Genomic DNA, 72089 nt, shown 5'->3' with positions numbered 1-72089 from the left:
ATGTGGTTAACGAGTGATGTCGTTTAGATAAATGAATGATTGAATAAACGACTTTGATTTCTGGTTTTACTGAATGCGTATGTTAAAAAGGTAAGAAAAAAGGATCATATATTTTCGCCATAAGTAACTGTTATTATTTAATGAAAATACAAAATATGAATATTATTTTTGCCTATTGAAGGATCATTTTTCTTATGCCTTGTCCTCTTCCGATTCTAAAGCAATTGTTCGATAGTCGTATTTAGTTTTGTACTTATCAAATTTAACAGGAAGTCTTTTGCCGCAGACATGTTTCTTTAACCATTATTGCTTCCCAACAGTGCTTTAATGTCAATAATGTGTGCCTCATTTTGCCGCCGTTCATATCAAAATACTGCCTATCTTACTTGAGAAGCAGAGTTTAATGAGATACACGAAGATTTCTAGTCTCTAACCCAAGCTACTTTTGAACAAAACAAACAAGCAAACAAGACATCTCCACGAGCATTCTCTTTTCTACACGCACGAGGTTTTCTACACATCATCATCATCATCATCATCATTTATTAGCGGAGCTCCACCCGCGCGCGAAGCGCGCGCGTGGGCGGAGCCCCATAGCTAAGGAAATGTGGTAATCTACCCATCCCAGAATATTTGGTAATCACGTGACCGTACACCGAGCGAGCGACCGTCCGTCCGCACCACAGGCATACCAATGTAAAATAACTCAATCAACAGGTATGGGAAGCCAAATGCAACTCAAGGATTTATTTGGAAGGAAATCACATGGCCGCCCGGACTTTTAGAAAGAAAAAAGTCGTGTCTTTTTCGGCGTTATTTTTTATGTGTACACTAACGTGGATAACAGAGAAAGAGCTAGAGCGAGTTATTGAAAATTCGTAGGAAGAAAAACATGGAAATTCAAAGCGGCGGTGAGAAAATGAGAAATGCTAGCGGCCAGCAAGGTGAAAATGAGCGGCAGTGAAAAATAAAAGCGTACATGAACACTGGAAACAAAATATTGGGTAAGCACATACGACAATTTCTCCATAAAAATAGTGTGTAACTAGGAAGTTTGACGTTTTAGTCGTACAAAACAGCGTTGTAGTCGTGCAAAACAACGGCAAGGGAAAGACAAAAAAGCGTGCTGCACGTGCAAATTTGTTTTTTGCTAATTAGAAGAAAAAGTGTGCTGCACGTGCAATTTGTTTTTTTGCTAATTAGATCTATTAGTCTTGAAGCCATTTTCATTGTCGTCCCCCTTTTAGCATAACAAGATTTAATTTTTTTTAGTTTACACGTATTATTAACCAGAGCTTCGCTTTTAGCCCTGGCTAAATCTATATATTAGCCTTTTTTTTTTACCGCAAATTTAACAGGATACAGCAGGTTGTTATGCGAGGAGACCTCCAGAAACCACCAGGCTTATAAAGAGAGGCCACCTCGACATCACAATATTATAAGAAATAAGGGCTGCGAAGAAGTGCGGCTAAACTAATTTAAAACCATTTTAATAAAAACTCTAGCACTTTGTTCTTAAAGACAGAAAAGCTTGACAAGTTTGTAACAGATGCAGGAAGACAGTTCCAGATTCTAGGTCCTTGGTAAAGAATTGTGAAATTTGTTAATGCGAAATAAACCGTCACCTATATACTTTTCTTTTCCGTTTGAGAGCCATGTCTTGGTATCATACTGAATCACATTCACTGATGATGTGTAATGACGTATCAACGATGATGTTTAAATTCCTTAGTTGACTGGCGGCCTTTTTGATTCTGCACCGGGGCCTTAAAATATTCATTGTTAGAGCCAAGCAGATCAGTTAGACATCATAGGAAATCTTCACCTCTCTCTGATCGCTTGAAGATGAGTTTGCTTAAGCTACGCCATTCATTCCTCAAGGATAATCACAATCCCTTGATCTCTTCACTCCAACAAAAAACGAAAGGATAGGACTAGTGCGCTCGAAAGGTCAGCTTTTAAATATCTCGAAAATAAAAATTTACGTTTAACCCAGTCGATAAAACCATTTTTTGTCGGAAGCTAGGTTGACTATGCGGCCAGTTCCTGATTTTTCGTACGTTGTTCCAGACACCGATTGCTAAAGACGAGTATATTTTAATAATGGTGAAGACAGGTTTCGTTTCTCACTGGAGACTCTCCTGCTTAATCTTTCCGGACCACCCTATATTAGTTTATCTTTCAGCAAAAAATATCAACAGTTTTCAGTACATCTTCGATCGATTAAAGTAATATACTCCCACATCACCATCATGACAATCGGTTTCGGAAAATTCAGTACTTCTCCCAAAGAAGTGATGAAAACAGTTTAGGAAAGGCCATCCCTCTTATTTTCAGCCGGGCACTGCGTTACCATACAATTACACTATCCTTTGTTCAGTAGTTTTAACCTTGTTGGAAGTAGTAATACTCTTAGTGGAATGTCAGTGCGAGACCGGATTCATGTTTTTTATTTATTTATTTTATTTTTATTATATTTATTTCTGTCTTTGGAATTGCATCAGTTGTTTTTATACATTATTATGATTGTGTCATTCATTGACAGAAACAAAGCTCATCTAATTTTTCTTGGGAAAATCGAGATAGAATCCGCAGTAACCTTTGAGTGAGAGTACGTGCTAATTAACTCGGCGAGACTCTCGAGTTTGTAATACCGCTTCCTTTCGTCCCCCAAAATAGAAAACATTCAGCGAATCATAAGTGGGCTTATCTTAATCCGGTTTTGATTGTAAAAATGGCAAAGATTAGGCCACACTTGCTATCTAAAAAGAAAACCGGCTAAGGCATTGCGATTTGTTTAAATTTGAGTCCTATGCCCAGTGATCATGAGTTAAGGACAGAGGTCTCCAACTGCAATAAACCTATAAAGAGCTTCATTTTTAGATCATTTGGCAGCTTTTAGTTACACTAGAACATGCCAGATTCTTGCTAAATCCCTGATAAAAATGGAATAAAAAAACATAATAAAACAAATAAAAAACAAATGTAAGCAAACTGTGCGCTTGGTCTCTAACGCAAGGTATTAGTTTCATTACAGGCAGACAAAGCAACTATGACCACTTACAACCGGAACCCACAGCAGCTATTGATAATACATCTGCAACCTATTCTTAATGAACTCCACCCGAACGCGAGAATTTCGTGGAAACGGAAATTTAGGTGCTTTTGCTCAGTAAATTTTAGACGGGAAGATTAGCTCAAGTTTTAATTCATTCAATGCTTGTTAAAGCGAAGTTAAGTGTAACTCTAGTAAGTCTAACTATTCGAGATGGCAAATGTATCTTGCTACGTGCTCAAGAAGAAATGTATCCCGCCCTCCAAATCTGTCGTTTACGGAAAACGCCTTATGTTTATAGAGCAAAGTATTTAAAGAATGATGAAAGCTGACGTTACGTGTCGTGGACAAATCCAATTTAATCTTAGTATTCGAACTGTAATAGGCTTACAGTCGCCTCAAACCATATTTTCCAAAAGAGAAGCGTGTAAAGCCATGAGCACGGCCCACTGCAAGTAAATATTAGCCGGACCAGCTGTTAAGCTGTCACTTCCGCAAAGCGTGCATGTTTTTGCCTACATCAAAATTACTCTTACTTCATCAAGTTTAAGACCTATTAAGTGCTGAAGGAGAGATTTGTAATCGTTCAACAATCTCTAACTACTAGTGTTAGAGTATTTTTGAGAAAACATTCGCCGCTGTAACCATAAAAAAAATGAGAGTATCGTGGGAAGTTTAGAACAAGCAAATAAACTTATTCGAAATCTTGTATAATCTACAGTCACCTTTCATCCTTTTAAAGGGCGGTTTCTTAAGCATACACATGGGCTGCCCTAAGGCACAGGAAGAAAAACAAACAACCTTCTGCCGCACCCTTGTTGTTTTTCAAAATCTACTCCTTCTCTTTTCCCAGAGTAGAAAGTGCTATTCAGTTTTGCTACCACAGAATGGTTTCTTGACCTATTAAACCCAATACTTCCAGTCAAACGTTAAGTTCCAGTTCCAGTTAGTTCGTCGAACGAGGAAACCTTGATGATGATATTGTAAGTCAAGAACTAAGGGCCCGAAATGACCAAGATCCGTCCGCAGATTGGCATTTACATAAAGACTTCAAGTTGTCTCTAGAATTCACTGTTGCGGACCGATGTGAATAATGATTTTATATGTAAATCGTGTCGACTCCCATCTTTTATAGTTTGTTACTTCTAGAAACCGCTTTTATATTCCCAGTGTTCTGATTGGCTGCACGCAGCTTTCGTGTCAGTAGGTCATTCAAACTCTCCGCCTGATTAATATATGTGTGAACACACGAAAGACCGTAAGCTTCTTTTTATAAAATCCTTGCTTCAGTGCGCATCTGCATTAATTTCGCAACATCGAAGCACTAAACACAGACAGACTCACTCCTGACACTCCTTCGGTCGTTGTAAAATCTAATGACATTTTCAAGACATGGAGCGAAAAGTTTGCCTTCTGTTCCTGCTTATCAACTTAGTCCTGGCTATGAACATACCAGGTGAGCTATTCTTGAAGTAACCGATGTTAGTTTACTGTGGGTTTATCACATTAACATCAATTGAGTTAAAAGACTGCTTTTTATTCATACAGTGCCACGAGTTACACACCTCGTTAGTGACTGTTTCGTGACCAGAATAATCCCTTGTTTTTCTTTTCTCAAGTTCGTGAGTTTGATAACCAAAATTAGAACCTTATACTCTCAGACTGATTCAACTTGTCTATTCATTTACCATGTTGTTTGTCTTAAGTACGGTGCCATATATAGCAGACAGTTAACATCTCCTACAAAGCTTTTATCGATCGATTCCTCTTGAGGGCTTTTATATGCACTGATTGGAATCGATGAGCTTGATTAACTTGTCAATATATTATATAAACTGCTCTCCGCTCACCGTCATTTCATGAGTGGTAAAAAATTGCTCCAGTTCACATCATGCCTAATCAATAAAAGATGAGATTTTATAGACCGCAGTTAGCCACTTGTGCGGCATTTAAAAGTCGTCCAAACTTGTTATTAACTTATTTTATCGCTGATTTTTTATCAGGTCTCAAAGCCCAGCTTGTTGGTAAGTCATGAACTAATACAAAGTTTTTAGCATTTGAGCCACTTCAGATTATGGACCTACTTCATTTTCAGTATTTTGTATTTTCATCAGAGAATATTTATGGCGCCGCAGTATTCTTGTCGCTGTAAATTGAACAAGGGTGTCTACAGAAAATGTCTATGTTGATAAGATTGCTGTCACACAGTAGCGGAGGCGTGATACAAAGACTTGATAATATTGACTGACTGACTGACTGACTAATTGCAATTGACACGAGCTTTTATCTGATTCACGTGCGTTGATAGCATTAATAATGATTTTTTGAGACTGGTGAAAAAAACTCTATAATTTTCTTTTAACCTTGGTGACCGCAGAATTTTGAAACGAGATAATCATAAGAATTCCGAATTCTTAAACAAACTCACGTCATGGCGATACTCTAAAACATTCCAAAAATGTAATCAAGCCATTTCCACGGATAAAGTATACGGTTATACATATCGTCTTTATTCTTTTAATAACGTACTTGAAATAATTTCTCTTTAAAATCCATTTCGTCCTGTGTGGCCAACCTTCTTTCTCACTTAACAAAGTTTTACGCATGCTGTATCAATATTAATAGTTAATTACTGCTAAAATCTGTTTTGGAAAAATTGCTACGTTAAACCGCCTTACCCAGAGTAGTGTGATAAAAGGCCAACGTACTTTTTCTCTCTTTCCGAAACGGGTAACGAAAATACAATACAAGTGTGAAAGTATCTCAGCAAAGGCACAAGCTAAAGACACAAATGTTGTTTACGGTGAATTATCAAGTTCAAACAAGAGAGCGGTTTAAATCCCATATTCCCAAAAAGGTAATAAGAGCCCCCCATAAGCACCTTATACCATAAGCACCTTATATAACTCTTGACAATATAATTTTTCCAAAACTACTTAATATTGTAGACAAAGGAAATTAAAAATCTGCTTGGTACATAACCTTAAATCGATTAAATTTACATTTTCATTATACTGCCATAATCTGTTATCGCAAACATCCCCTTTCTCAACTGTCATTGGTCGTACAGTGCTGGAAAAATAATTGTTGTAGCTTCACGAAGTTTGTCTTATATTGTGCTTGATGTACTTGGTTTCGCTTTTTCATTTCTCTTATCTTTTATTTTTGCTGCTAAAAATCCTCTAGTAATTCCTTTTTTGTTAGAAAAACATTTTTTAAATTACGGGCGGTTTTCGTATTCTTTGCATACCCTATCAGAATGCAGAAAGCAATTTTAAAAAAAATAGTTACATAACAACTTTTCGTTCAAACGAAAAGGGGTAAAACGTGTAGCGTGGTCAGTGTAAAACAACAACAACGACAATTTGTTTATGAAGTAGTTTTTCGTCGATTTCATATCATTATAGCACGTCTCTACATTATACCATGTTTGAAAGATTGGGATTGGTTAAATATGCAATATAAGTCGTCTAGCCAGAATCTGTAGGTACAACAAGTGCTCTAAATAAGTTGTATAAGACTTTTTCAGAGTGAGGCATATGTTGGCACTTGATAGTACATGGCTTGGAAAGAGCCTTTTTTATTTGGTGGATGTTTAACTGACAGACGTCTTAAAGCAATTTCCCTGGAATAGAGGTTATCATAGATTTTTTCTCAAAGTTTATCCATTTTTTTTTACCGTACTATTTGCCTACGAGCTGTGAGGGCTTAATCAAAACCCCTCTATGAACGAATTATTTGAAAGAAAATGATACTTTGGTTTGCTGATTTGATTTACGGACCATAATCAATATTAGGACTAACTGGACTAATGACGCTCATAATACCATTGATTAAGCAAAATAAGGCTATGCACATTCAAATTTGCACATGAGCAACACTTTGAGCAAGCTTTTGGTACAAATCTTATACGTTAAAGAGGCATTGTCTAAATTCGTTTCCATGCTTACTAAGAGAAAAATGTGTTAAGTATTTGGGGCTTGTTCCTTTTTAATTATATCCTTTTTTTTTCGCGGAAGTAGAAAATGTTCTCATTCTTTCTGTTTTGGCAGCCTATCGTTGACATCACTTAAGATAAAAAAAGAAGAAAGGGAAGTGCTAGATATTTCTTTTAATTTATTTATTAAGATACCCAGTTCAATCAGCTTTAATGGCCACTACATCACTTTCTCGTGAGACGCCCCTGAAGGTATCCAGTCGAACCAACTGGTAACCTTGAACATAGAGGCACTGAGCAGACAAAGCAATTGAAATAGCAAAGCCAACAACAAACGGTGCTTATATGTCCTCTTCACATCAAACCAAAAACACTCACTTCAACCTTCGGTTGTCAGCTGGTCCTGGTTTTATTTTGTTTTGAAGAAGTTTAAGTTGTTTGTTGATGTTTGTCGACTTTGCAGAGTGAAATACAATTTCAAAGCGTAGTCAACTAATCAAACATTATTCTAGTTACTTCCGACGTTCAGTTATCTGTAAGTTTACTACTGTATATGCCGTAAAGGTAAACACAGTGCATACCAATAGGGTTGCTTTTGTGAACGATTTGAGCCCTGGAGTCAAATCATAAGTAGGTGGAGCATGAATAGCACTAGCTGTTGTAACAGTGACTGACGTTTCGACAACCTGTGCGGTGGTCATCTTTATGGTCAAAGTGAGTTGCTTTTACTGAAAGTAACGTCAATCTGTTTTTCCTCGCAATTACAGATGATTGCGGTGGGCTTATGGAAGGAGAAAGTGGAAGCATCCAGACACCACGTTATCCTCTTGACTACCCCGTGGATAAAGTTTGCTCATGGATCATCAGACTACAACCAGGGGAGAAGGTAGTACTTTCGTTCGAGACGTTCTCCCTTGAAGACCACTTGTTTTGCCAGTATGATTACGCTATTATACGGGATGGATCGTCTTCCAAGAGTCCAATGGTAGGAAAGTTTTGCGGCGAAGACAGACCAGCCACTATAACATCTACCAGCAATCATCTGTGGATTGATTTTCGCTCAGATTCCTCAACTACCGCCCAAGGCTTTAAAGCAGTCTGGAAAACTGAGAAAATTGAAATATCTTCCACCACTACAATATCAGCAACTAAACCTTCACCTACTCCAACTACAGCAAAAGGTTTGATTTTAATCACCTTTTATATGTTATAGTCTTGCCTGTTTATAGTACAAGGGGAATCTAACTGTCAGGACGTTTTAGTCCGCCAATACTAACCCTTACTATAACCAACAAGTACCGACTGGCCGTCGCACTGGGTAAATTGGCATGGCCCAAAAATATATGTTTGGTAGAAAAGACAAACGGTAAACAGATAGTAGTAAACTTTAGGAGATTTGGGAAGGAGAAGATCAGAATAGACAAGCCACAAACTTGAACCCATTCAAGGAACTAAAATCACAAAAAAATGCACTGATATGTTTCGCCAAGGATTTCATAGGAAAAATGAAAAATAATAATGATAATAAATAATAACAATAATATTAATAATAACTGAGAATAAAAAAAGCCAAGGACAAGAACATTCTTCTGTTGAGGGGTTTCGTTTACAAACTCCTAAACAGTGGCTACGTATACAGCGTGCACTTGCCTTTGCCAACTACACTTGATACATATTCAAGTTCACATATGGCACATATAATTGGAGTTAATGCGAATCTCTTGATTCTTTAGAGTGTGGTGGCCAGATGACAGGCGAAAGTGGTTTCTTTACAACACCAAATTATCCTAAATCGTACCCAAGCAACATGGAATGCGAGTGGACAATAGTAACATCTCATGGATACACCATAGAGCTTAAATTCGAGGAATTTAATCTGGAAAACTCCGGTGCTTGTCTTTATGACTTTGTTGATGTCAGAGACGGTAGCAGCGAATTTTCTTCTCTAATTAACAGATTTTGTGCAAGTAGCATCATTGCACCGATACGCTCATCTAATAACTCCCTGTTCATAAAGTTTAAGTCTGATAGCAATGTGAGCGAAACAGGATTTAGGGCATCATGGAGGAGGGTACCATTCGATACTTCTACCATTCAAGCATCTACAACGCTATTACTCAGCCCCACCCAAGCAACCACTACCCTTAAAATAACTCCAACACCAACACCGATAAACGGTAAATCTTGTTTAATATTCAAGGTTATTTAGATAACTTTCAAAGTACTCCCTGTCTGAGTGTCATGAGTGAGAACAGCAAAGCAAATATGAGTCGACGTTTTCGGTTCGATAACGCTAATGTCAATGGAAAAAGTCTCCGCTAAATGTAATAATAATAATAATAATAATAATAATAATAATAATAATAATAATAATAATAATAATAATAATAATAATAATAAAACAAATTATCTAAATAGATATATTATATTAGATAAAAAAGTTATGTATTGCAGGCACTCCTTACCAGCAAGCCATTATATTTTACGTGAACGATGATGTCATATTGACGGCCGAATTTTAGTGCCAGTTATTTAAACGGAGTTTTAAGCCAGTGTTTAACAAAACCACGTTCTAAGCCATTTTCAATTGCCAAGCACTTTCATGTGAGCACCATTTAACGTGAACAGTTTTATTGAAGCATATAATGTACACAAGAAAGAGATTTGGAGGTCCAAAGATTTCCTAAACCGCTGTCTAAGTTATAGACTTCATTTAAATAACTGACCCTTAGCGTCTCACTGTTATTCTTGCCAGTTGCTGTATCACTAAACCATTATTGATAACATGATTTGTTAATCGATTATGTTTACGATAAACCAAGTAAGACGCGTTCTGCTTTCATTCCAGCGTGTGGTGGTGTTCTTAGTGGGGAGGGTGGACAAATAACCAGTCCAGGGTACCCCAAAGAGTATCCACTAAATAAGCAGTGCACATGGGTCATTTCCGCACCAAACGGCAAAGCTGTTAAACTTCAATTTAAGGAGTTTGAACTCGAGAAACATTTCGACTGCCGCTATGACTATCTGGAAGTGAAAGACAGCGACGAGCAACAAAAATCTTTACTTGGAAAGTACTGTGGAGACGCGATTCCTTCCCCTGTGCAGTCATCTGGAAGCACCATGTACGTAAAGTTCTACTCTGATGGGCTGAATGCATATCGAGGGTTTGCTTTAAACTGGCATACCATTGATCCAATCAGACCAGGTACGGAAGGTAGTGATTTCCTATTGTTTATTACAATCTGAGCCTCTGAAGTAAATAAGGCATGGGTCGACAGCCATTTTCCGTAAAAATGAAGGAGGTGGTCTATAATATGAACTGTTTATCACTGAAGCACAAAATACCAAAAACTATTATAAAACATAAACAATGATACTTCAGAACACACAAGTATTATGTAATTAGGTCACGTGACCTTACAGCTCCACAAAGTCTCAAAAAATCTTTAAGAAAAAATGGGCACACTTTTCAGCAAGAGTTATTTTACGTAACTGGTACAAGGAAATAGAAAATATAAGCCGCTACAAAACTGCGCTTGGCAACTTTGAAATATCTCGTTTATTTTGAAAATGAACGGTTTTCCGACTAGTACCCAGTCTCCTAATATAACATTCTTTTCCTTTAAAAAATCTTGACATTACCAAGCGCAGAAATGAGATACTTTAAAATCATGCAACTTATAGAAAAATTAAGGGAACAAGAAAAAGTGTGCGAATTTAAGTTCGAATCTTTTCTGGGCGGGGTGAGTCACGTGACCTCATTTGCATATTTGCAGGCCAAATGGACAAAAACTAGCAGTTTATGTGTCTGATAAGTTTTCAACCTGCTACTGCTAATGCATCGAAAGATAGACCACCCCCTCACTTTTCGACTTAATTACTGGGGACCCATGCCATATCAAGAGAGGATAAAGGGGACAGAGAAGGCATCCCCCATACACACCCTATTCCTAGGTAATTCGTCTCGAGTTATTTTTAAGACCACAGATCCCAAGGGGGATTAGACAACAGCCAATCACATAGCGCGAATGTGTTCCGCGTGGATGACCCACGCTCAGAGCCAAGCGTCCTTCACGAATTGACGCAGAACAAACTGGCGGAAGACGCGGAGAGCGATATTGCTATTCGTTTTGTCGACGAAAACGACTACAGATAGATTTCTGCTAAAACTGTGTCAGCGAAACAGAAATTAGAATCGCCCTTCTTCTCTTGTATAGAGCTAACAGTACAGCAGGGAAATCCTTAACACACTGAATATTCTCTCAGGATCATTTATAATTTACAGTTTGAAGAGAGTGATTACTGGTTTGATATTTATTCTTTTATTAGTATTTTATTATTCACCAAAGATAACACTTGGCGTCCTACTTGCTTTATTGAACAAACGACCGGTTTGAATAGTCCGGCGAAATTTCTCATTTTATTAAAGCACTGAGGCGGGCTACGATAACTTCGAGTTAAACTGATTTCACGGGTTGTCAAGGAGTCAAGCGATTCCCTTTTCCCAGGTGAGCGCTGTCATTGCCTTTCGCCCAACATGTTTTGCATGGCGTTTAGTCATGCGAAACCTCCACGAAACATCCAAGCAGCGTGCGAGGTAACTTTATCCCGATTGTAAAAATAACTCTAGACGAATTACCTATGGAATAGGGTGTGTATGAGGGATACCTTCTCTGTCCCCTTTATCCTCTCTTGGCCATATCTATTCGTAGATTATTTGTCTATATATACACTCTAGCTTAATTACTGATGCTTTTTAACGGTTACTTCCACAGAATGTGGTGGTAAATTAAACCAAATGTCTGGTTCAATCAAAAGCCCTCGTTATCCTGAAAACTATCCTGAGAATGTGCAGTGCGAATGGGTCATTGAGCTACCATCACAGTATAAAATACGCTTGGATTTTATGGAACTCCAGCTGGAGAACAGTATGAGCTGCCGATATGACTTTGTGCTTGTCATGGACGGTCCCCCAACTTCACCAACTCCACTGGGCAAATTCTGTGGAAACTCAACTCAAGAATATATAGAATCTAGGTCTAATGTAATGACGATTTTGTTCAAGTCAGACTCCACTAAGACAAAGAAAGGATTTGAAGCCTACTGGTTTGCACAGCCTAGGCCTATTGAGCCGAGCACAACATCTTCCACAACGCCGTCAAAGTCTCCTTCTACCGAAATAAAGGGTACGATTATTTTGCTAGTATTGTTATCGTTTTATTTATTTAATTTTTTTATCATGCACTTTTTTACGTAAACGTTGACGAGAATACCCCTTGAAGATTGGTGTTGTTTGGCACTGTTACATGTAAGTGACATAAACAATTGCTCTCCTTCACAGATGTTTATATGAAACAGATTCTTGGCGTTTAACTTTAAAATTCAGTCTGTATTGCCACACAACAGATTTTTTTCCCTTTTCTTCATTTTTTTGGTGTAATTCCTTTATACGTGAACTCTACGAACACCCAGAAAACAAAGACATTAACTGATTAAGATAAGCATAGACTCTATCACTGTCATCAGGTCCTTCCTCAGATATTTGTATTGCCATAAACACAAAGTCTAAATAAAGGGGAAAAAATGCATTATACCAGCCCCCAATAAAACTAATTTTTGTTATTGTATCCCTAGAGTGCGGAGGAAACCTAACGAAACCAAGTAGCGATCTATTTTCACCGTTTTACCCAATGCCTTCATACGAACCAGCTGACTGTGTGTGGGTTTTATCGGTATACGAGGGAAACACAATTGCTCTTGGTTTTAACGAATTTGATTTACTTGGTGATAAAGACTGTACTGCCGAATATGTTGAACTGAGAGATGGAGGATCGCAATCCTCACCTTTATTGGGGCGTTTCTGCAAGTCTGCGCCCCTGGTGGTAATTGGTAAAAAAGGCAAAATGTGGCTGAAATATCACACCGATGGAACGGGGAGAAAGGGCTTTGAGGCCACCTGGACTACAATGGCACAAGCGCTGAAACCCATGCAACCTAATGGAAGTAAAGCAGGCGATTTGGACAATAAAGAACCTCTTCCTTATCCACCTAGTAAGTTACTCTTGTGCATTTAGCGGTGATCTCCGTAAATAAGCTTCAACAGACCTTGTCACGGTCTTCGACGCCATCTTGACGAGTAGGCAAAAGCGTGAGAAATTACAGTGTTCGTAAGAGAATCTAATGTCCAATAATTTCCGTAGAACGGCTGTTCTGAAAAAAAAAAATCAATTATAAACTAAAGCTTCACTCCTAAGGATTCTACTGAAAAAAAAATGAGGACGGTACATGCGCTAGAAGACCTAGAACCACTTTTTTAAATTTTCTATACATTTGTCTGTAAGAAAGTCCCGGGAAAATTTACAGACAAACATATGGAAAATCTAAAGCAAGCCTCTAGAGAAATTTAAGCACAGGTATGCCCCCAAAAAGTTTTAGTGCAATCCTTTGCTTTGTAGCTTTAGTTTTCAGAACAGCCGTTTTACGGAAATTATTCGACATAATTAGATTCTCATACAAACTCTGTAATTTCTCACACGTTTGCCTACTCGTCAAGATGACGTCGAAAACCGTAATAAGGTCTATTTCATTAAACAGTTGAATATCACCCATAAGTGCAATCAGAATCAGCTAGACATACTGCCGAAAGGAATTGCTGAAGCTTTGGCGATTCTTGTTACAGGGAGTTTAATAGGCAGATCTCTGGACAGGGGCTTTAACCAGGGGATACAAATATTGGAGACCCTTAAATTTGACCGTGAGAACGAGATTAATTGCGAATTGGGGACGATTTTCCAAACCCAGCTCGGCTGCTTCAGATAATGAACTATCGCAACAGTTGTGCCGGTTAGCAGCTGGAAAGCGTCGGCGTTCTTGAGACATGAATACAGTCGAACCTTCACTAACGGCACCAGCTCCACAACGGCCTAGTTTGTAGACAGTCCATACATTCACTCTTGTTCCAACCTCTCTACTCGGCAACGGCCACCCTCTCTACAATGGTCATTTTCTCCTGTCCCCAAGGGGCCATTGTAGAGAGGTTCATCTGTTGCTGGAGATTCCAAAGTCGCACGAGTTTTCATCCTTCACATACTCATAGTCAAATATAAAGATCGCTGGTTTACACTCGGTTATCTTGCGACTTACGTTTTGTGATTTTATCCAGATGCTAACATTACCTGCAATTTTACATGTACTTCAATAAGAACTGAGGACCAGAAAGATCGCGCCAAATTTCATTGCTGCGAAATGAAAGAAAAGTGAATGAAACAATTAGTCTCGGTGGGTTTAGCCATAATTTATTTTAACGATGATAACTTTTTTTCTAACTGCTCTTGTTCTCTGTCCAGGAAAATGTGGAGATGCCCTTGGGTTTGAGAGTGGAGAAATAAAAGATGGCCAACTTTCTGTCTCTTCGGTATGGATGGGTGTGAACACTTTTGGCCCTCAAAATGCACGGCTTAACAATAAAAAATGGCCACATGGTTGGAGTGCCGACCCGAGTGATCAAAATCCCTGGCTAAACGTCTCTCTCGATGCTGACTACGTGATTACTGGCATTGCAACACAAGGATATGGTAATCCAGTCTTCAGTGAGTGGGTTGAAAGCTACTATATTATGTGGCTCGATTCCGAGGCCGGTGAGGTGTATTATCAAGAAAATGGTAAAGTGAAGGTAGGAGTGATCTTTTGGCAATCAAAATTGTTGCTTTTAATGATTTGAAGCTTCAGGGTACGTCTGAAACAAAGATATTTAAATGTTTCTTATTGTGTCCACTCGTATCGACCATAAAAAAATGACGTCAAAAATTTGAAACTGAAGTCAAGTGGAACCACGAGGCGCAGGAGAGATGTTTTACGCCATCGGTCTTTATCATTGTGACGTCGTTTCTATATTGTCTATATATAAGAGTATAGACAATGTAAAATTGCCGCCTTTTTTTGGCTTCATTTTCAGGAAAATTGAAAGTTGTTAAAAAACATCATTCGATTTTTCAACGGTCCTCGGAAAAGCAGCAAACTTTACAATAAGCACGACAAATTGCATGCCTCCGAAGCAATGAGTCACTTTACTGGTTCATACTCTTCTCGCGTAGGCCACAGGGCTAGTTCGTGGACAACACTAACGCTTGTGAAATCATTCAGTTATTATAAAAACTGTGTTTAAGATTTTTTAATCCTTTAATTAGGAAGATATGAACACTTTGAAAGGAATGCAAAAGAAAGTGAAAATCCAAGCCTAGTTTTTTTTTTCATATATTTAGATTAAAAGGCCAGCCAACACCACACCTATATTTTTAAAATATTTCCCAACTGATTGGCTCTTAATTTGCAAAGTCGTTAATAATACCAATTAACACAATGATTGGCCCTGGTTATATAATGCACTTTGCAGGTGTATTTTGTTGTAGACAAGAAGGAAACATTGCTACAATTGCTACATCAGTGTTCTTTAAGTTACCTTATACGTTGTCGCCACATGAGGCTTCTGAAATAAAAAAACTCTTGCAGTTACATCATATTAACTTGATGTTACCGTTGTTTGTTGTTCGCAAGGTTTTCGAAGGTAACAGTGACCATAATACCGTGGTTCGTCATATCCTTAACCAGCCCTTTATCACTAAGCAAGTAACCATACGACCAAAGAAGGTGAAAGGGAGCACAGGCCTTCGCATGGAGTTATATGGATGTAAACTTGGTAAGATTTCCTTTTTGTTTGTTTGTTTGTTTTTTTTTTTCAGTGTAATTCAATCACTTGATATAGGATAAAGCGTACGGAATATACAAAATATGCAAGATTTTCGTTGTCAGTTAAAATGGTTTGGTTTACTCGTCATCGTAAAGTTCAAGTGTGACTTTCTTTTGTTGCGCTCTTACCACTGCGATAGGAATGAAAATTTATTTTTTTTCAAAGCGTTCAATTGCAGATTTACATCGATTGTAACGGTATAAATGTAATCGGGAATTTTATTGCATTTAGCTTGACACCGTCTCTATATAATCCGAAAGTTCTGTTGTAGCCCTTAAAAGGGCTGTTTCGGTGAGTAAGATATAGTTCTTATTGTTTGGGTCTAATTTGGCTCCTTTAATCAGGGCCAAGACAGTCTAATGACCCAGCGTTGATTTAGACCCACGGGCCGAAACGAGTCCCAGTGTGGGCTGTGACTGGCTTTTGAAGGGGCTATTTTGGTTTTAAGTTGGCTCAAATGGCTCCAGGGGAGGCTGAATCAGACTTTGACCTGCAGGGTTGAATTAGCACCTTAGGGGTTAAACAGCTCTTTACATATAAAATTTTACTTATTATATATTTTTGTAGACGATTGCCAGGAACCACTAGGATTGGAAAACCGAAATATAAAAGACGAACAATTAACGGCATCCTCCGCTTGGAATAACAACAAAGAGCAGTTTGGTGCACAAAGAGCAAGGCTTAACTTGAATCGCTGGCCTCAGGGTTGGACTGCTCATGTAGAAGACAGGTCTCCTTGGCTTCAGGTTAATCTGAAGAACCCTTATATCATCACGCGCATAGCCACGCAGGGCTTTGGAGGACATATCAATCAGTGGGTCAAAAAGTACCGAATCACTTGGGAGAATGCTGAGGGAATTTGGTACAATTATTCTGTTCCTCACCGTTCTAGGAGCTTAGCTGTCCACTGGAACACCAAGGTGATCTTAAGTCATAGGCTTCTGTTCACAATAGACCTTTTTATCGATACGACGGCCATATTGAATTACTTAGATTTAAGGAGTATTACGGGATGCCCAGAGGGTAAGGGCACATTCATATGTATTCGCTTAGTATTTACGCACGCCTTTCCGGGCATTTTTTCTTAAAGTTTTCCTAGAATAAGATTGTAATGGGAAAAAAGATCGCTGTGCCGTGTTTGGATGTAATAATGATCGCCTTTTCCCCGAGAAATATACAGTGAAATACCCGAAATATACAGTGAAAGACCATACTTCTAATACTAAGCGAGTATAACAGATCGTGCTCATGCCCCCTGGGCATCCCATAATGCCCCTTAAATCAAATTAATTCAATATGGCCGCCGTAAAAAGGTCTATTGTTCTGTTATTCATTCTCTTTGGTTTTTTACTGGTGACCAAAGAGTCCCCAATCCTAATCTACAGGTTGCTATTAGGCATGTACGGCACGACTATATGTAGCCAGCATTCGTTGGACTTCCGGCTTAAAATAAATCATAGGGAACCCACACTCTTATTCAAACTGCACATGGAAATTAAATGAGAGATAGAAACTCACCTGTTCTGTTCTTGAATCTGGTGCGGAGTAAAGTGAGATGAAAGTTGTTCTAAAATGCAAAAACGTTGTTTGTGTCGGCGCTTTGTGCGTAAATTTCACACGTTAATTAATAACCAACAGTGAAACGTGAGATTTTAAAAATCAGTGGAGAGCTAGCTTGCAGGCTAATCTCGCCCGCTCTCCTCAAATTCTTCTAGTGAGTAGTGAAAGAGCTGCTCGTAAGGTTTCTCCTAATTGGTCACAGTAAACAATGACATGTCATTCTTTCAATTTTTTTCAATATTGTTTGGGGTCAGGGAAACGCACCTTATAGTGTTGGATGTGACATCTTTAAGATGGGGACATTGGGGGTACCCAATACCGTGCAATACCGTAAGAAAAATTGGCAAATACCGAAAAACCGCGTCAAAAATCGACGAAATACCGATACCGCATTCATGATTTGTCACTCTTACTTAAAGTTGTCTCCATCTCGAGTGTTTGTTTATCTCAAGCATTTATGCACCAGCAATCAACCTCAGCCTTTGCGAGGAAACGTGAGAAGACCTTCAAAAGGATGCCCTACCAATTTTATCATAGATTAACGGTCAGAATTTGTGTAACTGTCAGAATTTGCCTAGACAAGAGAGTGCACTGAACAGTACCGCAATACCGTGAAGGATCTTCTTTTACCGAATACCGTTAGCCAAAAAGGTGAAAAACTGCATACCTCATGGCTAAATGATACCGCAGTACCACACTTTAAAATCAAAATTACCGAAATGTCGCTTCAAAAAAAAAAAGAAGCTCAATACCACAATACCGTAAGCCCCCACGTCCCCCTCCTTTAATTGTTTGGCGTTGTTTTAAAAAAAAGATCATTTTCATAGGCACTCACTGAAGTACATCTTTTCAAAAAAAAAAAAAATGCTATGTAATATTGATGATAGGGACAATGATGATTATGATAAAAAATAATCGGTTTATTGTATCGCAATTAGCGGCTCCTTGTGCCGAGTTTCATAATCTTTCATGTCTAGATATGAATACCAATAGATACATTCATCTTGCTAGATAACTATCCTTAAGCTTGATCAATTTGGTGAGGTCACTGACAGGTATCTCTTTATCTTCTGTGAAACGCCCACGAGAAAATATAAACTGTATTACATGTAAGTGCGATTTTGAATGAAGTCTAAACTTAGCACATTACATAGGACTATTTTGTAAAGAAAATCTTCTTATTTCTGCAGATATTTAATGGCAATAAAGACAAAAAATCAGTAGTGTCCCACAACTTGCGCAGCGCCATCAAGTCGAGTGCTGTCCGGTTTTGGCCTTTGATGAAACGTAACTTCGTTTCCATGAGGACAGAATTGTATGGTTGTATGGCAGGTAAGTGTATCTATACATCGGAAGTAGTAACACGTAACGTGTATTATATGAATAGAAATCACCCAGGATAAAGGGGTGTAGTAAAAAATGCATGGGTGAATAAAGCTAGGTGCACGCTTATATCAATTCATGATTGACTATTACGATTTACGGCTTGGTTAAATGTCAATCTTGATAACGTGTTATACAACACCACTTCACTCAAGCAAAGGCAAAACTTTTTAAGACCATCTGCACTTTCCTAAATGGTAAAAAAGTTCAACATTGCAAGAAACGTCTAAGGTGCAATCGCTTTTATACTATTCTACTTTGATAGTATTCCTTTTAGGCTAGAAGTAACAAAAATGTTCATTAAAAATAAAGAAATCTTGAACAAAAGTGCCGTGTTTAGGTTGAAATTATCCTTTCCAAACGTTTCGGGCCTGGCCCTTCATCAGTGGAAATACCAGTTCGTTTAAACCGTTGCAAGGTTGGTTCCTTTTAAGCTGCAGTTCATAGCGAAAAAAAAGATAGCTGGTAATGAACGCATGTATATTCTCTATACTCTGATAACTAAATACATTGTTCATTGTTCAAGAATGTGAACATTGTCTGCTTATACAGCTTGAGTGTGTAATATAAGGCTGTTATTCTCAGTGCTCTCTCTTTCAGTCTTCTTACACGTATGAATGTTTCTTTTAAAGTAATTTAGGTAGGGGTGTCTTGGTGAGGCCAAATTTAACCATAGCATTTAATGTCTGAATATGTCTATTCTGTTTCTTCATTTACAGAACCATCGAGTTCTGTTACCAAATGCAAAACAACTGGTAGGGAAATGAGTGGCGAATCCAACCCACCCAGTAAAAAAGACTGTCAATGGCACGTTACCTCAACAAAAGAAAAGGGTACAGTGACTCTTAAATTCACAGCTTTTGATTTCTTCAAAACTGATCCATTATGTAATAAGGACTTCGTCGAAGTGAGGAACGGTCTAACTAAACATGCTCCATTGATTGGGAAGTACTGCGGAAGCAAGCTGCCCTCCCCCGTGCAGTCCTCAGGAAATGGTCTCTGGGTGCGTTATGTGGTGTCTGGGGAGATAAAGACTAAAGTGGGCATGACGTACCACGACGGACCTGTAAATTTTCAACCGGGTGGTGTACGCGATAAAGGTACGTCAGTTGAAAATGCATGAAAAATGCTCATTTATTTATCATGAAGTAGTTTTCTTCGCACATGTTCATCACCTAGCACTAAATCTTTCTGTATAGGTGTCTCCGTAAACTTCAATCTGTGTTTTGAGTGTGACGTAAATAGCCTACCTTCTTAGTAGATACCCACCGTGCATGGAAGAACTTTTTACAAGTAACTGGCGAGTAGCGATAGAAGTGTTGTTTCGTATACGCGGGTTAGTGTAACATTGTTTATGTGGCTGTCATAAAAATGTAATTTTTAATTTTAAAACTTGCCTTGGTCTGTAAGGTTGTGGGACTCGACGACATTCTAATCCTCCAAGTCAGCTTGATGGAGGTGTGTCCAAACAATGGTCCGGGCAGTGGCCCTGGCAGGTGGCTCTTTTACTCATGGGGCAATCAGTTCAGCAGTGTGCTGGCGCTCTTATTGCCCCTCAATGGGTCCTCACGGCAGCTCACTGCTTCAAAAGGTATAAGTAATATGAAAAATGGGAGAAATCCTTTTTTTTTATTTGCCAAGGTAAATACAGAACTGATTTACGAATATGAATTATTATGTTATTCTTTCTGTCAAAAAAAAAAAAAAAATAATAATAATAAAAAAATAATCAAGTACAGTAGATGTCACTTCACTTACTTTACCATTCTGTTTTCTCCAATACATGCTGTACATGTTGAAGTTAGTAGCGCTGTTATGCATAATTCAGCGTTCTGACTCAGTACATTCAGTTGTTTCTACAAAGAGTACTGTAATGGAGTCAGAAAATCCGCGATTCCCAAAATGTGTCCCTGTTGTACATGTGGCTGTCATAAAAAAGCACGATTCTTCCGAAATACTTTCCAAGGTTTTTTCCAATGTACACATAACTCTCGAGTGTTGATTTCAGTTGCTCCTGAATAAATTAACTCAACTTATTTATTTTTTTATTATTTTATTATTTAGGTTTAAGCAAGCGACTCAATGGGTTGTTCGCGCTGGAGAGTTTGACCTTACGCTTAACGAAGGTTCTGAGCAAAACAGAAGAGCTGAAACAATATATATTCATTCCTCTTACTTACCTAGTTCAAACGAAAATGATATCGCCCTGGTTTACCTGAAAAGGCCAGCGGTCATCAACGAGAAGGTACAGGTGATATGTCTTCCTAAACGGGGTGACTTACAGTCTGATAGCACCTGTGTTGTAGCTGGTTGGGGCTCTACACCCAACTTTCATCACCTTTCTGCTCCTTTGAGGTCGCAGTCCGTGCCCGTTGTGTCCCGTGAACATTGTAATAGAGCTAGTTCCTACGACGGCCTTGTAAAAGAAGGTATGATATGTGCGGGGTTCGAGCAAGCCGGCAGCGATAAGTGTTATGGAGATGGAGGCGGTCCACTTATGTGTCAGAATATTCGAGGAGGGTGGTTTGTCGGTGCAATTAACAGCTGGGGACAAGGATGTGGTCTTCCTGGCAAGTATGGTGTGTACACTTTTACGGAGAAGTATCGAGACTGGATTGATAGACATATCCAAGCAAACTGATTGAATCAGTTTAAGAATTAAAAACCAACACTAACTCTTTCGAGTCTGATACTCAAAGCGTGGAGTGATTGACGCACTATTGACAGAGGCAAATAGCCGCCGAAGCAAGTCTAAGATTGGGCACCCCAGTAGAAGAAATCGTAAAGTCAGTGACCCTTTGATGTGGAGAAATGTTCATAAAGAAATCATGCGATGTTTTTAAAAGTTTACATGTAATTAAATTAAGTTTCCAGTTGAATCAGTAGAGACTGCTATTTTTCTTCCCAAAAGACATAGCGGACAAAGAGGACTGTCCATCAGATTCCAAGGATACATAATATGCCAAGACAATTTCAATTCCACATAGACAAACACTTGCCTTTTAAACTCTCAAAAAAGACCTGCTGTAGTTTATATCTTGTCTTGCTAAGGCAGGAACATTTTATTTAGAGTCAATATCCATGTGCTTGCTAGCACATTCGATAACTGTCAGGTATTTTGCCGCGTTGTTATTGTGATGATAAATAAGTCAGTAAGGATATTTTTACCAACGAATTATATCGACTGGCTCCTCTTTCAAGGTATGTGACAGACTTGTTAGAAGTATAGTTATATTTACAGTACAATGAACGTTAAGGAGTGGCTTGATTCTTTCCTACTTTTAGTTTGCTTGTTTGTTTCACGCCATAAGCTTTAGCATTGTGGTGAGAAATGAAAACTGACCCTCAACGGAGGGTAATTTGTCAATTAAATATAAGCAGCTAGAAAGCAAGCTTTACGTACTCAGCCTGTCCTATTCAGGTTAGCTCTGACACATGTAAATATGTTCTGCAGAGCCCTTTGTCAGTTTTCTGCTTGAGGGTAGGAAGAAAGATTTCTCGCTTGTTTCCTATCGGAAATCCCGGGGAGACTTGACTGCATTTTAGTTTCTGTTACTTGCATCCTTAAAGCGTATGACCTATCAACGCCTACATCACGATAGTCGCTATCATCCCCATAATAAACGTTCAACGGGGCTTCTCTTTTGTTGTAAAAATACGTTCACAATGCTTGGGTCACCGTAATATCGTTTAATTTGATCACAGGAAATTTTCAAATGCTACCTCAGAAGAATTGGTTCTCTTCAAACTGACTTTTAAAATTGTTTATGTTATTGTTAACTTAATATCGGAGCTGCTGTTGTAAGAAATTAGAAATTCAGTATATCTGCTGCACGATCTGTGAATTAACTAGCTGCCATTACCATTAAGCTTTAACTTACTACTAATCCTTTTACTGACCTTCTAAGGTCCCCTGCCTTGTGCAGGTATTTCGGTGTCAAGAGGAACATAATTTAATCGCACAAAGAATTTTGAAAACACATATTTAATGTTTTGTACATGTTGGAGTAGATTATTTATCACTCAACTTCTTTATTACGGTTTCCCTGCACACATCAGGAACTTTCAAGGACCATCATTGGTCGGGATTCGGTTTGGAAAAAAGAGTTTGAATTTACTTCACATTGATACAAAAGAGGAAGACTCACATATCGAGTACTAACACCTAGACTGAAGAATTGATACAGGATAGCACGATACTGAGGTGCTTTCGGTTTGAAAACAGAAAAGGCAGAAAGTATTGTGCATGTTAAAAATAGTGGTGTATCCTTATTTTTATGCGCCAGGAATTCGTGATCAAGAGATTGAACAACTAACAAGCAATAAATGATATTGTTCATGATTCAAATTTACTCACCATCGATAATCACGACAGATAACGATCATTGCGTTTTGATCGATTACGCTCACCCGATAAAGGTGCATTTTGATCCATTTACAAGGCCAAAAGTCACCCGATGAATTTGTTTGTAATCATGCCTTTATCTTGAATACACGATTTGTCACGACTGCACTGCTTTATGGTCCGGATTGAAGTGGGATTAACAGGTTACCGGATACACGTATTAGCGGCTCCTTTGCGGGCTAATTTACTTCGCCGTTTCTTGCGTAATTTTGTTTCCTTCGCGTCAACAGAAGTCTTGTTTAGCCGGATACAGGAAAGGACCAAGTAATCAAAAGTACCTGTCATCATCTAAATTTCAATCAAAGAAGCGAACTTGGTCGGTTCTACAATTCTCAAAAGCCAATATTCTTAAGTTCATTTCTTCCCAAGCTCAAGCCGTCTATTTATCACGCGTCTGGGGTAAGTGGAGAACATTGTTAGTTGTGATGCTCTTTGGTAGTTACTTTCTTAAAAATTTACCTTATCAGCGATAACTTAAAGCGAAATAATAGCCTTTAATTACCTAGATAAAATCCCTTCAGTCGATAGTTGCATGATATATGTTGTCTAATATTATTTAAGTGTTGCTCTTGGCTTGCATGTGACCACACTGGCAATGGCAAGTTTTTTTTCATGGTATTTTCGTTTGCCAACACGTTTTGGTTGGGCAGCGTAGATAACTGCTAAGATGCCAGTAATATTATCAAATAGTATTGGAGTAGAGAGATAACATTAAAACATATTTGTTTTCAAGCGATAACATAGAGAAACCGTGCAATGTGCAACGTATAAGAAACTTAAGAGCTTTATTTACAGGCTTTGTAAATATGACCTATTTGAATTCTCCGTTTTGAAAAAGGATCACTGAAATGTGTATAACCGTCTGTAACAAATTAAGGCAAATCACGTCTCTTCATCAAAATTCAGCAGACATTTAAAAAGGCGCAGAGTCAAATCATATTAATGATCTTTTAATACTTTCCGGATCATTCCTTCATAAATAATTACTTTCCTAATTTCAGTTTATTTCCGTTTCAATCAGCGCAACGCATCTAGGTAACAAGAACATGCCGTAAACCCTTCTCAAGACTACAGCCAATTTCTCTATTCTTTGCAGCAATATAGAAACATAATCAGTGCCAAATAGCTTCCCATTATGAGCTCTGACCAGTTCATGATAGGCGTCACATATCAGCTTTTCCTCGTCAAAACATATTGAGTGTTTTATTTGTCAGATTTGGTTGAGAAAATTCTGTAACAACTAGACGCAAATAAAGGTCGTTTTTAATGCGATTTAAGTTAGTTATTGAGCAAAGAGGAAGTGTACTGATAACCGTTAATTAATTAGTCTAATTGTCTGCAGTACATCCGTACAGTGCCTTTCTGTTATGCAGTCATCGCTTATTGATAAGCGGAGCTTTAGTCATCATATAATCCTTTCTCGTTACTATCCGATTAGAAAAAGATCCTCTTTGTAACTTAATATCCTCGTTCTCTCACTGTTGCTGTTGCTATTGTTGCTGTTTTTTTTTTCTTTTTCACTTTCACGTTGTAGACCCTCGCCCAAAAAAAAAAAAAAAAAAAAAAAAAAGCGGGAAAAAACGGGAAGGAGAGAAGGAAAGAAAGGGAAAAAGAAAGAGAGAAGGACAAACTCTCCTATTACATTTTTTCTTTCCCGGATATCCTCGGTTATTGACGTATGTGCAGCGTGGGCAGGGGTTGAATTGTGATTTTCATTTGATACTGTATTCCTGGCCTGTACATGTTTCTAGCAGCAAAGTTATTGTACAACCTAACAAACCAGAAATAAGGGAATATAGAGGTGTAGTTCAAACGTTATAATAAATGTTATGTTGTTATTTGGCTAAAGTAGCTCTGACCACCTGACGGAATCGCCTTAGGGAAAGTTGGAAAATGAATCATGGGTTCAGTACAGGGTGGTTAGGCACAAAGTGGGCCGGCAGGCGTCAACGAAATGGCCGCCTTTGTCTTAGGAGTATTTTATGCCAAACGGGGTAGTTTTTTTTTCACAAAAAGAAGATGCTTGAAAACTAAAGTTGTAGCAGTAGAATAAAAAAAAATGGAAGGTAGCAAACTCAGTGGTCGAGCAACAGATATTGTATGCGTTTACGCTCTCCTTTTGATAAATTTTGAGCCACAGCGGTTACAAACTGCAAGTGATTTTAAACTTGATGCGTAAGAACGGGATTCGTTTAGTTTCAGTTTGGCCGTGGTTGTAATTCTCACCGTACGCGGCTTCTATTTTCAGTTCACGAGTTGGGTCATGGAGGCGAAGAGAAACTCAAATATCTCTTTTGAGGCGATTTTACTATAGTTTGTGGAGTACCAGCGATTCTGATTTGTTATTGGGCATTATTAATCGAGTACTTCGAAGTCACTAGCCTGTAAATAGATATTAACTCTCCTTGGAAAGAGGATATATGTTTTTTTCTAGAATGCTTTTTTTCGTTAGTCTAGAATACTTCCACGCTTTTCGAGGCCTCTTTTATATCTGCTGAAATTTGAAGACTGACGCAAGCCCTTCGAAGATCCCGCGGGTTGTTCATTCCGTTTTTCTTTTTCTTGTCAGTTTAAACGCGGTTTGCATTCGAGAAGCAAACATCGTGCTACTACAACCCAGTACAGGGTAGATGTCTTACATAAAAAGCGCGCGGCCAAGGTTTGTTTTTCATTGTTTTTGAAGAGGCGCGTAATAAGTCTGATGTTTCTGCGCTGTTTATGAACCATTCTCTGCATCCTGATTTGCTTCAACCAACAGACATGACATAGATACCTCATACCAATAATACAACAAGCTAGTTTGGAATCATGAGTTAATTCATTTTTGGGAATACCTTCGCTTAATGATCTGTTATGCTACTGCCGTGTCACTGAACACTTAAGATATGTTGGCTTCTGGACTGTTTTCATGTTTTTCAGGTTTTCTTGTTGACCAAACTGATTGACGACCAGAAAGACAGTTTAATCAGATTTCGTTGTTTGTTTTGCTTCAATGTTACCGCATTTTCGTGACAAAAGCGAGGCTTTGTGTCTTTGTAATTTCCCTTCTGTCTTAGAAATAACTCTCACTCATGATTGTCAGAGTTTGTTTCAAGGCTCTGTCTGACAATAAAGGAAAAAAAATAAACCAGTCTGGTGGCTGTTCAAATAATTAACCATGCCCCGAGGTAAGCGCCAAATTTGACGGTCATTTACATTTCTATTATTCTTTCCAAGTAGGTAATATCTGTTAAAGCAAGTCTACAATTCTTTGTCGATATTAGGAGTTTCGAGTAAGCTCCCCCACGCGCCGTACCGATCAATCTTAAGATACCTATAAGTAATAAACACAAACCAAGTACAGCAGGAACGTTCTGGTAAAAGACTTTGGAATTCTTTTATGACAAGAAGTGAGCTCGAATGGGAAGCCATTTTGGGTAAATGTTCTTATAGTGACTAGTCCTTGTTTGGGCCATGGAATGTAAAACATGATTGTCATATCTAGCACATTGTACGAAACGATTACACTTAATTATAAAACGTTTTGTTATGGTAATTTAGCCACGCTCAAAAATTTCTAACTTTGTCGTCTCTTTATTTAGAACAGTGGGTCAGTGCGTAAGTGAAATGACGGATTCTTCCTTGCTTCCAAGTGGGCAGAAATACCAGAGATTTGGCCATTTGAAGTCAGTTAGCAGTGGCCTTCGAACAGGAAACGTTGAATAAGGCGAGTATACATAGTTTATAATCATACACTCCAACACCCATAACTAGAAGTCTGGTTAATGCCCTTCAATTTTTTAACTATCCACACGAGAGCACGTTGTTTTATTTTATTATAATTTTATAATTCTTTATCGTTGATGGACTAAATTGTCGTGTTTAATTTTGTGCTTTTTCTACCCATGTACAGATTGCTCAGACTTAATTGTGATGGAACTGTCACATTACCTCGTGTACATCCTCCTTTCAATGGTTAAAACAGCAAATAGTTTTCCAAGCGAGAACAGAGATTTTCTTGGCGCATCGGACGACAATACTGATGATGACACCTTCGTCATCAACATTGCTGAAGACAGTGACACAGCTGACGATCTTGCTAAAAGAGTCCTTTCTGCAGTTTCTGCGCTGAACAATCGTGCCAATCGCGTTCCCAACCAACAACGAGGGAAGCTCTACCGAGCGGGAAGAGTGCGAAGGAAGACTTTAGGAAAAAATGAGCGAGTACAAATGATATTTGGAAAGGATGAACGAGTGAACTTGTCGTCATCTCGAGAGGCACAAATTTATCCATACTACACCGCCGTGATGCTTTCTTCCGGATGCACTGGAACGCTCATTGGACCTCAGCACGTGCTAACAGCCGCACACTGCGTTCACAATGGCAAAAAGTGTTTAAAGAAGGCTAAACATCTCCAAGTTGGTAAGTGCCTTCTATTGTGCCACGAAGTTGTTTTGTTATCGGTTATTAGATTTAGAGGTGATACCATAAGATTGACAAATTAGTTACATCATATTGCCCTACAAAAAGTGACTGTGAAGGCATTTTGGTTAGATAGCAAACTTAAATAAAACGAAGGTGAAATTGATTTTTGTATTTATCAAGATTATTTCCAGTAACGAGATAGTTTAAGGACTGATTATTAGCCGGAAAGGGCTTCTCCAAATCGATTTCAATATGGTTGTTGAGTGCTACGTCATTTCAGTATTTCAGCGATTGATTATTTACGTAATTCGTAAAATAGACCACTGAAACTGCATTTCTTTTGTATTGCGGAACCCGCAGTCTACCAGCTTGTCAGCTTGAAAATATAGACATTACACTTAGCGACGTTTGTTTTGATTTGTCGTTAATAACGCAGAACAGTAACACCAAATATTATTGAAATTACTAGCCCGCAAATTGCCAACCAAGCGTGCATGGAGGCGTAAAACATGTATTGTGCTATAACATTGTAAATAACCTAAAAGTCTTTATTGCTCTACTGTGATTATACACTTGATGAAACTGGAAAAGTCACTCTCTTTGTTGAAACTAAGGTTTTACTCGAATTTTTCTATCTGTGTTTGTTTGTTTTGGTTTTTGCGGTCTTTTCTTTGGTTATCGTTGGATTGTCCTAGTGTCAGCAAAAACCTCAACGTTTCAAAGTATCCGAACAATGCGAGATGACTCTTGCCATGCGACCGTGCGTGAAACAGAGGTTATTGTCCTATAAAGAGTGTTATTTGTTTAATATGTGATTACTAAAAAGAAGCTTACTTCCAGCCGAGGTAATTAGGCCTGATTTGCGTTAAAATAATAATATTAAAAAACTCCCTAGTTTTTGGCGTCAGTCAATCTAGGACCAAGAAGACGCTTTGCGTTTTGTGGTTAATAGTACTTAGGTAATGTCTTATTTTATCTTTATCGAACTACTGTTACCAGAACAATATAAAAACACAATTTTTTCCCTTAAGGCTGAAAAGAACATATCTTCTAAATTTTAATAACCAAACGATGTCTTTTAATGTTACAAAAAAGTTTGGAAACATGTTTGACATGAGGCAAAGATAGAGCAGGTTCCATTCGCGTGAAATAATTAAAATCGTGTTAGGCTGAAAGACAAATCTGCCTAACTTAGTATAGAAATTTCAAGACCCAGAGAAAAATTTTAGACGAAAAGGAATATTTCGTTTGCCATCGCTCGAGCTTCATCAGCGATGTGAAATAGTATGTTACGTAACAGAAAGGTTGTTCACGTATCCCAAAGAGAAGCTAAGAGGGGGTTGTGAATGGCTGGTAGGTCCATTCCCTCGTCCCTATTCAGAGGGGGTTTTCTTTGTTTGACAGCAATGGCCTCCTTGACGCGGTGCTCGATGGTGTTCTCCAGAGCTGGGGAAACACATGTTATTATCAAAATTTTGTCTTAAATCTTACACCAGTTCGATCTTATTTTGAAAGTCAGCAAAATAGAAAGCGCTAATCAGATAAATCATTCCTGTTTTACAAAGAGTATTGACTTCACACAGCGGTATATATTAGTATTAATTGAAAAATCCTATAAAATCTACTTAAATATTAAATATTGTTTTTCTACTTCAGTGCCCAGAGTATAATTTTACCCATGTTCATTTGGATGCCATTTGTCTCTAATGGAAATAAATACCCACTACATAACAAATTTTTCAGGCGCAAAGTTTTCACGGTCTACACCAGGTTCGAAATTGAGCTTATAAATCCTTCCTTTAGAACTTCACTTCTAAAGTGTAGTTTACATGTAAGCGGTATTCAAAGGTAAGATACCATAACCGAGTGAATGTCCCTGCGGCCTATATGTAAACGTTTCCTTAATTCTACCGTTGCCGTTGAATTAAAGGACTGCGTCACGGCGGTTTAGTCCATTTTGTCTGCGTTGGCCAGCTACCCGCTATGGAACTTTAGGAAGAAAGTACTTCTGAATTTGAAAATCACAGTTTGAAGACATAAAGCAAGAGTAAGGCTCAAGCAAAATAGATAATTAGTTCTCGAACCCAACTCAATTCTCTTTTATCCGGTGCCGTCTTCTCTATTTCCTTTTATTCAAATGTTCCCAGGATGGTTTAAGCGTTTATATGATTTAACCCTCAAGTTTAATGTCCAGCATCTTGAAACGAAAAAATCTGTTGTTTAAACTATTGTCACCAAAGCTTCTTTTAAGTCCTGATCGTCTTATTCACTTCGCAGGTTTTCTTCAGCACTCAGGAAGGTTTCACTGGATTCGCGTGCAAAGGAAGTACATTCCCAGGAAATGGAAGGAGCAGCCCCCGCAAAAGGACAGACTTAGATACGATTTTGCAGTTTTGAAGCTTATTCGGAGACATAACAGGCAGCCCATGTCAGTCAGCAGTAGCAGCCTTCTCCCTGGATCAAGAATTCAGTTTTCTGGCTTCCATGGCGACAAGGCGTACAATTCGTTGTGGTTCACGAGATGCCGGGTGAAGGGAAAATCTAATGACATGATCTTTAACCGCTGTGATGGATTCAAAGGCATCTCAGGCTCTGGTGTTTACGTGGGCACTCCTCGTGGTGATGAAAACGTCGTTGTTGGCGTTGTTTCGGCGATAGGGAGGGGGACCGTGAGAGGCAGAATGATCCAGTTTAATCTGGTTAATTCCTTGACCAAACCCAAAGTTAAGCAGATTTCAAAATGGGTCGCCAGACGCTAAGCTATCAAACGACTTCGTCCTCGAAATAAATTCGAAGTGAAAGTATCTCGAGGAACACAGAAGCACAACGCAGAAAGTAACTGGAAGCTAATAACTATACTTATAACACTTCTGAGTGTTTTTGATAGAAGTAAAAAGTGATCAGAAAGAAGCCTTATTATAACAGCCTAACTTATATCGCTCTCTTCCGCTTATGTTTACTCCAAATTGCTTACCAGTTATTACAAATCTGTGGTGCTTGTCAAACGCACCTCGTTAAGAAAATTTAATAAGCGATTGTGATTGTAGGCGTTTGTACAAATGAAACGACGTGCCATGCAGTAGAAGTAAATGTTCAAGCACTTGATTCTGAAGAAACTGACCATTGGCGCTTCTGTATTAATATTTTAGAAGGTGCTGAGGATCTTCATACTTTCTTATACTTGGTCATGGGATGCTTTTTTGTATATTTTGTAAATCGGAGGAAAAAAAAATATTAATTGAGTAGTATTTATTATAATTCACAAGCACTCTGATATTTTTGGTTTAACCATAGACGTCAGGTTACATTCCTTATTTGGTTCACATTAAACAATGTATAACAATGAGGCGCAAAGCATGGACATAAATCCACAATCTAATTTGTCTTACTGTACAAACACAAACACATATTGCAAATCTTCAAAGAAGCACGGACTTAAAATAATAAAACTATTAAAGGCGTGGTCGCGTATAGTTTTCGCAGTATGATTTTTGAAGCAACTCTAAACGTCCCGGCTTGCGTTGTAGCATATAAAGGTACCGATGCCCATTTAACAAAACTGATTGTTTGAGTTGAAGTAACGTTGAATAACTCTATGCATGTGTATATGCAGTACTCAACAGCAAAATATCATGTTGCTCTCACTTTGATGGCGACAAAGAGATTAGATTTGCAGGATTAAAAATACTGACCTTTTCCACCTTCTGCGACTCATTATCGCGTACCGTGGGATGAGCTTAAATGTAAGCCGATAATCTATCTAGGGAAAGACCATTTGAAAAGGTGATGGGGAAGTAATGGTCGCAGGAAAGAACGGGGCGCGCGAGAGAGACACGCGAGAGGAGAGCGAGCGCCGACCGAAGAGGTCCATGAAAATCGTTGTGTCAGTTGTGATTTTGTTATCTCAGAGAACAATATTTAGCTTTTTGAATTACACAGCAAGCATTCTTTAACCCATTCGCCCCAAAGCCGCCCGTAACCACAAGTGCGGATCCACGTCTCTTCTACCACTTGTGACGTCAACAGTTTTAATGGTCAAGGACAACTTTGTCCGTTAACTTGTGCAGGGTGAAGACTTGACCATTTCCATGACAATCTTGTCCCACTACCCGCCTATCTTTCCGTTCTTCTAATTCTAAGATACTAAAAGCTTTCCTAAACATTTTTCCACCTAAATGTACAACGCTTTAACAGGGTTTGTCTGTGCGAGGTCAGTCGTTTTCTTTCAAAACTTTTGACAGATCACGCAGCACTGGCCAGGTTGTTAGAATAGGGGGCTGGAAATGATTTTCATGGACCTCTCGGGCAGGCGCTCCCTCTCCCCTCGCTTGTCTCCCTCGCGCGCCCCCGTTTTTTCCTGCGCCCATTACTTCAAAGCGCCTGCTTCGCAGGCTAGCTTCTGGCCGACACCGAAGATTCCCGCCGCACGCGGCAAAAAAAACTCTGAAACCCGGTAGAATATATAGAATGACAATAACTTTTGGTGGGAGGAGGAACCCCTCAGCCTGAACCAGAGTAGAAAAGACAAATTTAGAAACTGATAAATAACTCTTCAAAAAAACAAAGTATATTACGATATGTAACTTTATAGTTTGTAAACACAGCTGAGGTTTTAGTAGCCCTGATATTCTCGAAGAAGTCGATCAAAACTTCAGAGATTTTTTTGGAACAGATCTACATTTTAGGGGTTCACTACAGCAGGTTGTAATGCCTTTCAAGACTACAACAGTCGGCTGCACCTAATGTTGTAAACTTGGTAAAACATTATTTGCTGCACGTTCGCTCAACTATACTATGAGCTCAGTTTAGATGTATAAATGAGCCCCTTTCACTGCATGAAAATGAAAATATTCGGAGATGTTCGAGCCTAGAATACGTGATCATGACTCCCTAGAATCCTGAGGTATTCAAGGCGCACCGCACACCTCTCGTGAAGTATACTGAAACATTCAGCTCGAATGCAGTCGAATATCGTTTGTTGAGTTCCATTCGTTGATTTTCAAAAACCCAAACTTCAACAAATTTCATCGGCCAGTTATTGGTGGTAACAATTTTTCCGTTATGATGAAAAAGATTGAAAATTTGAAAGATTGAAAACTGTTTTTAATATTACTTGATGTGGGTGGTTTTATAGCGAAGCGATGGGTAACGCAGATGCGCACGCACGAGTGCGGCTTTTGCGAAATACAGTCAGTGACTTTGTGTGAAATATTATAGCGCAGGTCTGGAAGAATTGAGCGTCACGAGTTTTATTCACACCTGTCTTAAGTAGATAAAGTTAGGCTGCAACTTCACTTTAACGTGTTTTAACGAAATAGTCAATAATGCCTTTACGAAACTTTACCCAAGTCAACAGAAACGTAACTGAGTGCCTATGAGAAAGTTTGCGCGTTTTAACGGAAACGCAAAGACTGCCTTTACGAAAATTACATACTTGTACACTAGTAACGTAAAGAGCTCACAGGACGAAATAACGTGTTTCCGTATTTTGAAACTCGACGGAAAAGTGAAGTTCCTTATATCTGTCACGTTTCCACCCTGCGGAAACATGGTGATCTAGTTTTCCACCCTGGTGAAAATCTGTTAATTATTTGCATTAATAAATCTTTTCAGATGCAGTGACATAAATTGACTTGAAGCTAGTCCATGTATTTTAATTTCATAACATCGAAAAAAAAACAACAACAACAACACAGAAAAAAAAAGAAAACAAACGCAACACTCTGACAACTCCCCGCCCTACGTGGCGGCGCAACTCACCAATTTCGCAAAGCTGGAGCGCGAAATGCCCCTTGGTCAGCTGCATGGGAGGTCTCGCACCGGCCCCAAAGCCTTAAACGCCAGACATAACTAATCGATGACATCAATGGCATCAATGAAGTCAATGAGTAATCAATAAGTAATCGATAGGTAATCAGTTGATTAGTCATTGATTATTGCCGATGATCAATGAGTAATCGATGACTAATCGATAGGCCACAAAATTTTTGGTCATCGATTAGTCATTGATTGCATTGTTTAGTCATTGATTTCATACTTTACTTATGGATATCATCTCGTGGCTGCAAACGTATTTGGCGAAGAAAAATAAATTTAAAAAAAACTGTATTTGTGATTAGCACATTGCGTCTCGACATCGTCAACAGGATCTTCAGATACAAGGAAAAATGCGTCTAACACAGATAAAAGAATCACAAACGAAAAAAAAATGGTACAAGAAAGCAAGAAAAGTGTCTTTCGTGCGCAGTATAATAGTCGATGAGTAATCGATGGGTCACCGATGAGTAATCAATGACATCAATGAGTAATCGATGTCATCGATGAGTAATAGATAGGCCACACAATTTTTGGGCTTCGATTACTCATCGATTACTCATTGATTACCAATTGATGTCATTGATCATCGCTTAGTTATGTCTTGGTAAACGCTGCCGCGCAATTGATGCTAACCTTTTTAATATCTTTGACTGACTTACTAGAAAAGCAGTTGAAACTGTCTATATATATATGACAAATTGGTATTCTCAATCATTGTGGTACTCCGAAAACGAAATTGCGCATGCCCAGATTGGTTTCCTTTGCATCTTTTTTTTTTGACAACGCAGGATCACGCTTTCGAGAGCTCATCAGCGTCGATTCTTTCGCTTCGTTTGGGATTCTTAGATAAGTCAAATTCAGACAGGCTTAGGCCGGTTCAGGAATTTGGGTCCCTGCTGCTTAGGTAAAAAGTTTTTACCGAAATCACTGTAGGAGCTGAACGAGGAACTACACTAAGAGCCTGTTTACATGGAGTGGGGAACCCCAGTCTAGTGGGGTTGGTTTCTTTTGTTTTCACGCTCTGGGGGACACAAAACAAAAGAAACTTACCCCACTAGACCGGGGTCCCCTACTCCATATAAACAGGGTCTAAAAAGAAGACAAGCCTTACGAAAGTGTTATAAGCCAGATTATTCCTGACACGTTTTAGCGGCAACTGTTCCTCATTAAGGTATACTAGTTTTCTTGAATGCCTTATATGTAATGCAATAAAACAATGGGAAAAGGCTACTCTTTCTTTACTGTTATATAATATTTTTCGTGGCTAGCGGTTTCCTGCCGGCTTGGTTAAAAGAAATATACATCACTGGAATTTTCAGTTTTAAAACGCCTTTATCTTAGTTGCCCGCATTGTATTGGTAAAGGATTACATAGAGAAATTTGTTTATAGAGAGAAGTAAATACTTCAAACGTTTATACGCCAGTGTTGTTGTTAGATACAGGCAAATTAATGCCCCAGTCAGGTATTTGTTAAACACGGGCAATGCCCCAATGTATTTTATACGACACAGGAAAATTAATGCCCCAGTCAGATATTCGTTAAACATGGGCAAATTAATGCCCCAGTGTATTTTGTTAAACACAGGCAAATTAATGCCCCTGGCCAGTGTATTTGTTAACTGCACAGGCAAATTAATGCCCCAGTGTATTTTGTTAGACACAGGCTAATTAATGCCCCCGTGTTGTTGTTAGACACAGGCAAATAAATGCCCCAGTGTATTTGTTAAACACAGGCAAAATAATGCCCAATCTATTTTGTGAGACACGGGCAAATTAATACCCCAGTGTATTTGGTGAGACACAGGCAAATTAATGCCCCAGTGTATTTTGTTAGACACAGGCAAATTAGTGCCCCAGTGTATTTGTGAGACACAGGCAAATTACTGCCCCGGTGTATTTGTTAAATATTGGCAAATTACGGTATTTGTTAGACACAGGCAAATTAACACCTCAGCGTATTTGCTGATATTTGTTAAACACAGGTAAATTAATGCCCCAGTGTAATTGTCTGACCCAGGCAAATAAGGATCAATTCCTCGCTTGAAATATCATTCAGCATGCCTATATATTTAACTGGTGCTGAAGTTTACAGATATTTCCTGAGGAAAGATCCAGATTTTTCGTACTCCAGCTTACATTTACAATTACAGGTATCGGGTTTATAACACAAAAAGCCTAACATTATTTCTACGAGTAAAATGATTGTCCCGTTCGAAGCCCCTCGGCTTTATTAACAGTAACGCCATAATGTTTAACAGTTTCATTAGCGACTGAGCTGGTCCTCATAACCACTTCTGAGCCTCAGCGAACATTAAGACCAAGCTCGATTAGCATCTTTATGCGCCACGTCTTCGCAATAACAGCCTAGTCGCATTTATAGCTAAAACGTTTTCTTCATGTAAAGATTTGTAATTACTCACCTTGCGGCCGTGATAGTAATTATTTACCTGTTTCAGGGAAGATCACCAGATAACCAGCATGTGCACAAGCGAAAATTAGACGAGAAAAAATTCGTCTTGAGCGCCATTGCATTTGAGCGCGCAGTAGAGCGGGATTACTTCATTTTTCCCGTTAATATTTCCGAATATTGTATTGCTGTAATAAATTAACCCCAATAACTAACGCAACATCTTGCTTGTGTTCTTTGTTCTGTTGCTTTTTATAAAGTCGCCGTCAACAGATCCAAATGTTCTCTGATTTTGTTTTAACTCCTCCAAACGGAGAAATATTTTTAGAGAGAATTTTTTTAAAATTGGAAATAGCAGACGCAACATTAAACTGCTTGTGACCGGATATGTAATCAACTATCTTAACGCCTATTGCCATATGCCTAACCGCAAGGTAGGCAAATGGCCGCGGGATTTTAACGCCTTGAGCAAATGCCTGCTGTGAATTCCTGAACCGGCCTAAGCCTCTCATGCGGCGGATTGAAAATACCGGACTGCCCGGCAGTCGGCCTGAAAAAAGTTCTAAGTGTCACAAAGCATGGATTCGTTTTCTGAGCCCAGGGTAAGGCAAACGCTCACACTTGAATTCTTGATCGCTTGACTTTTCTCAATCGACATATGATAGTTTAGATTAGCTGGTTTATTCCATTTGTGAAATTTACTGAGAATATATAGGATTGCCCGTCATTCAGTGTTTTGAAAACATTGACCCGTTACCGGCCACACAGCCAGTTTTTAGCCACAGCGTTCAAAATATGATCGAGTCATTTCGTATAATTATTTCCATTCATGTCATTTCCACCATTAGAATTTCATCCGATCAATCGCAAAAATCAGGCAACGATTCCCGTTCCCCAGGTCCCGTTCAAGCCTTAATTTTGGAGGTACTTTTTACTAGGATTCTCAAGGATCTCTCTAAAGATATTTAAAGATCCTAAAAGATCCTCGAAAGATTTTCACCAAGGCATGAACAGGATGCGTTTCCTTCTTGTTTCCGCGTTGGAAACGAACGATCATGTTTCCGCCACATTTCTGTTATCACATTTCCGTTCTTTCTTGTTTCCGTTACGTTTCTGGTATTTTTCTGGTATTTTTTCCTTTTCCTTTGATCGCGTGATCATTGTTTCAGAAATTTTGCCTTTGCGAACAATCAATGTGAATAAAGGTAAATTTACTTTTGAGATAGCGCCATTACAGGAAAAAAGTTTTCTATTGCTTTTATAAAATAACTTTCCCGAGAAAAAAACGAAAAACTCTTTGTATGGCGCTGATTAAAAGAGAAATTCTTACTAGTCGCAAAATCTTGTCCACGAAGTCTTGCACGCGTAATCAGTTCTTGTTTTGCAAAAAGATGCTTTGCAAAATACGGATTTTTCTCGCTTAAAATGTCAGCTAAAGCGAAGAAAAATTGATTCACCTTCTTTGTAACGATTTTCCATGTTTCAGCCGACGAAGGAATGGGTACATAAAGTAAACTTGTCGAGTTTTGAACTCGAAAACTTTTTCAAATTCGTGCTTGCGTGATTAGCGCGCGAAAAGCCAAACAACTTGACGCCACAACCATGTTTACATACTCTCATGCAAACACTCCTCTCGGCCAATCAGAGCGCGCGTACTATCTTAGTTATTTTATAAATTGTGTCCGGATCCGCCAGAGTCGCAAGGACATATGTCGGCGTTTTTGATTGGCTACTTTCTTACGCAGTTTGTGATTTAATAGTCCGATTTTAATTAATTGTTGACGGGCCAAACACGACTAATAGCTGGTGACAAGAGCGACTGAGCTCGTTATAGTGTGAGTCAGCTTGAACAACAGAGGTTTCACCCTTCTCTCTTTTTGCGTAGTTTATGCAGTGCATGGAATATTATACACTTTGACTTAGCATGAGATACGTTGTGCTTCAAATGTGTGCATTTTTAACTCCAAAGTTATGAAATTTTTATTGAAATGTAGACAAAATATATTAGCTTGTATTTTTGTAAATTAAAGTAATGTTATTGCTACAGGTAGTATTTTTTTTACATATATAGAGGATATTACATGGCCGCTCTGGGATACGAATTTTATCTTCGAGTGCTGAAAGTATCTCTCATGAGTGAGCGAAGCAAACGAGTGAGAGATACTTTCAACACAAGCAGATAAAATTCGTATCCCCAAGCAGACATGTAATGTTCTGTTTATTTTATAGATACTGATGAAATTCCTACACAAAACACAAATTTTATTTTATTCATTTTCGAAACACCAAAATAGTGCAATTAAAGTGGTCACCTATCGGAAAATGCCTGTCACAAAAATGTTATGAAACTCGGATATAAAGTTATAAGGGAGAATTAAATAAAGATAATAATACTTATATTTTATGTTCCAAAATAAAAGATCAAAATCAAATCATGTTAGTAACCATGGCGACACCAATATCCTCACACGTGAAAGATAAAAATAGTATTTTCACTGCGCGCGATGAAGATATGATTTTTTAGTAAAAGGAAAAATCCTGGTATTTCATCAGTATCTATATAATAAATATATTTTTTTTATATTTTGTATCTTAATCTACTTTAAAGAAGGTGATTTGTTTTTTGCCCTTGCGGCCTTTTTTTATCATTGTTATGTCCATCACTTAATTTATTACCATTAAATTGTAATAAAATAAAATAAAAGGGGATAACGATAAAATGCTGCACACAAAACTTCAGTAAAATATTCAGAAAAAGAAAATGTTAATATCAATGCAAAATTCCGGCAAATCAAGTCAAAAGTCTCTGTGGATGGTATAAACGTCAATGATGATGATGATGATGATGATGATGACGATAATAATAATGATAATAATAATAATAATAATAATAATAATAATAATAATAATATTAAAGAGCTTGTAGGAGACAAGTGTGAATCAATTATGCGCCAAATGCAAAAGGCAATCCTGTCTAGTTCATTACACATTGCCAGAATGTTCAAGCTGAGCGCTTAGATATCTACGGGAATATTAATTTTGGACACCTATTTTAACAGATACTTAATCTTGTACGTTATCGAAATTTTATTTACATACCTTAGACGTGCCCATAATTAAATGGACAGCTATATGAACGATGGGTTTCAACTTACGAACATTTTCATTTTGTAATTAAGACGTCAATAAAGGTTTTAGGTTTTTATTTATTTATTTATAAAAATTGCACGAGAGGCCATGGACGAATGTTTGCGAGTGCTAAAGGAAAGCAATAAAAGTATCTTCGACAGCTACAGTGTCTGGAACAATGTACTGATCATATCCCACCTTTCGGCACTATCGCGTGCTTATTTTTTCAAATAGCTGTAAGTCTGAATTTAGCTTGAGAAAGATACGTGCTGGTCTTCACCTTTTTTTGGTCTGTAGATATGTACTGTAATATTTAGTCATCTATTTTTGCTTTATTCATTCAAGCCTGCGCCACAGACGCATCTAAACTCTGATGGTTAACTCCGAGCCAGTGCCGAAATCCACGCTCTGGGCTCCCAATCTCGACCCAGAGCTCTTCTGCGCATGTAGAGGAGAGAGAGATTAAGAGCTCTGGGGAACGCTGGAGCAAGATTGTCTCTGATTCGTTTCAGCAAAAAACAATAAAAGTGTTTCTGATCGGCCTATTCAAGTTTGCACGAGAGCGTTTGAACGTGCCGCGTATCTGGCTTGTGAGCGGCCGGTTTTTCCCTAGAAATGGTGAAGTAACACGACTGGCCGGTGGGCTACTCCGTACCGGCAAGAAAAAAAAAACAGAAAAAGTAAATCGTTCCCTAAGGTGATGCGTGTATGTGACTAAATATTTATTGTTGTCTTCCCCCCCCCCCCCCCCCCCCCACGATATCGCACTTCAAAGCAGCTTCGCTGAAATGTTAATATTCATGAGCAAACATAAATGAAAGGACGCTGAATTCATGTCTTGGAAATTTTTTTTTCAATGTCGATACGTTTATCCTAACAAGCCATTCGGGTTTCACTTAACACCTCGTGAAGTAGTCCACACAAATATTTCATCAACTGTCAAGCTTATTATGCAAACTTGAAGACTCAAATCTGTGATTGAGAACGTTTAACGGTATTTTCTCAGCAGCTACCACAAGAGCCTTGGATACCTGAAAATTCTTCAAGGGTTCCGTCAACTGAATTTCTCCAGTTCTAATAACGAAGCAGCACAAGACTTCCGCGATAAAGGAGATGTAAAAGAAGCAAAAAGTTTTGGTTGGATCAAAGAGCATGCGCTGTGAGGCCCAAATAGCCGGATTTTGACTACGCAGGCGCAGAGTTTCCCAGCGCTTACGCGCGCATTCCCAAACCCGTAAGCACTGGGGTCGAGAATGCTGGGCCCCCAACTGTGTACCAAGATTTGAGTGCGCTGTCATGGCCTTTCACTCAAGAATTTGAGGAATATTGTCAGATCAGGAAGCAAGTTGCAAGGTTTTAATGTTAAGGAAGAGAGATCTTGAGAACGAGGAACTGGTATTTTTTACTTTAGAGATTCTTCCCGAGCCATACGTCCGTGAAGATCAGCTGAAATCTTAAATACATGTTAGAAGACCTTTTCTTTCACAGTTGACGGTAAATAATTACCTCTATCATATGACCCATATTCGAACGTCCTAGCGCGCAATTTCGTTGGGAAACTATTTGAAAAAAAAAACAGATAAAAAAAAATCCCGTACAAGGGCGGTACTCGTAAAGTAAAGGGGTAGAAAAACGCGTACGGCCCTGCTAAAAAACCGTTCTGATCGAGGCTTGTTCGCTCCGTTAGAAAAGTTCAAAAACACAACGGTCATACATGTATGATAAAATGCTTATTGACTGTGTTAGGTCGAACCGGACGGAAAAATATTTGGCTCCCGGTCGGACGCACTGACCTCGAGCCAAGTATTTTCCCGTCCAGCCCTCCCACTCAGTCTATAAGTACACTTTATCGACGGTTACCCTCTTACTAGCCGGGGTTAGATTATGTCTGTGACGCAGGCCAGTAGAAGGCGCTCATATTGTTCATGCTGACAGTAGTAACTACAGCATTCGAACACCATGCTAAATAGATATAAAGGGAAAGGTGAAAAGAACTGACACAACATTAATGCAACAAATGATACAATGTTTATTTCGACAAAAATGGTAATTTATATATTGTATGTATCTTACTGCTGCATTTAATTCTTCAATTAGTTTTTTAGGACAACTTAACGATGAGCAAAATTTTCCGTCGAACTTATTGAGTCAATTGTCTACAATTATCATTCATTTGCATTCATTTTGGCTTAACCCTTCGGATTACTTAATAAAGACCCTCAAATCGTACTTCAGACAATATATACAATAGACCAGACTTTGGTCCGTTTACTTAACGAGGAAATCGATTTATACAATATTTACAATTCTCGAAAAACAATTTAAATACTTTATAATATGTACATTCACTTATAATCCTCATATAATCAATCTTTTCTTACTCACAATTCATGACTGTCTTGTTTTTCCGTTACTTTACTGGTAATTTAGCATTCAACAATTAAGTTTGCAATTTTTCTTTTCTATTTAATTTTTTGAACAAGTACGTTTGAGTGTCAATAAAGTCTGAGGATAAAAAAGAAATTATTTATAAGTACATCATGGATCCATAGGTCATTCTGAATCATTCTTTTAGCTGAACAGGCGACATGGACAGCTTGTATTCAAAGTTAATTACCTCTTCAATGCGTAACAATTTAGACAAATGCCCAGAATACATAACAGGCCAGAGCCCCGATTTTAAGTACTAGGCGACTTTGAAAGACGCGTGCTTCACATATTTGTGGCGGATTAGAATGCCGGCTTGGTCGGAAGCCCTTTGTTTAAAACATGGCGGGATACTCGCAGCTTAAGGCAAGCATGTTCCTTGTAGCTGTCAACATAATGCTTTTAAATTACATTCTGTCATAATTAACAAAACCCGATCGATGTTTGATTGAAAGTAATTGTACAAATCTGGTACCAGACAAACCGCTTTTAAAAAACAAAAAAACAAAACTAGTTTATGGTTATTTCTCATTAATTTCACTTATCAAAACAAATATTTAATTTTATCAGTTTTCCCGTTTCTTTCAAAACATCCGTCATTTCCGGGCGTTTCACTGTAGTCAATGAAAGACACGTTTTATCAGTCTTCTTTTACGCGGGAATATCAAAATTTCCATCTTTCAAAGGCGATGAACCAAAGCTCGCAGGGTACCAAAGCGCCAAAGGCGCACGATGCAGTCCCGGTGTTTTGTGAGCACCCGTTAAAAATATTGAACGCCAAAACTATCAAGTTTTGGTACTGCGAAGGGCAGCTAGTTTCTGTACCCAAAGGTTAGTGCATGGACAGGCTATCGAAAGAAAATAAAAGGGATGCTTGCCCAATGGATAGCAGGCCTAACTACGCAAATAAATGCCTCATTACATCCTTGTCTGCGAGGTTAGTACTAAATTTACTCTCTAGAATACATTACACAACTCAATCAGCAACACTTTGCAAGTAGAATTGGCGATCAGTGTGGGCAAGAGTTAACGCGCGGGGCTTTTTAGTCAATGACTGACATAAGAGTTTCCTCACAATCGACCCAGTTAGAGTGCGATAATGTGCGCGTGACTTTTGCCTACAACTGGCAATAAGCTGAATAAACCGGAAGCTGAACACCATGAATAAGTTACTAAATCACATCGCTCAGGTTTTTAGGTGGATATTAAAAATCGTATTTTCTCAAGTACCGGAGGGGTTTTTCGCGCATTCTGTTGCGCAGTTTGGCAGTGATATACCGAGCATCAGACAGGTAACGCACCAAAAGGCACTATTTTACTCTTCTTCTACCAAACAGTTTTCCTGCAATGGTCTTAGTACTGGTCCCGTTGCCGAAGCCTCGCACGAGCAAGATACGGTAATCGAGAGTCGAGAATCGAGAATCGATATTGTACTCGGGACAAGAAAAGGTGACCGTCCATGGACCAACTGATGCAATGCTAGAGCTTCAAGCTGTTGAGAATCGCCAATTCTGGATTACAACCAGTAAAGGAACTCCTGAGAAGCGTCCAAATTATAAAGGAACTTTGGAGGCCAGTCAGCCACGGTGATTGTCGCACCACGCATAAAGTAGAATAAATTTGTTAGCCTGGTCTTGTCTTTGACACAAATCACGTAAAACTATAAAGAAGTTGCCACTATGAACTCGGGAAAATGAAAAGTCAATAATACTATGGTTGACGACTGACAGTTTAAAAGAGAAACAACCTTCACCTCAGAATCTTGGGCGCGCCGCCTGTAAGCTCTGAGGGAGAGGGAAGCCCCATTATTTGGCCTATTTCAAAAACAAATGACACTGCAAAAATAACCTACAATTATAATTTCAAAAGAGAGTCTACCATCACCTCAGAAACTTGGGCGCGCCGCCTGTAAGCTCTGAGGAAGAGGGTAGCCCCATAATTTGGCCTATTTCAAAACAAATGACAGTACAAAGATGGCCTACGATAATAATTTGAATAAATGACCGATATTTTAAAAGAGAGACTACCTTCACCTCAGAAACTTGGGCGCGCCGCCTGTAAGCTCTGAGGGAGAGGGTAGCCCCATAATTAATTTGGCCTATTTCAAAACAAATGACAGTACAAAGATGACCTACAATAATAATTTGGATAATGACCGACATTTCAAAAGAGAGACTACCTTCACCTCAGAATCTTGGGCGCGCCGCCTGTAAGCTCTGAGGGAGAGGGTAGCCCCATAATTTGGCCTATTTCAAAACAAATGACAGTTCAAAGATGACCTACAATAATAATTTGGATAATGACCGACATATCAAGAAAGAGACTACCATCACCTCAGAATCTTGGGCGCGCCGCCTGTAAGCTCTGAGGGAGAGGGAAGCCCCATAATTTGGCCTATTTCAAAAAAACAAATGACAACACAAAAATAACCTACAATAATAATTTGGATAAATGACCGACATTTTAAAAGAGAGACTACCTTCACCTCAGAATCTTGGGCGCGCCGCCTGTAAGCTCTGAGGGAGAGGGTAGACCCATAATTAATTCGGCCTATTTCAAAAACAAATGACACTACAAAAATAACCTACAAAAATAATTTGGATAATGACCGACATTTCAAAAGAGAGACTACCTTCACCTCAGAATCTTGGGCGCGCCGCCTGTAAGCTCTGAGGGAGAGGGTAGCCCCATAATTTGGCCTATTTCAAAACAAATGACAGTACAAAGATGACCTACAATAATAATTTGTATAATGACCGACATTTCAAAAGAGAGACTACCATCACCTCAGAAACTTGGGCGCGCCGCCTGTAAGCTCTGAGGGAGAGGGTAGCCCCATAATTAATTTGGCCTATTTCAAAACAAATGACAGTACAAAGATGACCTACAATAATAATTTGGATAATGACCGACATTTCAAAAGAGAGACTACCTTCACCTCAGAATCTTGGGCGCGCCGCCTGTAAGCTCTGAGGGAGAGGGAAGCCCCATAATTTGGCCTATTTCAAACAACAAATGACAACACAAAAATAACCTACAATAATAATTTGGATAAATGACCGACATTTTAAAAGAGAGACTACCATCACCTCAGAATCTTGGGCGCGCCGCCTGTAAGCTCTGAGGGAGAGGGTAGCCCCATAATTTGGCCTATTTCAAAACAAATGACAGTACAAAGATGACCTACAATAATAATTTGGATAATGACCGACATATCAAGAAAGAGACTACCGTCACCTCAGAATCTTGGGCGCGCCGCCTGTAAGCTCTGAGGGAGGGGGAAGCCCCATAATTTGGCCTATTTCAAACAACAAATGACAACACAAAAATAACCTACAATAATAATTTGGATAAATGACCGACATTTTAAAAGAGAGACTACCATCACCTCAGAATCTTGGGCGCGCCGCCTGTAAGCTCTGAGGGAGAGGGTAGCCCCATAATTAATTCGGCCTATTTCAAAAACAAATGACACTACAAAAATAACCTACAAAAATAATTTGGATAATGACCGACATTTCAAAAGAGAGACTACCTTCACCTCAGAATCTTGGGCGCGCCGCCTGTAAGCTCTGAGGGAGAGGGTAGCCCCATAATTTGGCCTATTTCAAAACAAATGACAGTACAAAGATGACCTACAATAATAATTTGGATAATAACCGACATTTCAAAAAAGAGACTACCATCACCTCAGAATCTTGGGCGCGCCGCCTGTAAGCTCTGAGGGAGAGGGTAGCCCCATAATTTGGCCTATTTCAAAACAAATGACAGTACAAAGATGACCTACAATAATAATTTGGATAATGACCGACATTTCAAAAGAGAGACTACCTTCACCTCAGAATCTTGGGCGCGCCGCCTGTAAGCTCTGAGGGAGAGGGTAGCCCCATAATTTGGCCTATTTCAAAACAAATGACAGTACAAAGATGACCTACAATAATAATTTGGATAATAACCGACATTTCAAAAAAGAGACTACCATCACCTCAGAATCTTGGGCGCGCCGCCTGTAAGCTCTGAGGGAGAGGGTAGCCCCATAATTTGGCCTATTTCAAAACAAATGACAGTACAAAGATGACCTACAATAATAATTTGGATAATAACCGACATTTCAAAAGAGAGACTACCTTCACCTCAGAATCTTGGGCGCGCCGCCTGTAAGCTCTGAGGGAGAGGGTAGCCCCATAATTTGGCCTATTTCAAAACAAATGACAGTACAAAGATGACCTACAATAATAATTTGGATAATGACCGACATATGAAGAAAGAGACTACCATCACCTCAGAATCTTGGGCGCGCCGCCTGTAAGCTCTGAGGGAGAGGGTAGCCTTATAATTTGGCCTATTAAGTAAAAAACAAGTAGCAATACAAAGATAACCTGTAATAATAATTTTTGGATTATGATTAACATTTCAAGGAGGCTAAAATAAATGATATAGAAACCATACTGTATCTGTGACGTTGATTATACAGATCGCCCAAGCGACCACGAAGATGTTGAAGTGGAAGAAAATCTGGAGTAATTCAGCGTGTTGGGCTCCTGCCAGCGAATAAGATTTTGACGGGATTTCGACAGAGCTTGGCGGGCTTTTTGGAGAGTAATTTGTCACTGGAGGCACATCGACACTTACACCGTCTTAAGCCAGAGAAAAAAGACTTGAATCCTTCGCGGTTTGATCAAAAAGGTCGTCCATTGAATCAGATAATCGGTCTTGCTGTTCCTCAAGGAGAAGTGAAGTAGAGCTCGAGCTCTTGCTTTCGTTTACACCGGCGACTATAAAATGTGCATTGTTGACGGCCTTTCTCAAACGTTCAAATAGAGAAGATTTAAAAATTTCTTTGGTCAGAGTTCCTTCCAAACCGGAGAAAGATGTGCCAGCAGAGAGTGTATTCCTACTTGTGGCTCCTCAGTAAAACTTGATACGCCGACTCGCCGTTTTCGCTTCGAAGGTCGCCTATGTTGACACGGCATACTACTCTTGAAAGAAGTTAAATAAGCCATCGGAGCACTATTTTCTTAAAAGGAAGCACTTGAAAAACCATTGAAAGCGTATCAAGCCTATTTGAATCCAAATGCGGCGAGAAAACTGTAGTTATCAATTGCGAAGCCAGCCGTGAAGATCGACTTCCAAATTTTCAATCGACCGTGAAATGAATTTATAATACCCAAATAGTCTGATCAAATTTCGCGTTTCCTTGAGATGTCTGGTTCGTTTAATCAGAAGTACAAAGTTCCTTGACAGGCAATGTGTCCGGCGCTCTCCAAAGGTGTCTGGAGGAATACTTAAAACTAATTACGAAAGCAACGCCTGCCTGTTATTGGAAACCAATCTGCGGTGGTTGCTGTGGAGATTAGGCCTCCTCGGGCGCGCATTAAAATCGGGGCTCTGGCCTGTTATGCCTGCAAAATCGCACCTATTTTGAATAATACAGAGTAAATGAGTCCGACATCGCCGCAGGGTCTTTGCTTAGTTTGGCAATATTGGATTTTCTATAGCAGCGCGAAACATTTCTTAATAATTAGATACTAAGTACCATGAAACTGAAAATAACACTTTCAGTTTCATTTGCGGCACTATTAACTGCAAAGTAACATAAGTTGAACTAATTTGATTGAATGTAGTTTTTTACAAGAATTAAACCGCAAACAAAGTCCGTTGATGAGATACATTACAAAACACTTACCATAGCAATGTACAATGTCTTTTTAGTTTACGTTAAACTTTGCCTTAAACACCTGTTGATTACACCTCTTTTGCATACATGTGTCAGATCAGTGTGTGGAGCTCTTTTTCGTGTATAAACTTTCAAGGTTTAAACACAGTAAGCAAGAGTCGTTGATCGCTATTTCCACTCCGTCGTTTACTACATTCTCCCGTTTTCAACTAACACGGTCGTCTTCAAAATAAGAATGACAATCATTTCTTCACGCGAAAAGCTCACATGAGATTTGTTACCTTCCGTTTATACAAGGCCTGCAGGCGCACCTTTTAGCTTCTGGGAGGCGAACTAAAACAGTTTTCCCCCCGCATCCTGGGACTCTATGTTCTCTGATGATTGACTCGAGTGGTGAGCAGCACGAACAGCTTGTAGCAATTCCAACTCCATGGCTGTAAGGTCTGGCCGAAGATAAACAGCCCCCACGACAACCAGTAGTTGTAATCGTGATGGATTTGCATATCCCCCATCTCTTGCTATTCAACTGGATAAGAGCCTTCTGCACCTGACATGGCGCGACCCTCCAATAATGGTTCTGTGGTTTCTTTCTTTTCGGTTTGGCTGCCATGGCAGTAAACAGCAGTAACACAGTAACCACGAACTTGACAAGGGGTGACACCATTTTGGAAGCCTTCAGAGAGTAAGAGACAGATTTTAATTGGTTTAATAGGTATTTTTACTTTTTTTTGGATTACCACTAATCGACGCAGCTGCATGATTCGTGGATACATACTTAGTGACTACGTAGTCTCAGTTTATATCGGTTTTAAAAAAAATAATAATAATAATAGTTATCGACAAAAGGAACGGTATGAAGAGCTCCATACCTCTACCAAAGAAGTGAAGTTCTCTTGTGTTCCTCTATTTGCTCAAACAGAGGTCAGAATTACTTAAAAAGTAGCTTCCTACAAAACAGTCGTAAAGAGAAAACATAACAGATACGTTTGACGTATATAAAAGTATATACTACGCAATCTTGACAAATGTTATTTTTGTTTTAGATTTTGAGCTATGTTCGGCATTTGCCAACGGCATAAGTTCGATGTTAGTGTAAAGAAAAACTCGTTTTGTTTACAAGTTGCATTCTGAATAGTTATCTTTCTGTAAAACCAACTTTGAAAACTCTTTTAACTATACTGCATTTTTCACCAATAAGGCGGTAATTTACCTACCTGTGAATGAGAAGAGGTGACAAGTGTATGATTTAAAAGGCCCCAAACGATTGCTTGTATTAACACATTTTTGTATTAACACTTGCAACTACATACACCTCTTACAAAAGACACTCAAGAGGCGACACGCTCTCTTCCTCTGTCGTTTGTCAATTGTTTGCTTATCAGTAATTACCAAAACATTATGAGAACAAAGATCCTCTGTGTTCAATAGCCACTGACTTCACTTGAAGTTGAAATCTGAACTTCAGAGCCTTATACGCTCACTTCCAATCACCCCATTAGAGTCGTCAATTGTCTTAGCTTTGTCATAATATCTATGGCTGCTACATGAAAGGGAAAAATTGCTTTGCTTTAATTTTGGCATATTAAAGATAGAAACGTTACCTTACAGCAGGATAATAGTAGATCTGGCTGTATGTTAAGGGATAACTTTGAGCTTCTTTCGTCCTCCTAGTTAACGCATGCGTGGGTTACTCAATCTGTAAGGCAAATATACTTCTCATTAAAGACTGGAAAAGCTAACAAAATGGGGTCCTCAGTACTTCACAATGAAATAAGCTTGTCTTTTGCTTTCATTTCCTTGACAAACAAAAACAAAATAGAGAACAAAACAATTTTTCTACCAGCTATTTTTTGTAGGGAGATATAATTATCAGTCTTAAAAACCTCATCCGTGATAGCTTATGTTCTTTAATGGAACAAATGCAATTCAGTCTTCGTTGAGGTATTCCGAACTATTAACTTATGAAATATGGTGATTGATGGTCTTATTTTCGGTTTAAAGCCAAAACACCGTTGGATGCCCAAGATAAAGCAACACTGCACTCTTAATATTAGTTGAAATAAACTGTATTCCGATCCAATAGTTGTAGTGAAGATAACAAGGATTTAACATTAAGAGAACTTCGAGGCAAGAACTCCTTAGCTGTTTTTGTAAGTTGCGAACAGAAGGCTGCATCGTAGCAATAGTTAACACTTGATAAAACTCTGTTATGATAAAAACCAGTGTTCCACGGAACGATTTCACAGCCTCTTTGTTTATTTGAACAATTAACACCCGGAGCCTTACAGATAAAAGTTCTGAGCTAAGATTACTGAACCGTCCAAGGCCGTTTGATATCTTTTATTCTACCGGAACAAAGACTCTCGGTGTACTGGTGTGTTCAAAGACTACGAAACTAAAGCATGACACAAGATTTTAATTGTTCTTAATGCGTCTTGTTCCCAGTTTATATTAACATCCACTGTTTCACTTCCAGGAATATGATGCGATACCTAAAATATCTTTCCCCGCCAGCTTATCATTGTTTGAGCAAAATAGTAGGATATTACCATTCAAATGAAAGCTCTTGTGAAGCAGTCTTCTATCGTTTTGTTGCTTCTTTTTAAAGAAAATGTACAGAGAAAAAAAGTCTGATATAACGAAATTTGGAATATTTCTTAAACTGAGACTTGCTGTGCTCTTGGTAGTGATATGGTGTGCAGAAAAAGAACACCGTTTATGCATAGGCCTTACAGTGTACTGTGTACGTGACCAGAAAATTAAGTGCCAATCAGTATTTCTAATGCAGTTTTCAAGGTTTTTAACTTACAGAGTTTGGATTGATTCAAACACTTGGGTGTCCACGTTCCTTAACGTATGGCAACTCGAAATTCGGACTAGAATCTTCTAGAATGTTCCAGATTCGTGCGACTTTTTAATGCTATCGACTGTTATTCAGAGGAACAAAGAACTGAAACGAGTTATTAGCGCTGCACTAATAGGACATGTGACCGGTCCCGATTTGCGATGACCCCCACGAACTGTTGTTGCAGTTGATTGGATTTCCAATTACTAGGTTCTGCTAGTTTTTCGTCCTCCACAATTCCAGTAAAATTAACACTCTCTGCTGGAAAGAGGTGATCAAGCCTTTGGTTAACACCCTCATCACGTGTTTGGCCGTTATACAAGCTAGTGTTAGGGCGCTTGAAGCAGTTTCTGTGGCCCCAAGTAGCTAGCTACAAAGAGCCTCACTTCCCATGTACGAGAAACCTCGCCCTTAAGTTGTTGTAAGGCAGCTCAGTTCTACATCTGTGCTTGCGTATCATTTGTACTTGGCCACCTCCTTTTTGTTCATTTGGGGCACATCATCATATTATGTACAGCTGAATAAATTAAATTTCCCTCTTAAAGGAAAGGTGGTGTAAACTGGAATCTTTATACAAACAATTTGAAGTTACGCAGCCAAAAAACAAACCGTGATATTTGCGAAAGACCCTAATCTGAATACTTTTGTAGACATATGTGAACCTCCACAAAAAAAGGTAAAAAGCTGATTGATAGTGATAGTTTTATTGATTTGCTCTCTCCATCTAAAAAGAGCACACTATATATCCACAAAGCAAGATTCTAAAATGACAATGAACTGGTTTCCTGAAGACAAATGTTATTGTTCAGTCTATCAAGTGTTGTTTAAGAACTGTACTCAAGGGGATTTGTTCTATGGTGAAATAACGTCTTTTGCGATTAATTTAGCATACGTTTACAGTGATTTACAGTGAAAATTTGATGTGATACCAAAACCTCCTTGTTGAAAGAATGATAACAAAGGAAACGTTATCAGCACCATTGTTATGAATTTCAAAATGGCCGCCTGTTTTCGTCATTGAGCCGTCCTCTAGGGACTGATGATGTACTTTGCAGGACGAATATCATTTAGTGACTTACGTTTTATCCTGTCTTTCTTGTGCTGTTTAATACTTATTGGGTGGGAAAAAATAATACTGAGCTATTAATTTTAGGCACTTTGTCTGATATGGCTGTTATTTCAATGAAAAAGAAAAAAAACCCTCGTACCTCGCCTTGTTAATGGTATCGTACTTTGCAATTGAATAAATGTACACTGAAAAAGATTCGCCTAGGCTTGGTATAACGTTTGCTTAGGGCTGAGAACTGTCTTTAACGAACACGAGGTTTTTGTGGTAGCTTCGGTCCCATGAAAAAGTTATTCTGGCTTGGGCAGTCTCGTTTGCCTTATCTGCTTCTTTAAGCTCAACTATTTACGAATTACAATACAGAATACAGTCAAACCTGTCCTTGAGAAATGGCAAGGTGACCGTTATGTACAGGGTGACTGCTATATACAGGGCCGTTATATGCAGGTTTGACTGTATTGTGAAATGTCTATAAGGTGTAAGTTTTCTAAGTAAATTTGAAAGTGCATGCTCACTTCATTAGGAAAGTTGCGAAATTTGCCGGAAAACTTACTTATTTACTAAGTATACTACACGGAACAATAGTACAGAGTAATTGAAATCTGGTGTTATCTTTGATGTGAACATTTCGACTTTTTGTACCTACTCAGTTTTTCAACAATAGAGTTTGTGTATACTTTCAAATGTATTTAAAATGTCTTCAGAGATGTGACGTTTTTGCTTGTGCTCGGCTTCGGTTTAGTACTAACTTGTTCTCACCGTTTCCACAAAAGGATCAGTATCTGATTATTTAAGAGACATTTATTTGCGATTTTCAACATTATAGTGACGGTAAGTGAACTGTATGTAACTACTGAGTCAGGAATAAGTATATGCCTTATATAGTCAAAGCAAACCGCAGCCTATATCAGAACCACTATTTTTTTTCGTCGTGAAAATAAGGACATTTGAGCAGGAAAGAAAAGTTCTTGCAAGAAGCTAAGTGGTCTGCAATTCCTAAGGTCCTCGTCGTTCCATTTAGACAAGCTTAATCTTACGCTTCTCACGAATTCGAACTCAGACGAGTCCTTGCGCGCAGCCTGCCCTAAAATTCTAGACTGCTCCATCAATTGGGTGAGAGGGTATAGGTCATCTGGAGCTTTAATGTCCATCATGAATAAGTTGCTCAGTCTCTGGTTAAAGGTTGTATCCAGTCCAATAAATCATCAGGAGCAACTGACGAACGAATGTTTCCAATCATCTTCAGAAGTCTCTCAAATGGTTTTGTCTATGATTTAGAAGCCTGTTTAGGCTAATTTGGAGCAGTGCCCTAAAAACTAATAGTATATGTCTATTCGGATGTCTTAAGGGAACTTTGGTCGACTAGAAAGTTTTAGGTGGCTTCTTAGTCTCTGTCGAAATTGTAAGCTACCGTCATGGGTCCGGTCGTAATTTCGTTAGAAGGTTACACAGGACGGTTTGTCTTTATACCAGAAAATTCTAGGAGACAATTTTAATGGCAGTAAAATGTGAAAAACACAGCTTCAGAAAATCTTAGGTATTAAAGTTAGTGGAAAAGATCCGATTATTTTAAACGAATGGAACGGTTCTCAAGGAATTCATAGCCTTTCTCGTGCTTTAGAAAATCCTAGGCAATATTTGAACAGTTATAATTTTACAGAGCAAAAGTCGTTAGATCCAGTGGTCATCTCTGAGTTCACTAACTATAGGACCAACTCTATGAATACTGTTGACGTAAGCCGTATTCCATGAATATCACGTTAAACCATGTGGCTAGTACCGTAAGCGTGTAAGTTTCTTAAAGCCTGAGCTTTCGGCGCTTTTTATTGCTAATTGCCGGTTTCCATGCACTAACACTCACGACAGGCCGAGATAAAAAGGGAAACATAGGAATAAACGTGCTATTCTAAAGTTTTCTTTGTGCTCGCGTTTTTATTTAATCATTTGTCATCTACCATTTCGGCAGTTTTCTTTCTCCCTTTACATAATAGCTTGCCGGTGCTCTAATGGGCTTGCGTATTATAAACGTATTGCAAATAAAGAAAGACAGGGTTGGTATGAAGAGATTAAAGATGATAATCGTAACGGAGAACTTCAGCGTTGCATGTCTCAAAATCACTGGATGTGTGTTAAGCACCACCACTTTCATATCTTTCTGAACTAAACGACTATTTACTAGTAAAGTAAAGACCACTTTGCCTGTCATATACACAGCTTAACAAAGAAAAACTTGCTTAGCAGTCTCAAAAAGACTCCTGGTCGCTCTGAATAGAATAGCGAGGACATCACTGGTCTTACCTTATATTCTCCACAGAGCTAGTTATCTAAGGACAGCGTACTTGAAGTAAACGCAAGTGGAGGTACATCATCTAGACTTAAAGCTCTTTAACGATATGTACGGCGTCCACTCCGTTTTGTTTGGGCATGGCAAGCTGTCCTCTTATTTAACACATGCAAAACCGTTATTAAATCGGGTTAAAATAATAATAATAATAAAAAAGAATGATGTCTGTCAACCCTCTTGGTGAGAATTTACATTAACAATCTCAAGTAGCGTGTCTAATTTCCGTTTAGTAATAAAACAGTAAAATTACTGCACACTAATTCGGTGCGAGCTTTAGCAATTTACCCCGCATTTTGACGCCCATCAATGCGATTATTGTGGGAAGAAGTAAATGAGTGATTTTCTGCACGTGCAAATTCCATGTGACGGGCGGCTTTATTGGTAAAAGCTACCTGAATCTGTTTCCTTTTGAAAACGCTTACATGTGAACATTGTGCGATGTTTTCTGGCTTTGAGGTAAATAAAAATAAGACTGTGATACAGTTTCATTTGTAACTTGTGAGGTTTTCTCCCAAAGGTTGTGGAAGGTGGACTGTGAACCATGGATGATCTAGAGCCATATCGGTCCCAATGAGCCAATCTCCAATGCAGTATATTGAACTATCACAGCAATTGTCTTTTTTTCAGAAAACTTTTCTATATTCCCTTAAAATCTTATAAGCAATATGTCGAGAAGTTGAAAACATGCCAAAAGCATGCATCACGCTTGGCTTGTCTACTTGTAAATTCTCAAGACCTCACATGATGTAGATAAAAACAGGGGCTTTGCTTGTGGGTCTTTGTTTGAAGCTCTAGTGAAACAGAATTCTATGGCCTTAGCATAGAACGAGGCTTCTAAGTCGGGAATTTTATAGTTTGGATAGAAGGTATTTGACAGGAGACACGCGACTCTTAAGAAACATTTTAAAACGTCAGTGGCAAATTTGAAAGAAAAGTAAGAAAAATGGATTTTATACTGGCCCTCTCTGATCCACATTGTTGCACAAATGACAGCTCTTAGAACCACCAAAAAACCTATTCGCTCGTTTCGATATTTGAGTTTTAGTTATAGTTGAGTAAAAGCAATTCACATTGTGATAACTTTGCTTCACAGGCTGTAAAACACACGAGTAGCAATGTCATGGTTACATGTGATAATAGTTTTACTCGTTGTGTGGTCGTATGGAAATTTTTTGTATGGTTAGCTGGAGCAAGTAGCTTCAGCTTCTGTGGATCAGATAATGAATTTCTTGTACCAAGTGAATTCCCAAAATGCCTTAAACACTAGCGAAATCCACAGCTCCGTTTTTCTCTCAGAGAAAGCTTGGTGAATCCTTTTGCTAAAGCTAAAGAATAGATAGTATGAAAAGACTCGGTGACGGTTTTTGATTATTTATGTCCTTGGGGCATGATTTTAGTGAGCCAAAAGGTGATAATTAGACCATCGTTTCAACAACAAGTCTCTTTTGAAAGCCCAATGACTTTAAAGTAATTTCAACCCACTGGGCGCTCATAATGACAATCCTAAGGACCTTCATTCTTCTCTTGAAGCCAGATAACTTTCATTCATCAAGGCAGGTGATGATTACGTTAATTAAGGGTGAGCTAATGAGCCTTAATTCTCAGTCAAAAATCGTTCAAAATTGCTCGGGAGCATCAAAGAAGATACAAAACTCTTGATTCTTTGGCCCCAAATTTCACATTAGTTTTGCAATTCTCTTTTCGCTATTGCTATCATATCGTTATCAGTTTCACTAACGATTTTTTTGCATTTTTTATCCTCCCCTGTTCGCTCCATCGCCATGATGAACACACGACATGGCGACGTTTTGTTTGTTCCAAGGGATTTTTTTTCGCCGCTCGGATTAACTTGTATTAGCACTCTTCCTAAATTATAATCCCATTTTGAGGCGGAGAAGTATTCCGCTTACTTACACTTTAAGGACTAATCCCCGCGACTTAAAACTGGTTGCATGTATCTTTTTGGCTGCGATTGATTGCTATTTTTCAATGTCTAATTACTTCATCTTACCTCTCTCACGTAGTAATCTTGTAAAGCTTTCCGTGCTTCCAACTAAAAGACAGGTAAGAGTACACAAGAGTGACTCAAGTAACGTGTTTTTCTGTCCATTCAACGTGATTCTTAAGCACAGTTTTTCTCTTTCACACTTTCTGTGAGGGTGCTATTCTCGCTGTGACATTTAATTCAAAATGTTCCGATGGTTTCTTCGTCACTGTAAACACTTGAAAGCAATATGGCACCAAATTTGCGAAGGGTTCCAATACTTCGGTCATGTATCTAAACTATTACAAAAATAACAGTCCTAGACATCCGCATTTATCAGTCTAAACTGCTAAAACCAGGTTTATATGGATAAAGGGTGTTATATGTTGGCTTGATGACAAATTAATGCTTCGAGAAATATCTACAGATGTAGTAGCTTTTCTTACAGTCATATGCGTGCGTGATTGTTTGCATTAATGGCACTTGGGAGAATGACTGTTTTCCCCTAGAAAGGGGTTGGAAACACTCGTAAAAACTTTATGCAGAGTGGTTTTGATGACGGTATTTCAGTGATAAATACTTAATTCTTCGCATTGGTAAAACGCTATATTGCACTTCAGGTTACATTAATTGTACCTTCTGGAAAAACGGCAACTGCTTAGATGGACACGAATGCTGGTATTCTAAGTTTGCCTATGCGCTGAAGAAAACATCTTGTTGGTTAGCTTTTTGCAATTCCTTGCATTCAGCTTTTTACCGCAAAATTTTCCTGAATGATCAATCTCTGCTGGTCTTCCGAATGACAACAGACCACTTAAAAAGGGTTGGCTGGCAGAAATGAAGTGGAGAAAATTGATTGCCAATTGATTTATCAGTGATTAGATCTCTTGGCTTGATAATTATTCACTATAAAAAGATGTGGAGCTTTTGAGATCTGAAGGATTGCTCGAATGCAGTAGCAAGAAAATGCCCTCTAGAAACTCTCTTTTACTCTAAAATTAATACTGGATTATAGTTAATCGGCTTTAGAGTACCCAAGGCCAGGAGACGTGCAAGGAAAAATGTCAGCGGTGTCTCCAGGAGAGACTAAAAGAGGTCATGTATGTGTTTGCCGTTTCCTTGTTTGCTCCATGTTTATTGAAGTGTTTGCAACAAATTTTAAGTAAAAATTGGAAGCATAATTTCTGCATTTTTTTGTTAAAATGAGCTTAATTTACAAAAAGTAGCATAATTATTGCCAGTAGCATATTATGCACAATGTGTCAAACCCTTGCCGGCTTAAAGCCGCAGAGAGACTCAATCTGTAAAGCTATTAAGAAGGTTTCACCGGCACGGTAGAACAATGCGATGAATATACATTGTCGCTGCACGCTTAGTGACCTGGCTTTAATGAAAACAAGGTGACTGTCAGACACTCTGTCGGGACTGTTGGTTGGTGACCATGTAGCGAGAGATGTTTTAAATGGTTTGTAGCAATAAATGTTCTTGGCAAAAATAGCAAGATAGAAAAAACAGAACTTTTTTTTTTTTAGAAAACGGATATTAGGATGGAATCCATCAGGAAATTGAGTAATTTTAATTTTCAGTGGACAAAAACCTTGTACCGGAATAATCTAAACAATATCGCATTCTTTTTTTTACATTAATTTTTCAAGGGCTATAGTTACAATTAGTTATCTGTAATAACACCAAAGACTATTTCTCATGGGAGCCCGAGAAAATGAATGTCAACTATCACAAGAATTGTGAAAACACAGGTAAAATTCTAAAAATTACATGTGTCAGATGTCATTTTTGAAATTTGACATTTATTTTCTCGGGCTCGCATAAGAAATTTCCTTTGCTGTTATCGCGGACAATCAATTACATCTGTAGCCTTTGAAAAAGGTAAAAAAAGAATGTGATATTGTTTAAATTATTCTGGTACAAGGTTTTTTGTCCACTGAAAATGTAAATTACTCAAGTTCCTGATGGATTCCTTCTTAAAACATTTTTTTCACAAGGCAGCTAAAAGGAGAGCTGTAAACTGAGTTATTTCACAAGTACCGACAATTATGTTTCCTCTACTTATAAATCCTGTGACCCTATGGTTCAACGTTTTTTGTCCATACTAGTATATTTGTTTATTTCAACGACTGTTAGCTGACTCACCGAAGACTAGAGAAGTTTGCTAATGTAAGTCTAACTAATAAATGTACTTTATCATCGATCACCCTATCTAAGGTAATCTAATTAAAGAATGTCTTGGATTTTAGATTCCAATCGTCAGTGGGATTTCGGACTCCGGAAGCTGGTATTCCGGATTCCAAAGCCCTGGATTCCAGATTCCACAGGCAAAATTTTCCCGAATTCCGGATTCCACGAGCAAAACTTTCACGAACTCGGGAATGCGGATTCCCTTTCATGGGGCGATTATCAAAGTCCAGGTTGCCTAAGAAAGTTTTCAGTTTCTATGACCGGCCGCTAACCGCCCAGCCGATCAACACAACACAGATCCCGGCCACTGGCAACCGTAGTCTGTAGTATTCAACCAACAAAAGGGATCTTTATTCTAAAGATCTTATCATTGTACCTTTCAGTGTTTAACCGTAGCGTCTACACACCTATTAACATCAGGGACACATAACGGCGATCTTGGATTCTGGATTTCATGTCATGGATTCCGGATTCTTTGCCAGTTAAAATTTGATTTTTGAATGCAATTGTTTGGTGGATCCTGGATTTCTTAAGCTGTATTCTGGATTCCCAAGACTAGAATCTTGGATTCCACACAAAAAAATGGCTGGATTCCGGATTCCACGAGAAAAAAATTCCCGGATCCGAAATCCAGATGCCGATACATGGTGCGGTGCACAGCCACTCCGTACATGTTCAAAGTACAGAGTTTCTTGAAGACCTGCAAACTATTATTGTCTACCACAATTGTTTTAAACGAAATTTCAATTGTTTTGTGTCAATAGAATTGAAATGCCTTAAACTCAGCCCAGTGAAGACCGCAAAAATTGGTTTACTAATGACCTTGACTCCTCTTCATTTAAGCTGACGTCAGAGCGTTTTCTTAAGGTACTTAATAACTTAAACAAGGATTAGCGATTTGTAAAGAACTACAACACCGTCGACATTATAGAACAGTTATACAACGGTATTGTATACCTGATATGTTTGTAAGTGATTAACTTAAGATAAAATGACACGTATCTGCTCTGATTTTCAGGTACCTTTGTCTCTAATTAAGACATGCAACTGAACCCAGCCTGATTTCACTCTTTATCTAAATAAATGTTGGCAAGCTTATTTGCCAACATGATGGTCGATTCAGGAAGATCTCAAAACACGTATTTGTATTCGTTGCTTGTAATTAAGTCTGGCGCGTAATTAACTTACAGTTGTTTGCGATGGGCTAGCCCATGATTTTTGCTCAACGACCTTTAGATCCGAAGCCGGGGAAACTAGGGAATTTTGGTAAACATGAACAAGATTTTGTTTTGACAAAATAGAAAAGCGCTACTAATATACGCGACGAACATTCGTTGTCATAACGGCGATTTATGGAAGAACATTCAAGCTCACCTTAGACAAAGACTTTTCTCTCTTTTGCTTTGCCCGTCGGTGTGGTATGATCACTCCAAAACATGTTGGATAGACCGTTGTATAAAAATGATTGAGAACCATCAGAATATTAACTGATTTATTCAAAATCGCGTATTTGAGCTAGAACAATGAACTTATTATAAGGATAGCGTAAAAAGATTAATTGCTAATGAGAGTTGTATTGTTGAAATTCACATTTAAACAAAGTGCTTTTCGAGCTTCAATAGCCTGAAGCGGTCACTTTTAGCACTTAAAAAAGGCATCACGCAGAGAGAGCTGATAAATAAATGATTGTTATCAAACATTCTTCTAAAAAAGAAAAAAAAAATGCAATCCTGTAGCCTCCGTCATTCTCTTCCAAATAGTCAAGAATACAAAAATAACCTACAGCAAAACTAATAAAAGCGATTTCTAAAGACCGATTTAAAGGACGTACAAGAATTGCCTAATCAACCTTAATTTCTCTTCCATACGTTCTTGAGTTTTTCGTGTAAGCACTAAGACATCACTGAGAGCGGTAATGTAAAGGATTGATTTTGGTTGTATCAACTTTACAACTAAGAAAATTAAGTATTTGGTTGGGGAGTGGGGAGGGGGGGGGGATTGGTTTTGATTGATTTTGTGCTCACTGTTAAATTGCCACGCACCCTATAAATGCCACCCTTTTTCTTCGCTTTAGATAAAATCTTGCAAACCTAAATAGGTAGATTCTTTTTCAAGTGATTCTGCGACGTCAATATTTAAGTTTAAAAGTCAGTTAATTACTAAAGTATTGTCTGGTCTGATGGGTGCTTTTAGAAGGGTACAAACCCATCCAAACCTTTTTTCTTTCATTGACAGAATTCACAAATAATGATCCAGTTTTGTTATTTAAACTACATTTGGGCACTGAAATAGTTTTCTGTCGTCTGTTGCAACTTACAGATGGCAAGGATTTAAACTTGAAAAAACTGGGCCAATTTTTTCAAGTTTTAATGTTATGCAAAAAATAGTATGGTTGGTGCTCCCGGATGAAATTTGTTTGATATTGACTTTATAACTCTACAGAATCTCTACAGGAACATTTTGTGCAGGGGTAGGGCACTATGTATAATGTCTTCAGACACATAGCCACTTTAAACAGGATTCACTATCAAATTATTTCCCCCTAGTTCTCTTGCTATATGTCGTATATTGATTTTACTATTTTAAAGGCCAAATAGTAAGTAAATTAAATAGTCATCATGTTTAGGATTCTTCTCAAATTCCTTTTCTTGCACTTCCGGTAATTATCTTTATATCACACCAATTTGGCGACACCAAAAAACACGATTGCCAGCTAGAGAAGAGAGTGACTTTCTAGAAGTATCCATGTGGTGATTTGACCCGAAACAAATGCACAACTGTTGCATGTCGTATACGATGAGTTGGCGCACAGTGCCGCATGTTATCTGCCAGACGTAGTTAATCGATAAACCGATAATCGGTATTAATCGATAGTAATCGATATCAATCATCGATGAATATCGATTTCCGATATCGATCGATAGAAATCGCTAAAGAAAAAAGTTGTGACTTCCATTAATATCGATGATTTTTCGATAGAAATGGATGATGATTTTTTTATCGACTGTTATCGATTACCACCGATTCTTATCGATTTTGTTAATCGATAATTTTGTGACTTCGATTTCTATCGATTTCCGATAAAAAGGTCACCTAGAATTTTCGGGAGTCTTTTTTCTGGCTGAAATTTTCGAAAAGGTAAGTTTTAATCCCAATAATTTTCGGATCACTAGACTTTCAGCTAGGAAATCCGAACAGATGAAAAATTATTAGGGGATAAAAATATGCCAATATCTACCGTTAAAATACTAAAATACGGTTACAATGCTATGTTTAAGTAGTTTTGAAGTATATTCTCGTTGGGTGCCCCTGATTTTGCGCCTTTTACGACCTAATGTGTTGCTAAAAGCAGGGAGTGAGCAGTTAACTTCCTTTTGCCATTTATTCTTGAAAATTTATAGTTCACCGCTCTCTCAAAATATCCTGCCATAACAAAAGAGTTACAGTAATCCTAAATATTCGCTTCATAAACAGTTCAGCTAAATAGTGTTCTAAATATCTCAAAAAAGATTTTATAAAAATCTGAATTTCACCGAAAAATCCTAAAAGTTCAACTCACAAATATCATAAGGTTTAAAGACCTTTATAAGGTAAATCGCCTAATAGCGACTTGTGGATAACGTAGTTTAGCATGGGCAACTAGCGACGTTTATCCGCAATGTTTGTGGAACTATACTGAACCAATAATTTTTGGATCTATATATATACAATTGGATGGTAAAACCACTGTGCATAAAGCCATGAGGCCAATTTTCTCTGCTCACTCTTCCATACTGCAAATAGCTTTACAAACGCAATGAGTTCTCCACTATTTAAGCCAGCAGAAACATTATTGATATAATTTCAATCTCCAAACATTTTTTTTACGAATTTTACAGATTTGTTTGACTCTAACGTTCTAAAATTCTTGGAACTTGCCTGCTAAACTTACCTCAAAATTTCCAGACTTTCCTAAAAAATCTTTCTAAAAAGAATTTCGGATTTTTGCAGCCTAGTCCCAATTGCCGTCCGCCATCTTGAAAGCGGTTAAACTGCTGACAACGTGTATCGAAAGACCCCTTAATTTAGAGGTGTCGATATTGGTTTCAGCAGTGCCCATAAAAAATTACCGCACCATAGAAACTGTCAATTTTGTCGTGTAAACGAACAAATGACGGGCCATAAATTTTGGCATCGATGCCATTTTTAGTGGTTGCTTGCCCAAAACGCTTGTCGTGTAAAAACAGCGTTCCTGCCAGGACATAATGTATCAAACTATTGAATAATTATTTGAGTAGTAGTTTTTTTGGTATTTTTTGATGATCCTTTTATTACATGTGTTTCTAAAAAGTGTTACTTTTTTATGCAAACCTAGTCAAATATCGCCGATATAATACACAGATATTGAAAAAGCGCCGTGCAGACTGCATGTTCTTAATAGCATTTTTCGCAAGAGTTCACTGCTTAATAAGGTCCACAAAGGAACGTTTCTCGAGTTCTTAATAGGCGACGGTTCACTGGCAGACTTTTGTTGTATTGATTTAACACTTCAAGGGCTGAGATCACAAAGAATAATCGCATAAGCACATAAATTCCATTTGGGAAAAATAAGAATTCAGCACTTGTAAGGGGCAGGCGAGAGATATGAGTTTAGCCAATCCGTGACAACCCACGCAATAAAAGAAAAAGTTCTTCTTGTCAAAGGTTATCATCAATATTCAACTTTTTTTCAACTTCACTGAGCGTGCTGAAGGAGCCTGATCAAGAATAATCAACTCTGATCTTAAACTGAAGCCTACTAACAACGAGTAAAGCCGACAGGAGAGAACGATCATTTCCATGTAAAGCATTCCGGCAAACGGGGACGAGGCTGTTTGTTACACTGATCTGAATTGATAAATTGATAACAGGACTTTACACTAAACACGTCGCGCATTAATGGATAGCCCTTGTATTGCGCTTTTTTGCCAAATCTACACGTGTTCTTAAGATTGTTCACTTGCTAGCCAGATAACCTTTGCCTGCCCACATTACAAACTAGTTCGCCAAACGCATACCATCTGCAAGCTTTCATGTCATTCATAAAGTGGTTAAGAAAAGCTCATTAAGAAGTTTCTTTTTTGTTCTCGTTAAGTAAGTCTACCCTTGCTGATATTCACTATCTTATCCAAGGTTCTAGATTACTTCGTGATTTATTATCTATCTTATAGTAAATCCATATGGCCACTTGAACTTTTACTGTTACTACAAAGTTTCATTTGAAATTTTTTTTCGGTACAGAAATAACTAATAACAGATTTCTTATCCGACATTTTACTGCTCGTTTGCTTTTCGGTAGGATTTTTATGTCATCCATTCACACTATGCTACCAGTTTCTCTCCTGGCATTGCTAAACCTTTTGATGCTATTCAAAATGTTCATATAGCAAAAGTTCGGAACTTAAATGATTGACTTTACAAAGGTACTTGAGCATGGAGGTACCAAACTGAATTTAAGATTATAACTTGTCACGACGGCTTAATCGCGCAAAAATCCGTCCAAATACCCTCATACTAACAATCAATCCAGAACCTGCTTTTAAAAGCGAATGTTACATTAGCAAGATTAGCAATGAAGTGTACTTACTTATATCATGGGCCTGTCAGCCTCGAAAACTTCTTATAACCTTTCCTGTAGTTTAAACCCACCCGCATAATCATCAGTAGCCAAAAATGTTAGGTATTAAAAATCAAGTAGATTGAGTGGGTCTAGATGACGTCATTTTCTCCCTGTTACACGGACCACTAAACTTTCGAGGGTTTGTACGTTTGAGCTCGAATCTTAATGGAGTTTATACTTGAGTGTTTCTGCAAGCGAGGAGCATGCAATCTCTTTTTTCAAAGCTCTTCTCGAAATTGTATCACTAAAATTTATTCACTTTATAATAATACAAGTGACAGGTATGGCAAACCTGTTGGCAGAAATGTTAATTTGGAACAAGTGATTGCATGATATATGGGCAAAACCTCACAAAACCAACTGAATCCATAAGAAAAGCGAAAAAGAAAGAAACTTTTTCATGCTCTACTCGGCCGATGTTATCTTAAGGTGGCATTTGGTGTTGTGAGAGCTGATTGTATTTTCGTGCGTTTTCAAGTTCCTCTACCATGAAAAAAGTCATTTTTGTGACCGATGCAATTTTTCGCGCCTTATACCACTTCAACCAGGAATGCTATTAGACCTTTTATTGTGATTGATGTCAACAGATTAATGTCTTATTCAAGACAAAACAAGCTTGTGTGGTAACTCGTCCGGTTTAGAACTTAAGTACAATCACGAAATGTTCTTACTAAAAAGTGTCGAAGGTGGGTATCCGATTGGTTTAGTTTATAAGAAAACGATATGAAAGTAATGTTGTCATTTGTGTTAAGCCTGCTGTCGATAATCTGTTCCTTACTCTCTTACTGTTACCAGCTTTCTGTGTGCCTAATTCCACCAACTGCTATCTTTTAAGTGTTCAAGCTTATTACTTTCATTAGATAGGGATGTACGTGGAAAAGCGTTATGAGATATTTCTATTATCTGCTTCATATTAATCCAAATCTTCCATTACAGGCGTAAGTTATGAAGTTTCCACAATCAAAGAATGTTTCGTTGGTCTGTTATAATAGAGGTAGTAAAAAAAAAAAAAAAAATTAAAAACATAAAAAAAAAAACGCCCTTAGTGTTCGTTTGACATCAATCTTGACCCTATATTGGCTTGTCTGTTTTATTACCCGGTTTCGAAATAACATTAGTCTCCTACAAACAGTGAAAAACTCGATTACTGACTCTCACCTGAGTCATCCGACGTGTGTGTGTGTTTTTTGTTTTTTTGTTTGTTTTTTTCACGGTTATAAACCACGTTAAATTAGATACCCTTGTCAGTACAAACTCTTGAAGGCCTTTCAGAATAAACGTTTTGAAAAAACAAAGCAAAACAAAAACAAAGCGTCTTAATGATCCCGGGCAAACACCTAGCTCCTCAGTTTTCCGGCTCCTATTATATATCTCAAGACAGTTAGCAAGATGTGGGTACTACAGTGTTCGAAAACTCAGCAAAGATCTTTGGTGATAAAGCTGAGTAATTGTTCTTGATTAACGTACACTCCCAAACGTTATCCATTTTTTTAAAGGATTTCCTTTGACATCTTTGTCCACTTGTCTTGGAATCAAATGCTTTCTTGCTTGTATTGTGATTCAAGAGGTTATTTCAAAAACAGTCTGCAAGCTGCGTACAGATCTGAAAAGGACGGAAATCCTGACGTTGTGGCTCGAAATGACCATTGGCTATCGAAACGAAAAATATATTTCCTGATTTCCGGAAATTGTGTCTTATCGATATTACTAATGTGTTTAAATTCGGTAAAATACTCCTGTCGATATCTTAATGTGCATAACTGACGAGAAAACCCTTTCTTTGCACACGCTGGTCGCCAGATTTTCCCGCCAAAAAGACTGCATTACCCGGTGTCTTTTTGAGGTCTGTCATAGAAGTTGAAATGTTGAGAAATGTAGAATTAAATCGGACAGATTGTCAATGACAGACAAGCTAGAAATTTATTTGAGATTCAAAAAAATAAATAACTAATAATAATAAGAAAAAAAGAGACGAATGAAATGAAATCCCGCCATGCATAGACATGGAAGCGGAACATACAGAGGTGTATACGAAGCTACATATACTGACAATTTGAACTGTCGATCGCTTGATGTTGTTTGCCCCATATCATATTTAGTAATAAAAGAGAATTATTCGAATTTGCGTGTAATGCACAAATTTTTCGATTTTACGTCGGCATGATGAGTGGTATAGGAAATAAAATTACGTGAATCTTGAGGCACTTCACGGTATACCACTCAAAGGCATTGCCTTGTCATGATGTAAGTATAGCACTACAGTTGTACGACAGTTGAACTCGCGTCTTTTCACGTGAAAATTACATAACAAAGTAATATTTTCTGTTTGCTGACACGTCAATTTCTGTTACATGCATGCTTGAAGGTTTCTACCTTAAATAAAAACGTTTATTATCTCAACTTACCTCGGAGCTCAGTTTCGAGAATTTCGCCCGTTGATCAGGTCTGCCTGGAGATTTAATTCTGATTTTTTTTTTCTTTTGACTAGTATTTTCTTTTCTAGACGCTGCATGTATAATTTATAGATTTCCTTTACGTAAGCTGGTTGGTCTAATTTAAGAGCACCTTCCGGATGCAAGACCAAATACAAATCCAAGAAAATAATAATAATAATAATAATAACAAAACACAATTTTAACTCATACTGATAAATTATTTGTTTTGTTGAAAACATGCAAGAAACTGCTCTTAATCACCATGAAACCATAATATTCCCACGAAAATCACTATGCGAAATCAATGTGATTGTATAGTCTTCCTGTAGCCATAGTTGAAAGCCACAAAAGCGCAGTCAGTTGTGAAACACGCAATAACGACACCGGAACTTCCCTGCTAGCCTACTGCTAAAATAGAAACCAAAATAAACTTCATAAGATAAAGAGTGTTATGATAAACGGTTCCTGAATGAGCGAGACGCTTTTCGTTATATTGAGACTCAAAGGTGAAAAGTTTATGGAAATAAAGTTTCCTACCCATCTTAACTGAACTTTAAATGAGCTAGGTGTCTAATTGTATTAAAGTAACATAATGGAGAAATTATTATTCGCACTAAAATCTGTAGTACATAACATACCGTTTTAAATGTAGACTATCATTCCATTTTAATGATTTTAATGAGACTGACCTTAAGGGCCCAGTAAACCTAATTCGGCATGACTTGCCTAGGGTGGGAATAGCTAAGTCGCTTAAGTAAATCGAGAAGTAAACTTTTGTGAAATGGTCAGACTTTTCATTTTCCTTGATGACGGAATTTGCATAAAATACACAGGGTCAATTTACCCAATGTAGTTCTATATTGCTATTAGAAAAGAAGTGCCCTTTTTTCATTCTTTCTTTATACGTCGTTTTTCCGTGTGCACCTTGTAACCTGAGGCTCTGTAAAGGACAGTACTGGCCCAGCATACAGGAAGTTATGTAGAAATATAACTAGGCATAACTGGAGAGGACTTCAGGATCATTGTCGGTGAAGAGGGGTGTGTGGGGGTTGGACAAACTTAACAGGTCGTTGCTAGTTCTGCAAATGTGTGTTTATAGCCACGTTTTCTTACCATTCCAATAAAGACATGCCAAGTTTATCTTACCCATAATCTTACCAGACGAAAATATTCCGTTGCTTAGAATTCCACACTCTAACAATATTTTCGTAAAATAGCTGACTCCACACTTGTATGATTAACATAAGAATTACAAAACAGTTGTATATTAACTTTAAACAAGGATTCTCAAATTTTCAAGGTTGTTGTTCATCATTCAAACCAATCCAGGGGGGATGCAGAATTTTAATGACACACTTTTTTGCTGCGTAATCGTCGTTTTATGAATGACAAGTGCATTTGAAATATCTGGTATCTATGTCAACCATGAATTGCGTCAAAGCCCAACTTGCAGATTAACCCATAACCTCATAAAAATGCTTAAGAAAAAAAACAAGTAAATAAAGCAAATAGCTCCATTAGAAAGCATTGCTCATTAGCCTTTATTTGATACTCTTCCTTTGAGAATTTCATCACAGAATTGTTGAAGTTGTTCCTAACAATAAACTTAAACAGCAGCCGAGAAAAGTGGTGTTGGGAAAGCTTTCAAGAATTATTTATATCAAAATTCATTCATACAGACATTGAAACGATTGACTGCCTACATAAACTGTATCTAGTACTCGACTTGGGAATTTGCCGTAGAGTAGCTTTCATTTAAACGATTCCGACATGCTTCTTGTTTTGGCCGTTCATCCCTGACCGAGACTTAACGTTTGCAGACCCTAAAGTTTATGGGCAGGTTTAAGCTATCGTGCTTCCACAAAAACAACAACAACCAAAAAAAAAGTAGAAAAAACTAATTTATATTTGACTAACGTTTTATTGAGCGCCAATAACGATATAAAAGGGATGGAAAAAGTCGAATTTCTACCAATTCGACCTCCATATCTTTTGGTGTGTAAGATATCATGGCTATATGACAAAGCAAAATGTTCATACCTTATTGCGAATCCCGGTCCGGACCCATTGTATCTTGACTGTCACTGCAACATTACAAATCGTCTCTGTAGCTTTTATTAGCTTCTGAAGTTTTATATCACACAGATATCACAAGCCCTTGTATTGATAAGTGTTTTGTTCCGGCTGTTTTGATTTACGTTTCGAGTGGTCGATTTGTATGTAAGACGTGTTTAGAATTTGATTAAATTATGAGTAACTTTTTTTGTGTGTTTAAAAACACGTGATAATCTCAACACAGTGGGAACAACTGCTTTTTTTAAAAAGAAGCATGCAGCAAGTAAATTACAATACCACGGTATAATAAAATAACATTATTATGTACTAATAATTAAGATCTCAAGAAAAACATGCAATATACACCTTCAAAATATCTTTTTGAAATACATGAAATCACCAAGGCAAACTTAACTTATTATGAGAGGTGTCACTGCGAAGACAGAAATCGACAAAAGCGCGACAACAGTTAGGTTATGTATGAGGGTCTGTTAGATGAGTAAGTCTCGTTGATTACATGTAAGCAAAAAGTGTTGAAAAGTTAAAGGGCTACGTCCTAGCAAGTTCCGTGTATCTGAACTACAAAAGCTGAGCTGAGATTCTAATTATTTTAATTCATCTTTTTTCGTGTAAATGGAGAGATATCAAAATAATGATTCTAGTTCACTTAAAAATATTGCGTCAGTTTTTTCAGGGTGCCATCCTTTTCCATCCTGGAAATGAAAAGCCAAATACAAAAAACGTACAGCTGCGGTATATAGTTGTAGAGTAATTTTAAATTAAACGAACGTTGATTCCAATGTGTTTTTAGGCTTTCAATTCAATACGAAAATATCGTGATAAAATAGTTCCTCTAAGAATAAAACTAAGGCCAAAAAAAAAAAAAATTAAAGCGGATAGTTACTGTGGAAAGTAAAAGAAATGTAAAAAAAAAACAAAATCAAATAAAACAAAAACAAAAAACTCCATTCTGCATTTTTGCTAATTTAAACGTAAATACGTGGATCAAAGACAAGGTCGAATGTGTTTGTAGGCTTTATCAAATATGGGCACCTTATACTGGCACCACCCATGCTGACCTTCGGCTGTCGTTAGGTTGTATTTACTCGTTATTGGCCCAGCAGGGTGGTGCTCACAGATAAATAAATATAGATATTGGGTAGGGGGAACTTTATTCTCTTTTATTACCAGGCTATTTAAAGCAACGTGCAAACGGACGCGTCTGTAATTTTACAACTCCCCTGCCAACATTGTTGGCCCAACAATGCTGGGCGTTGTTGTGTTCTTCTGCACGAAGCTAAAAGTTTGACCGCTTTCCAGAGCAACTCCCAAAAACGCACCACAACATGCAACAAGGTGAGCAAACGTGCGCAACATGTAACATCCAAAAATGCTGGGAGTTGTTGGCCAACAATGTTACGTCCATTTGTACGGGGCTTAATATTCTTGTCTCCTTTAAGTTTCAAAGAAAATGGTTTCAGATATCAGGTATCTATAACTGTCAGGAGCTGTGTTTTAAGCCAAAACATGGCATTATCCAACCATTTAGTAACGTTTGATACGTATTGGGTCTACGTTAGATATAAAAAAGGGTTATGGTGACCACAACTATGAATAGAATCCCAAAGTCAAGAGATTTTACAGAGTGCTTGGAATTAAATTGAAGTAGATAGCCTTACGCCCATAACCTTTAAGTACCGTACTTAACATTGATATTTGTACTCGAATGTAAGCATATCTGCGCATCAAGTGTTTCCTTTTTCCCAATGCCACTATAGGAATATGCTTATTTATAAATATGAACATAAAGAATAAATGTGTAGATACAATGTATAACTGAAGTTGTTTCATTTTATTGCTGTTGTAAGTTCCGCAATTGTTAATGGAGACACGGTGGATTTTCAAAATATTACCTAACCAATATACAAAATACGCAGGGAAGTTAAACCTGCCAATGTCAATAACTTGAAAAATTAATCAGTAAGACAAAGGTGGTCCAAATATGCCACTTGAGAAAAACACGAACATTAGGGTTGCAGTGGAGGTCCCGAAATTCCAAAGAATAAGCATATATTGAAAACAACTGCTTCAGGAAAAGTTCAAACAGGAAAAGTATAGAATGACTAAGCATTGTATAAAAATATCAGATAATCTTGAGATAACTGGACCTAAACTGTAGCAATACTTGAGAAAACGAAGGTACGGTATATGACAATAAAGAGATGTACGCCCGGTAGAGCTAAACGTCGCAAGCTGCTAAAGAGAACATTTTAAAAAATCAAAATTCAAAGGAAAGCATCAAGTGAGTCAAATAGTTTATAAAAACACCACAAATTTATTACAAGGTTATCAAAAAGCTTCAAAGTCATTAAAGCACTGTGAATAACTGAAACAAATTATGTTTTTCATGTGTAGATAGTAAGTATAATTAACTTGTTTCATGGTCTTGTTTCAGTTTGTGGTTTATGGACTGTCGTATGCCATGGTGTAATTGATTAATTATGTTAACAACCAATTTCACGCAGTGCGAACTGTAAATAGCCGATGCAATTAGAGGCTCGTCAATGCTAAGACATGAATAACCACTTAACGTAATGACTCAGTATAACGCAATAAAGGTCGAAATTGGGTCAGAGCACACCTCTTAGTGTCCATGTATTTAGCACGAAATTGCTAATTTTAGACAGAGTTCTTTAAATAGCGAAAAAGCGAAAATACAACTCTAGCTATGCATTTATATTATAATTAACATATCTACTACTCTGACTAGTAGAATCTAAACAATTCTCCTAAGGGCAAAGTTGCCTTCAAAAGGAGCAAGAGGGGAACTTTAGCAAACACGGTCGTTGTCGACGCGTTCGAACATCGAAAACAAACCGATGGTGGAGCCTCCATTTAACAAAATTTTAAGTCACCGAACAACAATGTAATAATAGTCCGTCATGACGGGTTTCGGCATCACATGGGAATGAATTTCTGCTCTATACATAAATTATAGCTAAGAGTCGAGATCCCTTATATTAATACAGACAGATGGTGTCTGCATTCAGAAGATGATTATAGACACCTTTTATTGGAACGAATAAAATACTGATCATGAAGACATAAAGAAATAAATATCAAGCTTTGAGGCTTAGACCTCCTAAAATAGCAACAAATACATCTGAAACTTTTACCAACTTAACATAAATGTACCGTGATTTTTTTAACTTTTATACTGCGGCTATAGCTTGTTAGAATCCACAAGTCATATAACCGTATTAAGTCATGTTGCAACTGTTTTCCGACTTAAAATCGACCCCAACAGTCTGTGCGAGCGGCGGATGGGCGTGCACGCGTGCGTGTGCGCTGACGTCTTTACCAAATATTCTTGAATCGTCTAGCATGCTTCGCTGCAGACGACGGCGACGACAAAATAACAATTCTGCACTTACAGCGCACTTTTTTTGGCACATTTCTTTGCCATCACTGAACGACTACGACGTGATAATACCTAATTTCACGTTTAATGGAGGACGTAAACAAGCGACGACGAAATTCCCCCTTCTCTTTCTGAATTAGGATGCGGTTCTTACGAATTGATCTGCAGAAGAGAGTTCGCTTGCATTTGATAAAAGTAACTGCGAGTTGGAACGAGCGCGAATTCGCGTTTTAAGCAACGTTTTTCGCCACCATCGTCTTCATGGTATCTTAAACTCCCTAGTAAGGGCAGTCTCCGAGCCTATAGATGGCGTTCACACAATGAAAAATATTTTTACTGTACTCGAGAAAAGATTTCAGTCCGAAGAAGATTGCTGTTTGGTATACTAAGGGCCTGTTTACATGGACGTGAGGAACCCCAGCTAATCTCTGATATGGTCACCACAACTATCAAACAAGATCAAATTAAACTAAGAGATTATATAAAAAAAAGAGGATTAACTGTCTTAAGGCGGTTACCTCACCCACCTGCAGTCCCCACTTCCATGCAAACAGGCCCTAGCATGGCCGCTGTTTTATTGTTGGATACATATATGCTAAGCCACGGTGACTTATGTGTAAAAGATCTGTAAAATTGAGGGGAAAAGAACATCATCTTTTATCATCTGTACTAGATTTGGGTTCTTGACAAGTTTGATAAACTGATAAGCAGCTGTAGTGCTTCGACTGCGTTTGAAATACCTATGACTGGAAACTTTTCATTATTTACTAAGTTCTACTTCCAGAAAGAGTCCCTTAAATTGCTACTAAAATCATGTATACGTGCTATAATAAAGAGTTTTTCTTTCTATTCGAAAAGTGAAAATCTCAAAATCTCGAAACGTAAAACAAATAAACAAAAATTAAGAAATAAGAAACTAACATTTAGGAATAAAATAACAGTAGACAGCGAGCAGTCTCTCATTTTTCCTCAGGGATAGTAGAGCGAGCTAAACGCGAGTGCGCGTGAAATTCACTCAACTCAAGAAAAGTGAGACGCGGCTTGGAGAGAGAAAAATGAGGGACTAAAGACAAAGCCCAAGCTTTGGACTTCATACGTAGGCAGTGTAAAGCGCTTTTGATCGTATGTTACGTTACTCTCACAACGCATAACTCTGA

General features: G+C 38.1%; 3 protein-coding genes and 1 long non-coding RNA gene across 8 annotated transcripts in view; 3 read left to right on the top strand and 1 right to left on the bottom strand.

The window, feature by feature from the left end:
• The window catches only part of LOC140929560 (uncharacterized), a 12091-nt gene extending 12026 nt beyond the window's left edge, over positions 1–65 (top strand). Inside the window, exon 9 of the mRNA XM_073379313.1 lies at positions 1–65. This exon is cut by the window's left edge and continues 426 nt beyond it. The gene's annotated coding sequence lies outside the window, so the exon portion shown is untranslated.
• A 4132-nt stretch (positions 66–4197) lies between these two features.
• Positions 4198–21931, top strand: LOC140930851 (cubilin-like). Of its 2 annotated transcripts, none has more exons than XM_073380561.1 (14): positions 4198–4511; positions 5059–5079; positions 7760–8173; positions 8726–9169; positions 9841–10197; positions 11768–12178; positions 12627–13043; positions 14339–14664; positions 15546–15687; positions 16306–16658; positions 18489–18630; positions 19401–19781; positions 20092–20272; positions 20746–21931. In XM_073380561.1, the coding sequence occupies exons 1-14, from the start codon at positions 4448–4450 to the stop codon at positions 21320–21322; spliced, it is 4230 nt and encodes a 1409-aa protein (XP_073236662.1). In that variant the 5' UTR covers positions 4198–4447; the 3' UTR covers positions 21323–21931. The 2 variants fall into 2 exon arrangements, with proteins under 2 accessions (XP_073236662.1, XP_073236661.1); XM_073380560.1 differs by having other exon boundaries at positions 9841–10206.
• Positions 21932–22813: 882 nt separating this feature from the next.
• LOC140930852 (serine protease 23-like) lies at positions 22814–31192 on the top strand. Of its 3 annotated transcripts, none has more exons than XM_073380562.1 (4): positions 22814–23485; positions 26668–26792; positions 26979–27488; positions 29769–31192. In XM_073380562.1, exons 3-4 carry the CDS (start codon positions 26999–27001, stop codon positions 30248–30250), a joined length of 972 nt encoding a protein of 323 aa, XP_073236663.1. In that variant the 5' UTR covers positions 22814–23485; positions 26668–26792; positions 26979–26998; the 3' UTR covers positions 30251–31192. The 3 variants fall into 3 exon arrangements, with proteins under 3 accessions (XP_073236663.1, XP_073236665.1, XP_073236666.1); XM_073380564.1 differs by lacking the exon at positions 22814–23485 and adding an exon at positions 25886–26253; XM_073380565.1 differs by lacking the exon at positions 22814–23485 and adding an exon at positions 26317–26502.
• Positions 31193–41299: 10107 nt separating this feature from the next.
• LOC140930847 (uncharacterized) lies at positions 41300–67649 on the bottom strand. 2 transcript variants are annotated; one of them, XR_012164893.1, is made up of 4 exons: positions 67497–67649; positions 48550–48644; positions 47230–47621; positions 41300–41349 (listed from the first exon to the last, which is right to left on the bottom strand). It is a non-coding gene; the product is annotated as an uncharacterized lncRNA (long non-coding RNA). The 2 variants fall into 2 exon arrangements; XR_012164892.1 differs by lacking the exon at positions 41300–41349 and having other exon boundaries at positions 46678–47621.
• Positions 67650–72089: the final 4440 nt, after the last annotated feature.

This window comes from Porites lutea, chromosome 3, assembly GCF_958299795.1.
Source record: "Porites lutea chromosome 3, jaPorLute2.1, whole genome shotgun sequence".
NCBI classification, from domain to species: domain Eukaryota; kingdom Metazoa; phylum Cnidaria; class Anthozoa; order Scleractinia; family Poritidae; genus Porites; species Porites lutea.
This window is presented reverse-complemented; position numbering and strand designations above follow the sequence as displayed.

Bases quoted from the DNA above. Each gene is read 5' to 3' on its own strand.
- LOC140930851 (XM_073380560.1), top strand. From the start codon at position 4,448: ATGGAGCGAAAAGTTTGCCTTCTGTTCCTGCTTATCAACTTAGTCCTG. The intron at 4,512-5,058 runs GTGAGCTATTCT...ATTTTTTATCAG, and splicing joins CCTGGCTATGAACATACCAG to GTCTCAAAGCCCAGCTTGTT. The intron at 8,174-8,725 runs GTTTGATTTTAA...TTGATTCTTTAG, and splicing joins TACTCCAACTACAGCAAAAG to AGTGTGGTGGCCAGATGACA.
- LOC140930852 (XM_073380562.1), top strand. From the start codon at position 26,999: ATGGAACTGTCACATTACCTCGTGTACATCCTCCTTTCAATGGTTAAA. The intron at 27,489-29,768 runs GTAAGTGCCTTC...TTCACTTCGCAG, and splicing joins GGCTAAACATCTCCAAGTTG to GTTTTCTTCAGCACTCAGGA.